The 72,089-nt window shown below is 35.6% G+C and overlaps 1 long non-coding RNA gene across 2 annotated transcripts; it reads left to right on the top strand.

The window, feature by feature from the left end:
• The first annotated feature begins 35,874 nt into the window (after positions 1–35,874).
• Positions 35,875–66,469, top strand: LOC127864337 (uncharacterized). 2 transcript variants are annotated; one of them, XR_008041786.1, is made up of 12 exons: positions 35,875–36,109; positions 37,209–37,274; positions 50,453–50,668; positions 51,077–53,681; positions 56,144–56,440; positions 57,369–57,591; positions 58,126–58,179; positions 61,447–61,565; positions 62,170–62,298; positions 63,514–63,619; positions 65,179–65,272; positions 66,348–66,469. It is a non-coding gene; the product is annotated as an uncharacterized LOC127864337 (long non-coding RNA). The 2 variants fall into 2 exon arrangements; XR_008041787.1 differs by lacking the exons at positions 35,875–36,109; positions 37,209–37,274; positions 50,453–50,668; positions 51,077–53,681 and adding an exon at positions 53,785–53,911.
• The last annotated feature ends 5,620 nt before the right edge of the window (positions 66,470–72,089 follow it).

Genomic DNA, 72,089 nt, shown 5'->3' with positions numbered 1-72,089 from the left:
GTGCCACTACAGATACCAGATTTCATGACTCAATCTGGACAAAACACAGAATGTGTATGTTCACAATATCTAGGCCAAGTCTGAAAGTAGATCACATGGTCTAGAAACAATGTCACCAGGTCAAATCTTTCACTAAATTCTTACCACTCTAGTGGCAACATTTATGAATCCTCCTTAATGAAACTTGATCATAGTGTTTTTGTTGACAATACAATTTCAATGATTGAATTTGGGTCAAGTGGAGTCAAATAATAGACCACCAATTGAAGTATTCCACAATGCATGTTCAGGAACACAGATGAGCCATTAAGGGCCATGATGACCCTCTTTGTTCATATGTAATATGTTTGACATTAATTCCAATATAACGTGAGGCTTTCATTTGTCATACACAAAAGAAAGGCAAGTGTGGGCTATTATGCAACCAATTATGATAGGAACTTAACAAGCATTTTTGCAAAGCTCACATTTTATGGAGTCGTTTGCAGTCGTCATATGTTGAAGTACAAAGCCACGGAAACAGTGCTTTTTTTCGCACGACAATTTGTCCTTCACTTTCTGGCTGTCATGTTTCTTTTTAGTTCACCTGAGCACAACATGCTCATGATGAGCCTTTGGGATTGCTTTTTGTCTGTTGTGCGTCGTGCGTCGTCAACATTTTGCCTTGTGAATACTCTAGAGGCCTTTATTGTCCGATCTTCATGAAACTTGGTCAGAACACTTGTCCCATTGATACCTTGACTGAGTTCAAAACTGGGTTAAAAACTAGGTCACTAGGTCAAAAAAAGAAAAACCTTGTGAACACTGTAGAAGTCACATTTGATGCCAAATCTTCATGTAACTTTGTCAAAAATTTTCTAAATCATATGTTAGTTGAGTTCAAAAATGGTTTCAGTCCGTTGAAAAACATGGCCGCCAGTGGGCGGGGCAGTATTCCTTATATGGCTTTAGAGAAACCTTTCCAACACTCTAGAAGTCACAATTTTTGCCCAATCATCATGAAACTTGGTTGAAACATTGGTTTTATTAATATCTCGGACAAGTATGAAAATGGTCCAGATCGATGAAAAAACATGGCCACCAGGGGGCGGGGCATTTTCTCTATATGTATATAGTGAAAACATGTGAACACTCTAAAAGTCACATTTTTGGTCCAATCTTCAGGAAATTTGGCCAAAACATGTGTTTTCTGGATATGACTGTTGAGTTTGAAAATGCTTATGTTTACTTGAAAAACATGGCCACAAAGGTGCGGGGCATTTTTCCTTATATTGCTATATATGACTATAGTAAAATCTTGTTAACACTCTAGAGGCCACATTTATTGTCTGATCTTCATGAAACTTGCATGGTCAGAAGATTCATCCCAAAAATATCTTGGACAATTTAAAAAATGATGCCGGTTGGTTGAAAAACATGGCTGCCACAGTCTCTGAGTCAAACATTGCCGGAAAGACAGTCATGTCCTGTAAAAATTTGTAAGGTCCGGCATGTCAGTAAAATATACCGGGCCGATTGTCTGGTAAAATAAAGAGAACCAATTATTTGGTTTGTAGATCTAAAGATTTAATTGTTAACGGCTCTGAAAGTTTTCTGAGGTGCAAAAATAGCGATAGCGTCTTTATACACGTGCTTTTTCATACTCAAACGCTCTTTTTGCTGACAGAATTTTCTGAGGGCATTGAATTGGTTCATTTTTAGCTCACCTGTCACAGGCTGTCGAGCGGTCATACTTTTTCCTACTTTTTCCTACTATTTCCTACTTTTTCATCAGGATCCTACTTTTTCCTATTTTTTTACCAAATCTTCCTACTATTCCTACTTTTTCATTTTCAATGGAGAATTTTTTTTTTAAAGAGTATATTTAGTAAACTTGCAGGATGAATGAATCTATGGCTTGACTGTATCCCTGTTAATGTGCATTCATCTAGATGAGACCTGACAACCCATGCTGACTGTCTGCTAGCACCTCTTCAGGAGCATAAATATTTATTTCTTATGTAACTTTTAAAATTATTGACAAGTTTTTTTTTGAAGTAACAATAGTGCCTTGTTTACTTCCTTAGCATTTGTACACTGCAGACTTCACTACCTTACACAGTTCCCTGTGATGCAAGAGCTGAGGGAACCCATTGTTTATTCCAGTTTTATTTTGTTTCCATTGACAACAATTTGACCAAACCTTATGCATGTTTACATGATATTGCTGTTTGGAATGTAGAGATATAGAGATACATGTATTGTATGAGTGGTTATGTAATATGGAATTTATTACACAAGTTATTGGAAAAAAGATAAAACTGATGCTTTGCCGAGTTTTCATCATTTACAAATATAATGTAATAAATTCTGTATTACATGACAACGGATATGATGTTCTATTGATATCATAGGTACATCATGTTTAGTAATTAAAGATAAATGCACAGAGCCTAAATGCCCTGATACATTTTTATGCTCCCGGTAGGGTGGCATATAGCAGTTGTACTGTCAGTCGGTTTGTCTGTCTGTCTGTGTGTGTGTGTCTGTCCGAAAACTTTAATATGGGCCATAACTTTTGCAATATTGAAGATAGCAACTTGATATTTGGCATGCATGTGTATCTCATGAAGCTGCACATTTTGAGTGGTGAAAGGTGAAGGTCATCCTTCAAGGTCAAAAGTTAAAAAATACAATCCAAGGGAAGTAATAAGCTTTAAAAGGGAGATAATTTCTAAACCTGCCAAATGATATATTGAAATTTTATTTCAAAGCTGCGCAATAGTGGGCATTGTGTTTCGGACAAACACAATTCTTGTCTAATGATGCCATAGCTAGTGAGGTAACTTCAAGGTGTTAAAGCGAAGTATTAAAATTATTAAACGGCATTATTACACTCCCGCAAAGTCATCAATAATGTAAAAGCCATTATTTGAAACTGGAATAAACAATGTAGTGCAACTGTTTCATTGCCCAATCAATGCTGTCATAAAAGATGTCAGGTGATAAGGTCCTATCTCCAGTTGCATAATCTGCTCTGCAATGACCAGTCATTTTGAACGTAACTTAAGTCATTATAACTGCACCCTATTGTCAATTTAAAGGTTTCACAATGTAGCTGTAGCAGAGCATTTACACTGCTTTATATACTAGTATTAATCTTGTACAACAAGTTGGTGTATCACTAAATAAATTTGGTCTTCTGCTTAAGGATATAACATGCACAATATAATTACCATTTTTATTTCGATACACAGAAGACCTCTAACCACTTATTTGATGATACACCAAAATGAACAGCATCTAATCACATGTATACTTCTTTATCAGGGTAGCTTTGCTTGAAACTTAATTATCATAGATACACTATAAGTGCTAAAATTCATAGTGGGAAAACAAAGTTTAACCCTTCATGGATGGAGAAGTTGGACAACAGTGGAAAAACACTGGGATCATGGTGCAAGAGAGATACCGGCAATGTGTTTGCAAGATATTGTACTGTCTGAATGAAGTCCATCTTGTAGTAATTCTGGTGCTAATCAACTTATAAGTCATGCAGATGGATAAAAACACAAGGAAAACATGAAATACATGCATGATAATTAACAAAAGCGTTTGTTTGGAAGTGCCCAAAAGCCAAGCAGCTCTCAGGGTTGTGGGGATAAATCTATCTGTATGCAAGTACATCCATCACACAAGGAACAGGTACAAAAGGCTGAAATCTTCTGGGCCCTTAAGGTAGCTTCAAGTGGGTATCCATACAGAACATGTGATGGCACTCCTGCTCTGTTTCAAGCTATGTTTCCTGGACCTGTGTCTAAAAAATAAGTATTATGTATTCCTACTTTTGAGGGAAAAGTTCCTACTTTTTCCTACTTTTTTCCTACTTTTCTTGCAAAAGTAGTTCCTATTTTTTCCTACTTTTTGAAAAAAGGTCACTTGACAGCCTGCTGTCACAAAGTGACATGGTGACCTTATACAACATGTATGACCAGTGATTTTTTTTGCCCAAAATTACCGCCGATATTCTGCTGCTTCCCAATTGCAAAAAATGACTTTTTTTCCCAAAAATCTGAACAAAAATTCCCAAAAAATGACCAAATTTTCCCAATTAAGCCAATAAGATTACAATGTCATTTAACGTTAATTTCGTAGAACGAGTGCCGATCGAGCTTGTCGAGTCTTCAGCGAATGACAACTGACTAACGAATGTTCGCAAATGTAGCCGAATATGATTTTACGTTGCTACATTTGTATCCACACATCTCTCTCTATATTGCGGAGGATACCGACGATAGTCGATGTATCCCGATTGTTAACGCCTGTTTTTACACACGTCCAAGATGGCGGCAAGCAGATGAGAAGTTTGCGATTAGCAGCGAAAATGATAAATAACACTAAAATTTACAGCGGATATCACATGGTTATAAGGAGATAATTTAATGTGTGTGTCAATTAACGCAAAATACTATGTTTGAGATGAACAACAACAAATATTTATTAGAAATGTTCACAGTGAATGTGCGTCACGGAAATCTGTGTTGGGAAATTGGAGTTCACAAAGTTAAAGCATTTAAGACGAGAACCGTTCGAAAATGGAAAGAGACAAACATGATTTGATTTATATGTTAGTGGATCTGTGTATATTCAGATTCATATGCATATTCTGCTTTATTATGTTGTCATGCTGTTTAGTTTGGTGAAATAGCATTGAACTGAGGATGTCAATTGTGCAAGATATTAAAAGGTTAACAAATGAAATGTATTATTTTAGCTCCATTTAATACAACATTAACACAGCAAGAACACAAAAGCGTGTTTGTTAATATTTGTTCATGTTTTCAACATATCAAATTTTACTTTAAAAAACATCCTGAATTAAATTCATACTCTTAAAGAAATTATGATTAAATCATAATGGTACATGTATATTGAAGAATCTATAGGTTATTGCAAGTTTAATATGCATGTGGAAGGATATTAACTAAACGTTGTAAGAAGACATGAAAGCAACATTTTATGATATAAAAATGCTGTCAAACATGAACTTAGCAATTTTTATTCTGTTCTTATAATCATATTTATAATGTTTCCCAATTTCATGGTTTACCGCGCTATTTTTCCCAATCTCATGGTTTATCGCGCTAATTTTCCCCATCCAAATGCCACAGGCTGTAACAAAAAAAGGAAAAAAAAAAACTGATGACCGTGTGATGTCCGGCGTGCGTTGTGTGTGCTTGTGTGCGTGCGTCCGTCAACAATTTGTTTGTGTAGACAGTAGAGGTGACAGTTTTCATCCAATCTTTATGAAATTTGGTCAGAATGTTAATCTTGATGAAATTTGGGTTGGGATTGTATATGGGTCATCTTGGGTCAAAAACTAGGTCGCTAGGTTAAAAACTAGGTCACATTATTGGTCAAATAATAGAAAAACCTTGTGTAGACAATAGAGGTCGCAGTTTTCATCCAATCTTTATGAAATTTGGTCAGAATGTTTATCTTGATGAAATCTGGGTTGGAATTGTATTTGGGTCACCTGGGGTCAAAAACTAGGTCACTAGGTCAAATAATTGAAAAATCATCAACAAATGTGTTTGTGTAGACAGTAGAGGTCGCAGTTTTCATCCAATGTTTATGAAATTAAGTCATAATGTTTATCTTGATAAAATCTGGGTTGGGACTATATTTGGGACATCTGGGGTCAAAAACTAGGTCACTATGTCAAAAACTAGGTCAAATAATAGAAAAACCTTGTGTAGACAATAGAGGTCGAATATTTCATCCAATCTTTATGAAATTTGGTCAGAATGTTTATCTTGATGAAATCTGGCTTGGGAATGTATTTGGGTCATCTGGGGTAAAAAACTAGGTCATATAATAGAAAAGCCTTGTGAAGACAATAGAGGTCGCAGTTTGCATCCAATCCTTATGAAATTTGGTCAGAATGTTTATCTTGATGAAATCTGGGTTGGAATTGTATTTCGGTCATCTGAGGTTAAAAACTAGGTCACTAGGTAAAATAATAGAAAAACCATCAACAATTTGTTTGTGTAAACAGTAGAGGTCACAGTTTTCATCCAATGTTTATGAAATTTGGTCAGAATGTTTATCTTGATGAAATCTGGGTTGGGAATGTATTTGGGTCATCTGGGGTAAAAAACTAGGTCATATAATAGAAAAGCCTTGTGTAGACAACAGAGGTCACAGTTTTCATCCAATCCTTATGAAATTTGGTCAGAATGTTTATCTTGATGAAATCTGGGTTGGAATTGTATTTCTGTCATGTGAGGTTAAAAACTAGGTCACTAGGTAAAATAATAGAAAAACCATCAACAATTTGTTTGTGGTTTCTAGATGTTAACTCAAGAATGCTTAGGCCTAGGATCATGAAACTTCATAAGTGCCTTGATCATGACTGGCTGATGACCCCTATTGATTTTCTGGTCAATGGGTCAAAGGTCAAGGTCACAGTGATTCGAAATAGTAAAATGGTTACTTTTTTTTGTTTGTCCGATAAAGTCCACAGTTTTCATCTGATTCTTTTCAAACTTGTTCAGTGTCTTCATATTAATGATGACTTGAACCCTATTGATTTTCAGGTCACTGGATCAAAGGTCAAGGTCACAGTGACTCGAAATTGTAAAATGGTTTCCGGATGATAACTCAAGAATGCTTAGGCCTAGGATCATGAAACTTCATAGTTACATTGATCATGACTGGCAGATGACCCCTATTAATTTTCAGGTCAAAGGCCAAGGTCACAGTGACTCAAAACAGTAAAATGGTTTCCGGATGATAACTCAAGAATAATAAGGCCTAGGATCATGAAACTTAATAGGTACATTGATCATGACTGGCATATGACCCCTGTTGATTTGCAGGTCACTAGGTCAAAGGTCAAGGTCACAGTGACAAAAAAGTATTCACACAATGCTGCCACTACAACTGACAGCCCATATGGGGCATTTTTTACAAACAGCCCTTGTTTAAAAAGAGCAATATCGAAGCAATAAGTCCAGAATGACTTCCCCTTCAATATGAGAAAATTTTGAAATCCCGCTTGTTTACGTAATTAATTCCACAGTTTTCATCCAATTATTTCAAAATCAGCACAGTATCTTTATATCAATGAGGACTTGAACCCTATTGAATACGAGCAGTATAGGAGAAATAAGAACACACTAATCTCCCTTTGAATTTGAGAAAATTCTCCTTGTTTGCACGATTAAGTACAAAGTTTCCATCTTATTCTTTCCAAACGTGCACAGTGTTTTAGCAGTAGAGCGATTCGATCAGGCCCCCATGGGCCTCTTGTTTATTTAAGTCCATATCCAGCGACATAAAATTATACAAATATTTTATACAAATAAATACAAACTGACATTAGTTATGCATGTTATTGGTAAAAAATAAATCATTCATTTATACGAAGCACATTACTCACATGTATAGTCCATCTTCATGAAACTTAGTAATAACATTAAATTTTGTTCAAATGATATCAGTGGAGATCAAAACTGGTCATGTTGGATGTAAAACTTGATCACTAGGTAAAATTGAAGAAAAGGTTTGTTGACATACTTGTAGATAACATTTATTGCATATTTTTTTCATGACATTTGGTAAGAACATTTGTCCCAATCATATCTCAGACTAGATCATAAATGATAAGTTGGTGCTGAAGGGTGAAAAACTAATTTAAAGTCACTATGTAAAACTGCATGATTACAAATTGATGTCTTATTCCAACTTAACATACTACTGTATTTAAGTCACTATGTAAAACTGCATGATTACAATCTTATTAAAACTCTAGAGGCCAAATTGATTTTATAATGCTCGTATAAGCATTTGTTTCAATGATATCTCGGCCGATAAACTTTTGAAGTAATAACATTTGTCCAAATGATTTCAAGGTTGAGTTCAAAGCTAGATCACTAGATCATATTTAAAGAAAATGTTATATACACACAGTAGAAGTATTATATGTTTCCTCAATATCCTAGAAACTTGCTGAACATTTATTTGAGTTATTTCTCCACAAAATAAGATATGATTTAAGTCAATTAATAAACATGTCTTCAATGCGGCCGGTAGTTTTGTTAAAATTACATGTATCTTTTTTTTCACACAAGAAGTCACATGCGGCTCACATGTGTAACCCGCTTCTAATGAAACTAATGCTCAAAACATTGATAAAGTGTGCTGTCATAATATCTGTTCTGCATAAACATTAAACAATTTTTTAAATGACCACCAGATGTTGGGGCTGTTTTAATCACCAGACCAGGAAGTGCTATAATTGTAATCACCCTTTTCGGTGTAGTTCGGTGTGTGGCTGTAGTGTTAGGTGTCCGTTTTGTACCGTCTTTGTTACCACTTTAGATTCACATTTTAATATATTATCAATGGAACTTTAAACTTTGTTAGAATGTTTATCTAGACAGTATTAAGGCCAAATATGAATCTGATTCATGTGCGCAGCCGGCGCATACAAAACTTCAATATTGAATACGCCTGAAATTGGTGCCAAGCTTTCATGTTGCATGCAGCACAACTGTGTATATGAATTCATTACACATCATATGTTTGGCCTATAACAAAGGCTTATTAAATAAAATAATTTCAATGTTTTCCACACTGTCATAAACCGTATAAAAAACTGTCGTGTATGCACTGTTTGAAATTCTTTAAAAAAAATGATTTAAGTTATTTGAAAAAAGCATCACTTACCGGTGTGTGTACATCCATTGACATGAATTAGTGAACCCTTTAAAGTCATTTGATCCTGCTTCCTGAATATATGTCAAGGTCGAGTTCAAATTTTGTGTCATTTGTGTGTTGAAAGTAGTTTACCAGATGAACAATAAGAAAATCCTTTGTGCAACTACAGAGACCATATTTCATGACTCATTCTGGAAACAACTCAGAATGTGTACTGGTATCTTGAAATATTTAGGCCAAGTCTGAAAGGGGATAACATGCGTCTAGAAACATGTCACCAAGTCAAATCTCAAACTAAATTCTTAACACTCTAGTGGGGTCAAAAAAAAGACCACCAGTTGAAGCCTTCCACAATTCATGTCCAGGAACTCAGATTAGCCCTTAAAGGGACTGTCAACCACGACGACTAAGAAAAGAAAAGTTGTAAAATACCGTATGTTTTTACCATAATAAGTTTATTTTGATTAAAATAGCACGACTGGTATATTACATTACTTGAAAAGATTGTATAAACACGATATACCGCAAAGTAACCTAACCGCGCATAGTGGAATTTAACCACCGGTAACTTAAACCAAAACATTCCCACAATGCATTTTCTAATGACGTAATTTTCGCGCGAAGTGTCACGCTTATAAACAGCGACATGTTTTTTTTTTATCAAATTCATTTACAAATGAATTCACAATAAAATAAAGTGTAAATTTTAACTATGAGTTCATCAAAATGACCAGGGACAAATTGATAATGATGTCGGGATTTGCATCATTTAGCGGAATCCCTGGTGCTTCCAAACTGCAAGAGAGTGCTTACAAAGACGTCTATTCTCCTAGTTGTTCTAGATGTAACATAAAAATTATACATGGTCTTCGTAACATGCTACACTATTCTTTTAATTTGGCTTATGTTTACAATAAACTTACTTACTTTCTTGTACAATAAGGGAATTTACCATAGACAAATAAAACATTGTTCAAGTTTAAATATATCTTTGTATGCAGAAATCTACAAATGCAACCGAGTTCACAAACGGCTATTATTTGTGTCGTGTTCTGAGAAAACTGGTCATAATGCATGTGCGTAAAGTATCGTCTCAGATTAGCTTGTTAAGTTTGCACAGGCTAATCAGGGACGACACTTTCCGCCAAAAATTGAATTTTGCTAAGAAGGGACTTCATTTGAACAAAAAATGTCATAAAAGCGGAAAGTGTCGTCCCTGATTAGCCTTTGCGAACTGCACAGGCTAATATGGGACGACACTTTAAGCACATGCATTATGCCCATTTTTCTCAGAACACGACACATTTGATAAACTGCTCCATTTCATTTTAACAGCAGTAATGTACATAGAGTACATGACGTAGCGTGTGACGAAGAAGAAAGTTTATTGAGTTCTCATTTGAATATAATGATATGATGGCATAAGGGTCTTTATTTAACTATGCTAAAATAATTATCAAAGACTATAGATGCAAACTCAATTATTGAATTAAATGGATTATTTATGGATTTTAAAGGATTATTAAAGGTAAGATACTAGTTCGAACGTGTTTTGTTTTTTGTTTGCACTTTTGTTGTTACCTGTTCTTGGAGAAATGATTTAAACATGAGCGCCATTGATGCATCGGATCACACACGGCATACCCATAACAGAATATAAGAAACACGTTCTGTGCGTCCTTAAATTCGTCGTCCGAAGTCGGAAATCGTATTGCCCTGTAAATTAAGTCAAATAAAGTGTCAGTCGCTGCAATTGTCTGTTTACTCTTCGAAATTGTGAAGGTCGTCCATGGTTAGCTTTTATAATGTCGTGCGCCGCGGCCATTTTGTGTAAGTTACCTCTCGGTTACTTGAACTTACCCACCATGGGAGGCAGGGTATGTTTTAACTGGGTTTTAACCGATCTGTATTATAAAGCGTTTGTATAAACAAATTTTATACAAACGCTTACCGACCAGTAACCAACATGTTACCGACTTTTAACTGCCGGTATGTGGTTAACCGCCGGTTTAACTGTTTATACAATCGGGTGCAGGTAACTACCAGGCAAAATATAAATAACGCCAGTAGATTGAACATCATCGTCACATGGTAAACCCAGGAATGCAAATTGTGCATGCGTAGTGAAATGTATATATTTTATATATAAAATGATCAATATACTTGCGTTATTTATAGTGTGTATATCGTTATGTCACATATTTTCTGGGTGTACTTTTGATTTCACATCGCGAAATTGTGTTACCTAATATACTGAAAATATGAACTTTTTTTCAAGTAATGTAATTTACCAGTCGTGATTTTTTAATCAATATAAACCAATAATTGTAAAAAATGCAATATTTTACAACTTTTCTTTTCTTTGTCATCGTGGTTGACAGTCCCTTAAAGGGCCATGATGGCCTTCTTTATTCATACTATGTTTTTTGTTTAATTATAATATGACATGATGCCTACATTCTTTATACTCAGAAGAAAGTCAAGTGTGGGCTATTATGCAACCAATTATGATGGGAGCTAAACATTTTTAAACTAATATATTCAAAGAAATGGTTTCATAAATGATAACATGTTTAAATGCAAGATCAATTCGCTATGTTGGTGCAAAAATTGCTATGTGCCTTCTCATTTCAATGTCATATGATACCTTTTTGCACCAAGGGGGCAAATTATACTTTTGAAAAATCACTTTAAATTGGTCAAATTGCTTTACATTAGACAGTAACAAGAATTTATCTCTTGATTAAAAATTATGGAGTTTCAATATTTGTCAGTGTCGAAATGGTTGAGTGTATGTGTGTATGTGCTAGTCCATTGTTAATTTTTACAGTATTTAACAATAAGTATGAATTATCACATCATTCTTTATCTATTTATTAATGAAGCTTAATTATGCCAATTTATGCAAGAAAGCAATAAGTAAAGAGGAATTAAGTTCTCATAATTTATAACCTTAAAAAAAAGAAAAATATTATAGTAAAAGAGACATATTAACGGCTTGCAAAACATATTTTAGTTTATACTTAGATTGCCATTTTATAAGAATTATTTCAATTTGAAACACTGAAAACACTGAATGTCTTAATAAAAACACACTTTGTCATGTGGCACTTTAATCAGTATAATAATGATGAGTTAAATATACATAACTATATGTTATACACATGCATTTTAGTAATGACATTACTTATAAAGAGTGGTTATATCATTAAAATGAATAAATGCACAATTTGTTGTTCAATGTGGTTTGCATTATTTCCCAAACACACAGTAGATAGATACATATTTATTTATATATTTTTATTTTAGCAATAATCAATATAGTATTGTCTCTAGAAAAGTAACATGTGAATTGATGTAACATGCATTGTTATTGTATGTGCCTAAATAGTTTTTGTGTAAAAATGCCTCTTGAAATTTGAATTATAATTAATATTGTTTCGGGGTAAACAGTTGGTTATTGGTCAGTTCATTACTATTCAATCATTTACTGTCTCCAGTGTGGTTGTTTTTCAGACTATGCTTACAAGTAACTCCATTACCTCATGCTGCCAGAGGGAAGTCAACCGACTTTAAGAACCTGTCTGTCAGCACGAAAAATACTCTTTCACAACTGAAACAATGTCAGACATATCAGGAGGACAGAATTAAGTCACTTAAGGTTTCATACAAAGAACATGAGAGGCTTATTGTGGATGGTTTGCGTGTGAATATAGTATCGTATTTACGCGAATGTGAAACCAGCACAGTTAATACAACACATGAACATATGCAATACACAGTCATTGACATGCGTGAGAAAATCAAATATTTATTAGCAGCTTTTGAGAAAGGCACTATTAAGGAGAAGAAGGAAGAGCTAAACCTGAAACAAGCTCCTCTCAAGGTTGTGAAAAACAGCTGCATTAGACTTCACTATGAATTGTTCCATCTCCATGTAGCCATACCGAAAGTACTGGGTAAACCTGAACTCTCTTTTATTGCCAGTAAAAAATGTCTGGAAAATATACAACAATCTGATATATTTTTAAAAGAGAACATTTCAAACCATGTTTTCACTGTGAATGGGAAGTCTGTGCACAATGTGAAAATGCCAAGTGATTCATACCCATGCTGGATCACAGCAGTATGTGCTCTCCCAAATGGACAGGTCCTGGTTGCAGACAGATTTAATAAAAAAGTCAAGCTTCTGAGCCAGCAGTACCGTGTGGTGAGCCACTTGGATGTGAGGGATGAGCCATGGGACATGTGTCTTATCACACCCACTGAGGTTGCAGTGGCTGTGCATGATGAGGTCCAGTTTATCACAGTAAGCCAGAGCCAGCTTGCCAAAAGCAGGAAGCTTAAGTTACAACATGAATGTACAGGTATTGCCCACAATCAGGGTGGCCTATATATCTGCTCTGGTACTGCTCTGTACAAGTTCACATTGAGTGGCAAACCGGTCTCCTGGCTCTATGGAGATACATCAGCTGATTTTACAGGTAAGAATCATGGTGGATTCATCCTAATAACATTTGTGAAATGTACAGAGATTTTCTAGCTATTTTAGGAAAAAGAGTCTGGTCAAATTGATATTTTTAAAATCGATAAAATAGGACATTGGGGAATTTCGTTATCGACTAAATGGACCGATTTTTTCTTAACATCAAATATTCGGTCTTTTTGAAACTAAGGGCAAACAAGAGTAGTCTCGCATTCAGGTAGGTATCGGGTAACAAGTAAACGAACCAAAAGAAAACAAGTTATGCTTCTCAGATCTCTGAAATCGTAATATTTACTGTTCATTTCAATTTACGTATACAGTTATTTCTTTATTGATTGATATACTTATATACTAGTTTGTGTACATTAGTATTTTAATGCTGTATTGCCATATAACTTTGCAACCAAAAGCTTTTCATCAGTAAAAGTTAAGCACCACTGATAAATAAGCTTTCTGCTTTTAAAACTGTGCCTGTTGCATTAATCAATTGATTCCCAACATTTGTTACGTTCCTGTCAAGTATTTCATTGATTCATTCACCTCACTATTGTGGGTTTATTTTAAATATTGATTGATATTCTTCTGTCACTGTCACACTTTACTATCAGTTTCTGAAAGAAAAATTGTTTTAACATCAATTTCATACCAGTTAACTTTATTTTTTTGATTTAACGGTAAATTCATGATGATGTTTTTTTAACAGGTTTTTTTGGTTTAAATAGCTTCTTTATAATACTGTGTGAGAGTGTTGTGCTTGCAGGTCATAGTTCAGTGTTTTGTTGTTTATTTGTCCACTGACAAAATTAATTGAGCGGGTTCTTCTTCATATACAGCACTCCTTCTAGCACTCTCTTACACTACGGTTCATTATGCCCCCTTCGAAGAAGAGGGGGTATATTGCTTTGCACATGTCAGTCTGTCGGTCGGTCTGTCGGTCAGTCCACCAGGTGGTTTCCGGATGATAACTCAAGAACGCTTGGGCCTAGGATCATAAAACTTCATAAGTGCATTGATCATGACTCGCAGATGACCCCTATTGATTTTGAGGTCACTAGGTCAAAGGTCAAGGTCACAGTGACCCAAAATAGTAAAATGGTTTCCGGATGATAACTCAAGAAAACTTAGGCCTAGGATCATTAACTTGATAGGTACATTGATCATGACTCACAGATGACCCCTATTGATTTTCAGGTCACTAGGTCAAAGGTCAAGGTCACTGACCCGAAATAGTAAAATGGTTTCCGGATGATAACTCAAGAACGCTTATGCCTAGGATCATGAAACTTCGTAGGTAGATTGATAATAGCTGGCAGATGACCCCTATTGATTTTCAGGTCACTAGGTCAAAGGTCACGGTGACCCGAAATAGTAAAATGGTTTCCGGATGATAACTCAAGAACGCTCATGCCTAGGATCATGAAACTTGATAGGTACATTGATCATGACTGGCAGATGACCCCTATTGATTTTGAGGTCAAGGTCATGGTGACCCAAAATAGTAAAATGGTTTCCGGATGACAACTCAAGAACTCTTATGCCTAGGATTATGAAACTTCATAGGTACATTGATCATGACTCACAGATGACCCCTAACGATTTTGAGGTCACTAGGTCAAAGGTCAAGTTCACGGTGACCCGAAATAGTAAAATGGTTTCAGGATGATAACTAAAGAACGCTTATTCCTAGGATCATGAAACTTTATAGGTAGATTGATCATGACTCGCAGATGACCCCTTTTGATTTTCAGGTCACTTGGTCAAAGGTCAAGGTCACGGTGACCCAAAATAGTAAAATGGTTTCCGGATGATAACTCAAGAACGCTTATGGCTAGGATCATGAAATTTCATATGTACATTGATCATGACTGGCAGATGACCCCTATTGATTTTAAGGTCAATAGGTCAATGGTCAAGGTCACAGTGACAAAAAACATATTCACACAATGGCTGTCACTACAACTGAGAGCCCATATGGGGGTGGGTCATGCATGTTTTACAAACAGCCCTTGTTTTTAATTTCGTATCACATAATATGGGCATGATATCAACAATGGTGTTGTGAAGATTAACTTTTCTAATTGAAATTGTTTCTGCTCCGTTTTTAATTAATTTGATTTTAAAATATGCTACATTTGTCTCGTTGTTGTTAATGTCTGTCATTTCGGAAATGCAATATGAAAATCATTTGTCAAATACTCACCGATTGGCTAATAGCGGGTGATATTGGCTGCAATAGCCAATAAAAATCGCTGACGCTTTACAAGTCGACTTGGCACAACGAAACAACCCGTATTATAAACAAATTTTGAACAACACTTTGGCAATCTCCGCAAATTTTTTTTCTAGTTTTGGATAAAATACCAGGTCGGCGGGTGAAATGTAAATGAAAAAAAACGAAAGTGACTTATTTTTATTTTTATTTGTCGAAAAATAGGGTGGGGCGCTCCCGTAAAACAAATAATTAAAGAAATGCTGGCCTTAGAAGCAAATAGTAGTAATATATATATATATATATATATATATATATATATATATATATATATATATATATATATATATATATATATTATATATATATTTGAGGTAGAGCAATAACCAAGACCAGCCTAGCCAAATAAGCAACACAAAGCAAAAGATAAAGCAAAATGATAAGCAACTAATAGTAATAAATAATAATTGAGAGATTTGCGCTTATCTAAACCGTAAGCTTACAAATTAATGAAGACAATTAAAGACATAAAATAAGCATGGCAAATGGTTATTAAGCACATGGTAGTATACAAATATATGACAGAGTAATAACCAAGACCAGCCTAGCCAAATAACCAGAACAAAACAAAACAAAAACATTGATCAATATCTTCATACAATGATACACTATTAATTATCAAAAATAATTATTATCTATCTATCCATATTGCAAACTTACAATATGTTCCCATAATAAGCTATTTCATTTGATTACACATTTAACATAAAAATACACGAAACTTTCAATGTGTTTGTAGATTAACACTTGCTTTTCATCACCATTTCGGCCTTTGTTTACATTTTAGCGGAGTGATGCTATCTGCGTAAATGGGCATGAAAATTGTTCTCATAATTGTTATTAAATATCTTGATAAATTAACAATATATGCAGTTTTTAAAGGTAATTACTTAAAATATTATGCTTGGTGTCCTAGATATTTCCATGAAAGAGCGTAAAATTACTTTGATGTGTTTCTCCAAGATTTCTGGAATTGAACCCGCTGCAGAGATGTTGTATGTTGAGGCACGAACGACAACTAGGCTAGGAGAATGTCTTTCTAGATCAAATGTTTTGTGCCTCCCAGCAAGATTTAATTTATTAAGTAAGTGCCTTATTCGTCTGCTTGCTTTAAGATTCTGATTTTATTTCCAGTCGGTTAATATTAATGTTTTTTACTGACAATGATTCAGGGCTTGACATTAACTTTTGAAGCCACTTGTCCAGTCGGACAAGTAGACCATAATTTCACTTGTCCTGACCAAAAAGCAACTTGTCCTGACCATTATATCTTATTCTGCTCAGTACTTTGCAAAATAATGAAATAATGCAAAATGCTCAAATCATAAAGACTAATGAATCGTTCAAAATACATGTAAACATAATTGTAGGCAATTTCAATACAAAAAGAAATGACTAGAATAACATGAAAACTGAAGATTATTGATTTTTAAACATTATACAAAGCCATAGTACCTGACAAAAACTTGTGTGTTGCCAACATCAAACAAAAAATGTTTAAAGTGATGTATATGTACAGTACTTAACTGATATTTAAAAACAAATCATTCTATACATAGGGAGGACGTCACTTCGTTAATTGTCTGTAAGATCGGTGTGTACCGGTGTAGTAAAATGCATATTCTTTACAAGGGAGAATATTCTTGTTACTTTGGCAAAGACAAAAAATGTTAAGGGTTGCTTCCCTTGTGAACAGTTCAGTGTAGTACATGTATCACTATCGGAATATCTCAGGCTTCGACGATTAAGCGTATACAAAATATACTCGGAAAAGTTAAGTGATATCTCCACAGAAAGGCATTTTTTTAAGTTCTACAATTATAATGACCACTTGTCCCGTCAGACTAGCAAATTCTTTATTTACTTGTCCGGACTAACAATTTGGTTGTCCCGGACAGTCGGACTACCTTTAATGTCGAGCCCTGTGATTTAATCACGTGAAATTAAATTGCTTGGATTATTTAAATGAATATTTTCGATGAGTGTCTCCTTAATTTTTGTTCTTCATATATATAGTTAAACCATCAATAGAGATACAATTAAAATTAGGAATAATTGTGGTAAAAGTGGAAAATTCTAAAAATGAGCAATATCACTGTATCCCTTAATTTGTATAAATGTCTGCAAAATTATGTAATTAGATATATACTCATTTATAATGAACCAAAAATAATTCCAACAGTTTTTTTTACAGATACCGGAAGTGTTTCATTTTGACATCAAAGAAATACACTTATAAATTCATATGGGCACAGTAACAATAAAAACTATTTTCATGTTATTCTTCAAGTCTTTGTTGGTTCATTATATAAACACATGGCCAATTGTTTTTGTTTTAATTAATTGGGAAATAAATATGGACTGTTGTGATAAATTTATCAATCTATACTTATATGGCCTGTGATGTATGTGATTTGAAAGTATATGTTACTGTCACATGTGACTGTACATTATAGCACTCAAAGAACAACAATACAATGAAAAGATACAACTCATTCAAAATTAACAAATGTTTTATTTATCAATACAGTACTTGCAATGAAGAGGATTTTTCTCATTTTGTTGCATCACAATTCAAATAATTTCTTTATTATGTCATTGAATCTCATCAACAGCGATAGCTCGGGGTGAGCTATTGTGATCACTCACCGTCCGGTGTCCGTCCGTCCGACTGTCTGTCTGTCTGTAAACAATTTGTAAACATCTTCTTCTACTAAACCATTGAGCCAATTTCAACTCAATTTCATGTGGAGCATCCATAGGTCATGGGACAAAAGAATTGTTAAAAAAAATTTGATCACATAACCAAGATGGCCGCCATGACCATATATGGTAAAAACCTTAAAAAATCTTCTTGTCAGAAACCGCTCATCAGATTTTAAAAAAATTTCACAGGGATGACCTTTGAAGGCTCCCCTGAAAAAGTTGTTCAAAGAAATTTGATTCGTCAAAAAACATGGCCGCAGGAGCTCGTTGAACTTTGCATGTTTATTCGCTTTTGCCTATTTTTTGAATGATAATTTTAGAATGCATACGCAGCCAACAGGGCACACTCTGAACAATATTACTGAAGCAACTGGTCTGTAATCCTAAACATATAATTATCAGTCCAATGAAACATCATCCTTTTAGTAAAATACAGTGGATTAGTAAAAATATTATCAGTATATGAGATTTTTTGTATATTTTGTATATTAAATAGTGTGTTAATGTTTAATTTTGTTGATTAATATAAATATAAGCAGGACAGGGGAGGTAATACACTACAGGGGAAACAAATGCAATAAGTTTAAATTTATTGTTACAGATTTGCCTCCCTTGTAATATATTTAAATTTTACCAAATGTAAGGCTAACTGCATTTTTGTAATGCATACTACTACTACTACTACTACTACTACTGCTGCTGCTGCTGCTGCTGCTGCTGCTGCTGCTGCTGCTGCTACTACTACTACTACTACTTCATCTACTACTACTACTACTACTACTACTACTACTACTACGACTACTACTAGCTACTACTAACTCTACGGCTACTACTACTACTGACTACTACTACTACTAACACTGACTACTCTACTACTACTACTACTACTACTACTACTACTTCTACTACTACTAACTACTACTATCATACTACTACAACTACACTGGGCTCTCACTACTACTACTACTACTACTACTATACTAATGCTAAACTACTAACTACTACTACTATCTACGACTACTTCTACTACTCTAACTACTACTCTACTACTCTACTACTACTATTTCGTTTGGCTACCATCACCACCACCTACTACTAGCTACTACTCTACTACTACTAATCCTTACTCCTCGACTAACTACTAACGCTACACTACTACTACTACTACACTACTACTACTATACTAATCTAGCTACTTCTACTACTACTACTACAACTACTAATACTTCTACTACTACTCTACTACTACTACTAACTACTACTACTACTACTACTACTACTACTACTTTCTACTAATACTACTACTACTACTTCTACTACTACTACTACTACTACTACTACTACTACTACTACTACTACTATTTCTTCTACCACCACCACCACCACCACCACCACCATTCACAGTGACAAAAAACGTATTCAGTGACAAAAAACGTATTCACACAATGGCTGCTACTACAACTTATAGCCCATATAGGGGGGCATGCATGTTTTACAAACAGCCCTTGTTTTTTTTTTTTTTTTTTTTTTTTTTTTAAGATCATCTCACAAATGACCACCACACCCTCAAACTATACACCCCCCACCCCACCCCCAATTTTTTTTTTGAAACGGTTAAAAAACACAAATATTTATTTTTATTATTTTATGTTTGAAATACCGTCCAACTATCACATCCAAGAATCCCCCACCCCCACCCTTCCGATTGTTTTTTTTTTCATTTTTTTTTCGCATTTTTGGAAGATAATGTAATAAATGTCCACGCCCCAACACTATACACCCCTCTTCACTCCACCCCTCCCTCCTTTGTGATTGAAAATGAGAGTCCCTTCACCTTTAAAAAGAAAATAGATGACAGGTCTGCACCCGCAAGGCGATGCTCTTGTTAAACATTTTAATAGGGTGAAAGACGCAAATACGCAGCTTATCTGGGGCACTGAATGTATTTACCTTTTGAAATCAGTAGGGTTTAATTCGATATAATTATATTTTCGCCTCGCTATTGTTTTTTTCCGATACGCTGCTTTTCAGTTTCCATACAAAATGGCGGAACGTTAATGCGGCTCAGCGTTCGTGTCAACTTTGTGGTTAAGCTGGCAAATAGTGCTACTTCAATTTAAAATGCGAACACCTAATTTTTCCGTTGCAAACAATAATTTTGGTATCAAAAGAAAGATCAATCTTTCCTCTTTCCCATAATGTGTTCAAAATAGTAATATCAAATGCGGAAATACAAATAAAATGCATAGACTTTACGGACTATTTTCTCAGTGTAGGGTCAACATATGCAAATTTTGAATGCATCAATGAATTCGTAATTCATTGGAGAATTAGATTTCACCTGTCTCATTAATATTTATGAGCATTAGCAAGCGCGCATTTTGTAAATATACACATAGGGCTCACAGCGAGTACGCAGGAAATAGCAATTCACGCACATGGGTCAATATTGATAAGAGTTTGAGATTAATCTTACTATGTGGTCATGATATTATAACTTAAAACTAACGAATTTAACAACATTTTGTAGACAATTTTTTGCTTTTTCAAACAGTTTTTATTTCATTCAGATTGGTTGAGAGGTGTTTATTTAATCAATATTCTAGTAACTTTGGTGTCAGAACTGATTGATTTTCACCCTGATAAATGATAAGCATATGGCTGATATTGGGGTTGCTATGAATATTGCATTCATACATACATGTGTATTCATATAATAAATATCATTACATATAAAAGAGTGAATTTGTAATTTTCCCCTTTTCCCCTTTGGACGGGCCCCGCCACCATTCCCCTTTAGGTGAAAATAAACACTGACTTGTCTTAGCATTTTAGAGCAATACCTATGTATGAAAACATAAGATTTAATAAGATAAAATAAGAAAAATAATTTCCCAAATAATGCTTTTGCTGATGAAAATTTTTCCCAATTTGAAAGATTTCGCGACTCTAAAAATCCCATTTTTGCTAGGTACTTTTTCCCAAAATAGAAAGAGGCCTGTATGCTTATACTCATTTACTTCCTCATAATATACGTTGATATATGATAACAACATATTGTTTTGAATTATGAAAAAACAAATTATATGAACACTAAATTTATTGAAAAATTACAGTTGTTTTCTGTATCTAAAGCTGTTCTTGCAAAAAAAGTCATCCCGTATAACACCCTTAGATGCTGAGGTGCTTATATAATTATCTCAAAGCTTCACTTCAAATTGTGAAAAAAATGAAGTTCCATTTTCTTTTGCTGATTGTGCTCATTATTTAATTACTGTCCTCAAATTATTTTTATCCAAAATAAACATTTGTTGCAATGGGAAGCAAATGTCTATTGTAAAAAGTATAAACAAACACAAACAACTCCTTATAAAGCATATATTTATATATCGGCCAAAACAACAAACCCTTTTTCTTCACAAAACAAAGTTAGCAACCTTTGCTTTGCATGACTTCTACTCAGGTGAGTGACCCAGGGCCACCATGGCCCTCTTGTTTTACGCCCTTCTCAATCTTAACAGTTTTCAGTTTTTCAGAACATAACTCGTAGGCACCAAAAACAATCGATGTCAAGAACAAAGAATTAACAATAACGAAAGTTGGCAAGCCAGTATAAAACATGATTTTATCGTCTGAGGCATTAACATATTTGATGGTTATTTCTGATTTTTTGCTGCATTGGCCAAAGGCCAGCGGGGCTTATATCATGGTCCTGTGTCCGTCGTGCGTCCATCCGTGCGCTAACTTTTCCTTTAAACATCTTATTCTCCTAAACTACTGGTCCAATTCTGATGAAATTTCCCAGGAATGTTCCTGGGGTAAACCTCTTTCAATTTTTTTTAAATTATGCCCCTGGGGTAAAATTTGACCCTGCCCTGGGGGTCTCTAAATAAAATAAAATCTTTTATAAGGCCTATTTTGTAAAAACTTTCCAAATCTTCTCGTCCATAACTATTGGGCATAGGGATATCAAATCAGTACGTAGAGACATCTAATAGTCCTCTACCAAATTTGTTCAAATTATTCCCCTGGGAACAAATTTGACCCTTCCCCAGGGGTCACAACACTGAACATATGCTTATAAAGGGTCTATTTTGTGAAAACTTTACAAATCTTCTCGTCCATAACTATTGGGCCAATAGGGCTACTAAATTCGGTATGTAGTGGCATCTTAAAGTACTCTACCAAGTTTGTTCAAATTATGCCCCTGGGGTCAAGTTTGACCCTTCTCCGAAAGTCACAAAATTGAACATATGCTTATATAAGGCCTACTGTGGGATTTTTTTTTTAAATCTTCTTGTCAATAACCGTATGGCATAGGGCTACCAAAGTTGGTATGTAGTGACATATAATAGTTCTCTTCTTAGTTTGTTCAATATGCCCCTGGGGTCAAATTTAAAACTGCCCCAGGGGTCACAAAATTGAATATATGCTTATAAAGTGCTTGTCCATAACCATTGGGCTACCAAATTTGGTATGTAGTGACATCTTATAGTCCTTAACCAAGTTTGTTTATATTATGCCCCTGGGGTCAAATTTGACCCTGCCCTGGGGTTAACAAAATTGAACATACGCTTATATGGAGCTTATTGTGTGAAAACTTTAAAAATCTTCTTGCCCATAAACATTGGGCCTAGGGCTGTCAAATTTGGTATGTAGTGACATCTTATAGTTGTCTACCAAGTTTGTTCAAATGTTATCCCTTGGGTCAAATTTAACCGTGCCCTGGGGTCACAAAGTCGAACAAATGCTTATACAAGGTCTATTTTGTGAAAACTTAAAAAATCTTCTTGTCCATAACCATCCGGTCTAGGGCTGTCAAATTTGGTATGTAGTGACATCTAATAGTCCTCTACCAAATCTGTTCAAATTTTATCCCTGGGGCTAAATTTGATCCTGCCCCGGGGGTCACAAAATTGAACATATGCTTATATAATGCCTATTTTGTGAAAACTTTTTAAAAAAAATGTCCATAACCATTAGGCCTAGGGCTACACAATTTGGCATGTAGTGACATTGTATAGTCCTCTATTTAGTTTGTTGAAACTATGCCCCAGGGGTCAAATTTGACCCTGCCCTGGGGGCCACAAAATCGATTATATGCTTATATAGTGCCTATTTTGTGAACGCTTTAAAAATCTTCTTGTCCTTTAACCATAAGGCTGTGACACTTCTACCCTTATGTGAATATATTAGTGTTCAAAGGCTTTAATTGTTTAAGTCGCGTTGTGTAATTTTTTTCTTTTGATTTAAATGTTCCAGGTTGGTTAAACTACTCATCAGTTTGCGAAAGAAAGCAACAAGTCTTTTTATAGCATATATAGTCTTTTATTCTTGTTTAAAATGTTTGTATATGTTGTTTTGTAAATGTATATTATTATGCCCCCCTGCGAAGAAGAGGGGGTATATTGTTTTTCTCATGTCGATCGGTCAGTCAGTCCGTCGGTCTGTCCACCAGATGGTTTCCGGATGATAATTCAAGAACGCTTACGTTTAGAATCATGAAACTTCATAGGTACATTGATCATGACTCGCTGATAACCCCTATTGATTTTCAGGTCACTAGGTCAAAGGTCAAGGTCACGGTGATTCGAACCAGTAAAATGGTTTCCGGATGATAACTCAAGAACGCTTACGCCTAGGATCATGAAACTTCATAGGTACATAGATCATGACTCACAGATGACCCCTATTGATTTTCAGGTCACTAGGTAAAAGGTCAAGGTCACAGTGACCCGAAATAGTTAAATGGTTTCCGGATGATAACTCAAGAACGCTTATGCCTAGGATCATGAAACTTCATAGGTACATTGATCATGACTCGCAGATGACCCCTATTGATTTTCAGGTCACTAGGTCAAAGGTCAAGGTCACAGTGACTCGAAACAGTAAAATTATTTCCTTATGATAACTCAAGAATAATTAGGCCTAGGATAAAGAAACTTCATAGGTACATTGATAATGACTGGCAGATGACCCTTATTGATTTTCAGGTCACTAGGTCAAAGGTCAATGTCACAGTGACAGAAAACGAATTCACACAATGGCTGCCACTACAACTGACAGCCCATATGGGGGGCATGCATGTTTTACAAACATCCCTTGTTCTTATTTGTATTGTAAATGTATGTAATTCTTATTAAGAAATGGAACAAGATCAAAACAAGAAAGAAACAAGATTATCCAACACAAATATAATCTGTCCATAAAGTAAATGTCCGTCTCTCCTGCACTTACCGTAAAGCGGTAATATTATAATGTTTACTGTGCGAGTTTCTATCCATAATGGCTCGATTTGTTTAAAAAAATACCCCTCTTTTTATACTAATGCTTATATAAATGCTTATACAGTACAGCCAAAGCGGCACAAACATAATCCGCGGCTACGCCACGGCCAGATTATTAGTACGCGGCGGCCGAATCGTGTGTTCACGCGGCGTATCGCCGTGGCACTCGGCATCGATCCGCGCAACGACGCCGAGTCTGTATTAACCTCGCGTACATTCCCGGAGTAAATCCGCCGCATACGTACGCGGCGGATCGAGTGAAAAGATATCCACCTACATGTGCATACATGTATGTGTAGCGTAGAATTAATTACGCGCAACTGTTAATGTTTCGTTCGATTATCATTCTTTAATTTGTAATCCGAAACACACTTCCGAATTTTAATGCTAGCGCAACATTTGGCAAATTCTAGCGTCAAATAAACAGTGCTTAAATATCCTTTGTTTCATAAAAAGCGCGCGAAAATTATGCAGACATGTAGAACGTCGTTTGGAAAGTTTGGGTGTATTTTGTGTTGTATAAATACATGAACATCACGTCAGGCGTAAATCACGTATTCAGTGGGAAAAAAACGCCCCGATTAGACGTTATTTCATCATCTCTATAAATAGTAACAAATGCCAAAATGTATTTGATACTAAAGGAAATATCGAGAATGTTTGTGTATCGTAAATATTTACCAGCATTTGCTTCAAAACTGGAATATACGGGATTATTTGGTAATTAGTAGCGATATTAACTATATAATATGAACAAAATTAAACGTGTTTATATACGCATATTCAAACAATAGTTATAATAAGCTGATAATAAACAAAACAACAAATACGTCGTCACCGTCTTGATTATTGATGTGGCTTTAAACTGCTAATTTTCTCAGCTTAAATATAATCGCAAAATCAACATGCAATTAATTTATAAATCCACCATATGCTGGAGCCTTGACCACTTGTATGTGCGAAAACATAATTACGTGACCTTGTTTATGTGTGAAATACATACACTACGGGCGGGAAACAAACTTAATTGGCCAGACACATTAACTATGCTTACAAGTTACATGTATATGCTAATACAATCAGCGCACAATAAATTTATTATGATTTTTAGCCGGATTTTTTTCGAAAAAATCTCGGCTTATAGATTGATGTTGTCGGGCGGGCGGGCGGGGTGGCGGCGTGCTCGAAAATGTTAAAGTTCTTATTTCATGGTATAACTTTGGTATGCTTGGACCTAGAGTCTTCAAACTTGACATGAAGGTTGGCCAGGATTAACAGATGACCACTGGTCATTTCAAGGTCATTCATTTGAAGGTCAAGGTCACTGTGACCTTCAATATAAAAAATGTTAAAGTTGTTATAACTTTGGTATGCTTGGACCTAGAGTCTTGAAACTTGACATGAAGGTTGGCCATAACTAGTTAGTAACCACTGGTCATTTCAAGGTCATTCATTTGAAGGTCAAGGTCACTGTGACCTTGAATGTAAAAATGTTAAAGTTCTTATTTCATGGTATAACTTTGGTATGCTTGGACCTAGAGTCTTCAAACTTGACATGAAGGTTGGCCAGGATTAACAGATGACCACTGGTCATTTCAAGGTCATTCATTTGAAGGTGAAGGTCACTGTGACCTTCAATATAAAAATGTTAAAGTTGTTATAACTTTGGTATGCTTGGACCTAGAGTCTTGAAACTTGACATGAAGGTTGGCCAGAACTAGTAAGTAACCACTGGACATTTCAAGGTCATTCATTTGAAGGTCAAGGTCACTGTGACCTTGAATGTAAAAATGTTAAAGTTGTTATAACTTTGGTATGCTTGGACCTAGAGTCTTGAAACTTGACATGAAGGTTGGCCAGAACTAGTAAGTAACCACTGGACATTTCAAGGTCATTCATTTGAAGGTCAAGGTCACTGTGACCTTGAATGTAAAAATGTTAAAGTTCTTATTTCATGTTATAACTTTGTAATAAATAGTATTATTTCATCTAAGTTTATTTTCTTACATTTGATAATGAAATTGATGGAAACTTCAAACAATATGTTACTAATTTGCTAATAAAAAAATTGAGATCAAACTTTCCTAATTGTCAATTCAAGTTCATATTTGTGACCTTAAATGTTATTGTTGTTCATGTATATGCATGCATTCAAAACATAACACAAGGTTTGCTCATGCCTTGAAAAGTACTTACATTTCATTTTGACCTTTGAACAATATTTCAGTAATTTAAGTATTGCATTGACAAAAACACGAAAGGTACTTTCCTGTCATTTAAATAAAAAATCCGGCTTCAATGCGGTCATCTCCGACCGCGGAACTCTTGTAATTATTATTATAATTGTTCTTTCAAAATTTGTTAACTACATGTAACTAAAAAAAATTAAAAGATTTTTTATTTCATGATGCCCATCGACTCGGCATCATGTCGAGGATCGCGGCATGCCTCGGCGGACAGATGCAAAGTTTCGCGGCGAAATGCGACTTGCCGCCGCATACTGACGCGGCTTCAACGACTGACGCGGCATCGACTCGTTTCACCTTGCCGCTGCGGTTTGCAAAATACGTTTGTTCCGCTTTGGCTGTACTGTATAAACGGTCATGTTCCAGAAAACGTGATCTCAGCAAGTAAACAAAACTTTCCATCACCCTGTCAAATTGGAGTATTTTTCCTAACCCCAGTAAACAAGCAGTTCGTGACCATTTTAACATCGGTCTGACCGCCAAATAACCAAGGCTTAATAGCATCTCTACATGTATGATAGTTTGAATTGAGTTCAGTCAGCTTACTAGGACAAAAGTGTTACAAGGCATAGGGCTTCCAAATTCAATATGTACTTACATCTAATAGTTCTCTACCAAGTTTGTTCAAATTATGCCCCTTGAACATACACTTATGGGGCCTATTTTTGTGAAAAAATTAAAATTCTTCTTGTCCATAACCATTGGGCCTAGGGCTACCAAATTTGGTATGTATAGACATCTAATAAACTTCTACCACATTTGTTCAAATAATGCCTCTGGGTCAACTTTGACCTTGCACCTTGGGGTCACAAAATTGAATAAACGCTTATATAGCGCCTTTTTTGTGAAATCTTTAAAAAAAATCTTCTTGTCAAAAAACATTCAGACTATTGCTACCAAATATGGTATGCAGTAACCTCATTCTTATAGTCCTCTTATACCAAGTTTGTTCAAATTATTCCCTTTGGGTCAAATTTGACCCACATTTCACAACATTGAACATTATATACGCTCATATCTTGCTTATTTTGTGAAAACTTAAAATATTCTTGTCCTTAACTCTAGGACCTAGGGCTACCACATTTTGTATGTAGTGAGATATAGTAGTCCTCTACAAAGTTTGCTCAAATTATGCCCCTGAGGTTAAATTTGACCCAACCCAGGGGGTCACAAAAGTGTACATGTGCTTAAATAGGGCCTATATTTAAGTATTTGCACATGCCAAGAATATTTGTTTCAGCCTTTTCTTCAGCAGTGGAGTGATACAGGGCTATCATGACCCTCTTGTTTGTTATTTGTGGAGATTTCATGCTCGTCAGGAGATGCCTGCCCACCGCCACTTCCAGAGCTGCATGATCACCGACACTGGTGTCATCAGCATGTGACCTGGAATAAATGAAATACATAAATCTTATATATATTTATTTATTTATTTATTTATTTATATATTGTATCATTTAATAATCTTGTTGTGGCATTGTAGATATGGTGCCTGCCTAGCCATTGCGAGGCCACAGGTTTGATCCATACTTGGGGAGGGTTCTCATGATCTTTACAAAAACACTATGTACAGGTTCTTCCCAGGAAACAGACTTGAGAGTATCTCAATAAGCCTAAGTCTTTGGAGGCAGTCTAGCTAAAATGAATAAGTTTATTAGTATACATACATTAATCTTAATGTTTATTTGAATGGTTTTCAATAAAGTTAATATTAATTTCCTAGTCCTACCACATCAAGTATGTTATGTTTTGTTCTCACAAAAACAATTCACGTCCATATTAAAAAAGTGGTTGTTAATCATAAGAATCTTTGAACTAGAGGCATGTTACTGTTGAGTTAAAATTATATCTACATAAATATATAAATAAATGCCAAACCCTATAAAGAATAAATAGCCATTTTTGGAGACGATATATATTGATATCATTACCCATGAAATCATTCAATCTGATTCCTGGAATTACTCTAACTCGGTGGACTTGAAGAGTCATCATGACTGATAAGCACTTTCAAACACCTATAAAAAAGTAATAGCAACATATAAATGCATGTTTCTTTTATATAAATACAACAACAAACAAATACACTGATTAAATGCAAATAACAATACAATTTATATTCAAAGGAGGTACTAAATACTCAAATTCAAATAACCAAGTGCCTATGTGATAAGCTAGAAATAAAGGTTTGATGTTTTGAAATGTTATTGAATAATATTGCTACATTCATGTATAAATATGCATGGTCTGAGTGTCATATAACATACATGTTTTAACTGTTGTTGTTTTTTGCACTATTTTGTAATGAAAAGTTTTAGTAAAAATGCGTGGTCTATAATTAATTAATTTTGATTGCATATATTATTATGCCCCCCTTCGAAGAAGAGGGGGGTATATTGTTTTGCACATGTTGGTCTGTCGGTCTGTCCACCAGATGGTTTCCGGATGATAACTCAAGAACGCTTAGGCCTAGGATCATGAAACTTCATAGGTACATTGATCATGACTGGCAGATGACCACTATTGATTTTCAGGTCACTAGGTCAAAGGTCAAGGTCACAGTTACTCGAAATAGTAAAATGGTTTCCGGATGATAACTCAAGAATGCTTAGGCCTAGGATCATGAAACTTCATAGGTACATTGATCATAACTGGCAGATGACCTGTATTGATTTTCAGGTCACTAGGTCAAAGGTCAAGGTCACAGTGACTTGAAATAGTAAAATGGTTTCCGGATGATAACTCAAGAATGCTTATGCCTAGGATCATGAAACTTCATAGGTACATCGATCATGACTGGTAGATGACCACTATTGGTTTTCAGGTCACTAGATCAAAGGTCAAGGTCACAGTTACTTGAAATAGTAAAATGGTTTCCGGATGATAACTCAAGAATGCTTAGGCCTAGGATTATGAAACTTCATAGGTACATTGAACATAACTGGCAGATGACCCGTATTGATTTTCAAGTCACTAGGTCAAAGGTTAAGGTCACAGTGCAGTGACTGGAAACAGTAAAATAGTGTCAGGATGATAACTCAAGAATGCTTATGCCTAGGATCATGAATCTTCACAGGTACAATGATAATGACCGGCAGATAAAATCTATTGATTTTCAGCTCACTAGATCAAAGGTCAAGGTCACAGTGACTTGAAATAGTAAAATGGTTTCCGGATGATAACTCAAGAACACTTACGCCTAGGATCATTACACTTCATAGGTACATTGATAATGACTGGCAGATGACCCCTATTAATTTTCAGGTCACTAGGTCAAAGGTCAAGGTCACAGTGACAAAAAACGTATTCACACAATGGCTGCCACTATTATTGACATCCCATATGGGGGGCATGCATTTTTTTCCAAACAGCCCTTGTTTATATTATATTCACATACTATGAACAGCATGAGATGTATAAATAATTTAAAACGGGTTGATAGGCTGAAACGGCAATTCATCACCTTTATTAGAGATTAACATGTCTTTACTTTCTAGATAGAAATGATCTTTTGCCCGTGGTATTTTGTTGGCGCCTTGTTCCTGTTCTTGGAGTTTGGACCATTTCTATCCACCAATGATTAGAGCATACCCTGGTGTATCTGCAACATCAATATACGCACAAGGGTTTAAATAAATACAGAAAAAAAAAATTAGGCCATATTAAATCAAATTCTTTTTTTTTACCGATTAATACTAAATAAAATGTTTATAATAATACTGCTTGCCATCTACATGGTGTAATACTCCTAAAAATACAATATTTATGTACATCGACATATCAGATATCGATACACTAATGATACCTACCCGTTTGGCGTCGCATCTTGCCTGCTTATAGCTCTAATCCATGCGGTTTTCGTGGCATGATTTCTAGGCATTTTGTGCAGCGTTACATACTTGCCATATATGCCAAATTGTCCCACATCAGGCCTTTACCTTGCCAGTTTGGAAAAAAACATATAATTTATAGTTATATACTTTGTAAGGTTATTTTAGAATAAAATTCATATATTATAAGCACTAGACACTTCTTTCTTTAAAAAAAACACAAAAAAAGACAACAATGGAAATTGGGATTTTTTTTGTTCAATATTGGTTTAGAATCGGGTACCTTTTAGGGCAATTTTTACATAGCAGAAACTCCCTGATATAATATAAAGTAATTGTTCAATAATGAATATGTGCCATTTTATTGCTACAGTAGCCAAAATAATACATGTTTTCAGAATTATTGATTTATAAACATGAGTAATGAAGTACTTTGACTGTCAATACATGACATGTCTATAAATAGAAACTGTGTTCCTGGGAAAGAGACACTTTCTGACCTTGTTTGCTTATGTGTGGCTGTCAGATTACTGTACAGTGCAATATATTTTATAAATAAACAAATAAAAAATTATATAAAATAGATACTCTTTAAATAGCTATAGTTGGATTTTAAGAAGTTTTCAAACGTATGTATGCAATTAATTGAGAAATTTCAAAACATTGTATAAATAAGTACTCTTAAAAGATTTAAGTTGTTGTGCCTTGTGGTTGGATTGTAAGAAGTGTTCAAAGGTAGGTAATAATTTTAATAATTAATTTTAGCATTATGTGGTTGTTATTGGTTTTGTGAGAAAATAGATAAAAACGCATCAATATTTCTTCAGTCACATTTCAACATGTCAAACTTCTACACAATAACACTGATACTGAAGTTTATTGTCACACTTAACTATTTTTTTATTGGAATCTATGCATACATTTTAGATGTGTAAAGGCTTATTTATAACAACATATGCGTAATACAATATCACTGCAGTATGTTTAATAAGATTATTTAACATTGACAGTAATTCAATATCTTGATGTTACTCTGTTTTGCAGTATCCAGGTGTGCTGTGAGTCCCACAGGGGACAGGCTGTACAGAACCAGCAGCTCCTGGCAGAACAAGCTTCTCACCCTGGCTAGGGATGTCACACTGACTACATACACAGGCCCACCACTAGGTGACCCATCTGGTCTACATGTGACCCCTGCAGGCCAGTCAAAAAACATTCGGACTATTGCTACCAAATATGGTATGCAGTAACATCATTCTTATAGTCCTCTTATACCAAGTTTGTTCAAATTATTCCCTTTGGGTCAAATTTGACCCACAGTTCACAACATTGAACATTATATACGCTCATATCTTGCTTATTTTGTGAAAACTTAAAATATTCTTGTCCTTAACTCTAGGACCTAGGGCTTCCACATTTTGTATGTAGTGAGATATAGTAGTCCTCTACAAAGTTTGCTCAAATTATGCCCCTGAGGTTAAATTTGACCCAACCCAGGGGGTCACGAAAGTGTGCATGTGCTTAAATAGGGCCTATATTTAAGTATTTGCACATGCCAAGAATATTTGTTTCAGCCTTTTCTTCAGCAGTGGAGTGATACAGGGCTATCATGACCCTCTTGTTTGTTATTTGTGGAGATTTCATGCTCGTCAGGAGATGCCTGCCCACCGCCACTTCCAGAGCTGCATGATCACCGACACTGGTGTCATCAGCATGTGACCTGGCATAAATGAAATACATAAATCTTATATATATATATTTATTTATTTATTTATTTATTTATTTATTTATTTATTTATATATTGTATCATTTAATAATCTTGTTGTGGCATTGTTGATATGGTGCCTGCCCAGCCATTGCGAGGCCACAGGTTTGATCCATACTTGGGGAGGGTTCTCATGATCTTTACAAAAACACTATGTACAGGTTCTTCCCAGACTTGAGAGTATCTCAATAAGCCTAAGTCTTTGGAGGCAGTCTAGCTAAAATGAATAAGTTTATTAGTATACATACATTAATCTTAATGTTTATTTGAATGGTTTTCAATAAAGTTAATATTAATTTCCTAGTCCTACCACATCAAGTATGTTATGTTTTGTTCTCACAAAAACAATTCACGTCCATATTAAAAAAGTGGTTGTTAATCATAAGAATCTTTGAACTAGAGGCATGTTACTGTTGAGTTAAAATTATATCTACATAAATATATAAATAAATGCCAAACCCTATAAAGAATAAATAGCCATTTTTGGAGACGATATATATTGATATCATTACCCGTGAAATCATTCAATCTGATCCCTGGAATTACTCTAACTCGGTGGACTTGAAGAGTCATCATGACTGATAAGCACTTTCAAACACTTATAAAAAAGTAATAGCAACATATAAATGCATGTTTCTTTTATATAAATACAACAACAAACAAATACACTGATTAAATGCAAATAACAAAACAATTTATATTCAAAGGAGGTACTAAATACTCAAATTCAAATAACCAAGTGCCTATGTGATAAGCTAGAAATAAAGGTTTGATGTTTTGAAATGTTATTGAATAATATTGCTACATACATGTATAAATATGCATGATCTGAGTGTCATATAACATACATGTTTTAACTGTTGTTGTTTTTTGCACTATTTTGTAATGAAAAGTTTTAGTAAAAATGCGTGGTCTATAATTAATTAATTTTGATTGCATATATTATTATGCCCCCCTTCGAAGAAGAGGGGGTATATTGTTTTGCACATGTTGGTCTGTCGGTCTGTCCACCAGATGGTTTCCGGATGATAACTCAAGAACGCTTAGGCCTAGGATCATGAAACTTCATAGGTACATTGATCATGACTGGCAGATGACCACTATTGATTTTCAGGTCACTAGGTCAAAGGTCAAGGTCACAGTTACTCGAAATAGTAAAATGGTTTCCGGATGATAACTCAAGAATGCTTAGGCCTAGGATCATGAAACTTCATAGGTACATTGATCATAACTGGCAGATGACCCGTATTGATTTTCAGGTCACTAGGTCAAAGGTCAAGGTCACAGTGACTTGAAATAGTAAAATGGTTTCCGGATGATAACTCAAGAATGCTTATGCCTAGGATCATGAAACTTCATAGGTACATCGATCATGACTGGTAGATGACCACTATTGGTTTTCAGGTCACTAGATCAAAGGTCAAGGTCACAGTTACTTGAAATAGTAAAATGGTTTCCGGATGATAACTCAAGCATGCTTAGGCCTAGGATTATGAAACTTCATAGGTACATTGAACATAACTGGCAGATGACCCGTATTGATTTTCAAGTCACTAGGTCAAAGGTTAAGGTCACAGTGCAGTGACTGGAAACAGTAAAATAGTGTCAGGATGATAACTCAAGAATGCTTATGCCTAGGATCATGAATCTTCACAGGTACAATGATAATGACCGGCAGATAAAATCTATTGATTTTCAGCTCACTAGATCAAAGGTCAAGGTCACAGTGACTTGAAATAGTAAAATGGTTTCCGGATGATAACTCAAGAACACTTACGCCTAGGATCATTACACTTCATAGGTACATTGATAATGAATGGCAGATGACCCCTATTAATTTTCAGGTCACTAGGTCAAAGGTCAAGGTCACTGTGACAAAAAACGTATTCACACAATGGCTGCCACTATTATTGACAGCCCATATGGGAGGCATGCATTTTTTTCCAAACAGCCCTTGTTTATATTATATTCACATACTATGAACAGCATGAGATGTATAAATAATTTGAAACGGGTTGATAGGCTAAAACGGCAATTCATCACCTTTATTAGAGATTAACATGTCTTTACTTTCTAGATAGAAATGATCTTTTGCCCGTGGTATTTTGTTGGCGCCTTGTTCCTGTTCTTGGAGTTTGGACCATTTCTATCCACCAATGATTAGAGCATACCCTGGTGTATCTGCAACATCAATATACGCACAAGGGTTTAAATAAATACAGAAAAAAAAAATTAGGCCATATTAAATCAAATTCTTTTTTTTTACCGATTAATACTAAATAAAATGTTTATAATAATACTGCTTGCCATCTACATGGTGTAATACTCCTAAAAATACAATATTTATGTACATCGACATATCAGATATCGATACACTAATGATACCTACCCGTTTGGCGTCGCAACTTGCCTGCTTATAGCTCTAATCCATGCGGTTTTCGTGGCATGATTTCTAGGCATTTTGTGCAGCGTTACATACTTGCCATATATGCCAAATTGTCCCACATCAGGCCTTTACCTTGCCAGTTTGGAAAAAGTCATATAATTTATAGTTATATACTTTGTAAGGTTGTTATAGAATAAAATTCATATATAATAAGCACTAGACACTTCTTTCTTTAAAAAAAACACAAAAAAAGACAACAATGGAAATTGGGATTTTTTTTGTTCAATATTGGTTTAGAATCGGGTACCTTTTAGGGCAATTTTTACATAGCAGAAACTCCCTGATATAATATAAAGTAATTGTTCAATAATGAATATGTGCCATTTTATTGCTACAGTAGCCAAAATAATACATGTTTTCAGAATTATTGATTTATAAACATGAGTAATGAAGTACTTTGACTGTCAATACATGACATGTCTATAAATAGAAACTGTGTTCCTGGGAAAGAGACACTTTCTGACCTTGTTTGCTTATGTGTGGCTGTCAGATTACTGTACAGTGCAATATATTTTATAAATAAACAAATAAAAAATTATATAAAATAGATACTCTTTAAATAGCTATAGTTGGATTTTAAGAAGTTTTCAAACGTATGTATGCAATTAATTGAGAAATTTCAAAACATTGTATAAAAAAGTACTCTTAAAAGATTTAAGTTGTTGTGCCTTGTGGTTGGATTGTAAGAAGTGTTCAAAGGTAGGTAATAATTTTAATAATTAATTTTAGCATTATGTGGTTGTTATTGGTTTTGTGAAAAAATAGATAAAAACGCATCAATATTTCTTCAGTCACATTTCAACATGTCAAACTTCTACACAATAACACTGATACTGAAGTTTATTGTCACACTTAACTATTTTTTTATTGGAATCTATGCATACATTTTAGATGTGTAAAGGCTTATTTGTAACAACATATGCGTAATACAATATCACTGCAGTATGTTTAATAAGATTATTTAACATTGACAGTAATTCAATATCTTGATGTTACTCTGTTTTGCAGTATCCAGGTGTGCTGTGAGTCCCACAGGGGACAGGCTGTACAGAACCAGCAGCTCCTGGCAGAACAAGCTTTTCACCCTGGCCAGGGATGGCACACTCCTGGCTACATACACAGACCCAGCACTAGGTGACCCATCTGGTATACATGTGACCCCTGCAGGCCAGGTGCTGGTCTGTGGATGGAAGTCCGACACTGTACTACAGGTGGGCTGGGAGGGAAAGAGTAAGCTGGCTACGCTGGCTACTAAGGAGGATGGAGTGTGGAACCCACAGTCAGTCTGCTACAGCAGCACAACATCATCAATCATTGTGGGACAATATGGGGACAACATCCTGGTGTTCAGAGTGGAATAGTGTGTACATGTATGTATTAGTTGTTGTAATTAGTGATTAATATTTTAATCACAATGTGTTGATGAGCATACGAACATTGAAGTGTTTTATATTTCAATACAACTTTTTTGTGTACACATAATAGTAATTTACTTATACAATGTGATTTTTTTATATTTAAGTACTTATACATATTATGTTATGTTGTCATAACATTTTTTCTTTATGGTCCTTTAATTTAAGTTTTTTAAAGCTGTGCATGAACAAACAAAGCACTTCAACTGCACATTTAATGTTTGTACATAGATGCACATGTACATAGCACTTAATGCTATTTTTAGACTTTCATTTCGAGATAAACAACAGTATTTACCAAATCTATATTGATTCAATTTGTTTTTATAAAATATGATATAGTAGTAATCTTACGAGGAATATATTTTGATATATAATGTTAACATAATATTCACATATGATATGATATTTAATTATTATGCCCCCCTTCGAAGAAGACCGGGTATATTGCTTTGCTCATGTCAGTCTGTCAGTCGGTCCACCAGGTGGTTTCCGGATGATAACTCAAGAACGCTTGGGCCTAGGATCATGAAACTTCATAGGAACATTGATCATGACTTGCAGATGACCCCTATTGATTTTGAGGTCACTAGGTCAAAGGTCAAGGTCACAGTGACCCGAAATAGTAAAATGGTTTCCGGATGATAACTCAAGAACGCTTATGCCTAGGATCATGAAACTTCATAGGTACATTGATCATGACTCGCAAATGACCCTATTGATTTTCAGGTCACTAGGTCAAAGGTCAAGGTCACGGTGACCCGAAATAGTAACATGGTTTCCAGATGATAACTGAAGAACTCTTATGCCTAGGATCATGAAACTTGATAGGTAGATTGATCAGGACTCGCAGATGACCCCTATTGATTTTCAGGTCACTAGGTCAAAGGTCAAGGTCACATTGACAAAAAACATGTTCACACAATGGCTGTCACTACAACGTAGAGCCCATATGGGGGGCATGCATGTTTTACAAACAGCCCTTGTTTACTTTGTTTTATGCTGTTCCTAAATACACATACAATTATTGCATAAAGCTATTCTGCTGCTCCAGTTGCTGCTGAGTCAGGACAACGATGCTGAGGATGTGGTGGACAAGAATGACCTGAATATGCAGAAGGTAACATATTCATGATTGAATTGTCAGGTATTTTCTGGGGGAAAATGCAATTTTGGGACTCTGAATTTTTTCCCATGAAAAAGACCATTGATTTAGGAAAAACAAATTTAATAAAAATTCTTTGTAATACTTCAAATTTAATACCAATAAAATCATAGTATGATAGTTATATTCTTTGTTAGATCTAATTGAAATATTATTGATATATGATTATCATAAGGCACTTTTTTAAGCACAAATAAAATGCTTCGGGTATGGGTCCGTTTAACAGACCCATAAATACACCCAGGGTTTTTTTTGGCCCGATTTTATAGCCGAAATTCGGCTATGTTCCCTATCCCGAAAAGTATACTTTTTTCCCAAAATGTGACAAAAATTTCCCAATTTCCAAAAAAAAAAAAAAATTTTTTTTTTTTGAAAGAAGTGTCTAATGCGTATTTTATCTCAATTTTACATCAATTACATCTAACAAAGTATTATATGATTTTGTTCTTTTAATTTGAATGATTATAAAGAGTTATATCAAATTTAGTATTTCCCTAATCACTGGACTTTTCGTGTGGAAAAAAAGGCTAATTAATTTATTTTCCCAATTACATGAAAATGCCGATAAAATTCCCAATTCCAAACTCATGGGCTATCTTCCCAAAAAGTGGGAAAAAAAACCCTGACACCAGGAAAGCGCCGACTTGTGTAATCCCTGTTTATTATGAATGCAAAAAAAGATGAGGTTGTATAGAACAGTATGAATTTACATAAGGAAAAATATCCTCTTTAATTGTTTGTATATTACAAAATCATTGATATTCGTCCATATGAAATGTCGTCGTAAAAAAACCCGTTTATGGACACAGCAGTTAATGCGTGGATTTTTCAAATGGGAAAAATAAATGAGGTATTTATGTCAGTTATTTTCCGATGTGTTGTGATACATTTGTGGATCAGTCAACTCTTAAAATCAACAAAAAATAATGTCTAACAATTTATAATGATTTTACAGTGTTACTTGTGTATTAAGAATGTAAAAGATGAAGAGAACAAGAATGATATGATTTCACAGAAGGTAAAATGGTGTCTTTTTCTTGTATATCCTTTAAAAACACGACTTCTTTTACTTGAGGATCAATAACTAAAAACCTTTTCAGCTCGATGCTTCCCAACTTATTCATAAGAAACCTTATTAACACAACACCTCGAGAATTTATATCATTCCCATGCAGACCTTGAGTTTTTTAAAGTTGTGAGATATTTCATGAAGCTTGGAATGCCTTGGTTGTATAGAGCCTGTTTGCAAGGAGATGTACAGTTTTTAGTATGTATATAGTGTTGCTGTTATTTGTCAAATTTGGGGTCTGAAATCGACCCCATTTACAATCCTAAAACAATGTATTTTCCCAAACAACTGCCTTAAATTTCCAATTGAAGATAAAGAAAAATAAATGTATCACAATATCAAGTTAATCTCCCTACCCAGCTCTATAACTTGAACCTTATTTCATGTAAATACAATATTGAAAACGCTTATTCTCGATTATATAGTATTTGTAAGCAAAAAACACCAACAACACAATATCCCAATTTGTGGTCAAAAAGCCAAGAATTTTCCCTATTAAAAGGACTCCGGCCTCATTCCACAAACTTAAGTTAAGTCTGCTTACAGTCTGTTGTTGAGTGTTTTTTCAAGAAACATATGTGCCTCCCTCTGGGATAATGGGACTAAATGCATGTGCGTAAAGTGTGGTCCCAGATTAGCCTGTGTAGTCTGTACAGGGACTAAATGCATGTGTGTAAAGTGTGGTCCCACAGTTGCCTATGTAGTCTGCACAGGGACTAAATGCATGTGTATAAAGTATGGTCCCAGATTAGCCTGTGTAGTCTGTACAGGGACTAAATGCATGTGTATAAAGTGTGGTCCCACAGTAGCCTATGTAGTCTGTACAGGGACTAAATGCATGTGTGTAAAGTGTGATCCCACAGTAGCCTGTGTAGTCTGTACAGGGACTAAATGCATGTGTGTAAAGTGTGGTCCCACAGTAGCCTGTGTAGTCTGTACAGGGACTAAATGCATGTGTATAAAGTGTGGTCCCACAGTAGCCTGTGTAGTCTGTACAGGGACTAAATGCATGTGTGTAAAGTGTGGTCCCAGATTAGCTTGTGTAGTCTGTACGGGGACTAAATGCATGTGTATAAAGTGTGGTCCCACAGTAGCCTGTGTAGTCTGTACAGGGACTAAATGCATGTGTATAAAGTGTGGTCCCATATTAGCCTGTGTAGTCTGTACAGGGACTAAATGCATGTGCATAAAGTATGGTCCCAGATTAGCCTGTGTAGTCTGTACGGGGACTAAATGCATGTGCATAAAGTATGGTCCCAGATTAGCCTGTGTAGTCTGTACAGGGACTAAATGCATGTGCATAAAGTATGGTCCAAGATTAGCTTGTGTTGTCTGTACGGGGACTAAATGCATGTGTGTAAAGTATGGTCCCAGATTAGCCTGTGTAGTCTGTACAGGGACTAAATGCATGTGTGTAAAGTGTGGTCCCAGATTAGCATGTGTTGTCTGCACCGGGACTAAATGCATGTGCGTAAAGTGTGGTCCCAGATTAGCCTGTGTAGTCTCCAAAGGAACTAAATACATGTGTGTAAAGTGTGGTCCCAGATTAGCCTGTGTAGTCTGTAAGGGGACTTAATGCATGTGTGTAAAGTGTGGTCCCTGATTAGCCTGTGTAGTCTGTACAGGGACTAAATGCATGTGTGTAAAGTGTGGTCCCAGATTAGCCTGTCTAGTCTGTACAGGCAAATCAGGGACTATACATTTACGGAATTTTTCTTATATAGGAAGTTTCTTCTTTAAAAACAATCTGTCTAGCGGAAAGTGTTGTACCTTATTAGCCTGTGTGGCTGTACAGGCTAATCTAGAACAAAACTTAGTGCACAATTTATAAAGCCCTGTTTTCTAAGAATGAGGCTTAAAGTAAGTCCCCCTACCGTCTGTTAACGAGTTGTACAAGATAATACCAGGTGAACCTTGTTCTGGGATAATAGTGCTTAATGCATTTTAGTGCCATCTACAGAATAGCCGTAGTGGGCACACAGAGTTATATGGGATGATACTTTCCGCTTTTGAGGAAATTTTCGTTTAAAGGCAATTTGTATGCCCCCGGTAGGGTGGCATATAGCAGTTGAACTGTCAGTCAGTCAGTCAGTATGTCAGTCTCTCCGTCCGTCCGAAAAAAAACTTTAACATTGGCCATAACTTTTGTAATATTGAAGATATCAACTTGATATTTTGCATGCATGTGTATATCATGGAGCTGCACTTTTTGAATAGTAAAATTTCAAGGTCAAGATAATCCTTCAAGGTCTAGGGTTGAAAATATAAATCCAAGGAAAGTAATAAGCTTTAATGGAGATAATTATCTGACCTGCCAAATAAAATATTTTTAAAAAATAAATCAAAGCGGCGCAGTAGAGGGTATTGTGTTTCTGACAAACACATCATGGTAAAAGGTCACGGTCAAGGCCATCCTTCAAAGTCTAAGGTCGAAAATACAAATCCAAGGGAAGTAAGAAGCTTTAAAGGGAGATAATTATTATATATAATAATATGAAACCATACAACTAAAGCATAATAAAAATGACATTTTGTGGTCAAGCCAAGAACACAATGACACTTTTTGGCATACAAGTATCTTAGGTACGTTAAGGTTACCTTTGAATCTACAGTCACGGTAGTGGTTTATAATTAATTGCTACTAAAAATAGAGATTTGACAGATACAATTATTTTCAAGGGAAGTAATTTATATAATTATAAATCTCAGATTATATATTTCCCTACCAAGAATTTAAGTTATTTTCTGTTACTGTACAGATTTTGTATTTTGTTTATTTATAACTTAGATGTTTGATTTTTCAAAGATTTTTAATGCCCCATTTTGAAGAAAAGGGGGCATACAGTAATCGGACTGTCCGTCTGTCTGTCTGTCCGTCTTTCCGTCACACTTTGCGTTTAGGTTTCGAAAAATGCTCATAACTTCTATGTCCTTTGAGATATAACCTTCATGTTTGGTATGCATGTGTATATGGACAAGGCCTTTCCATACGCACACGAAATTTTACCCCTGTGACCTTGACCTTGAACTAGAGTCCGCGTTTAGGTTTCGAAAAATGCTAATAACTTCTATGTCCCTTGAGAAATAGCCTTCATGTTTGGTATGCATGTGTATATGGACAAGGCCTTTCCATACGCTCACAAATTTTGACTCCTGTGACCTTGACTTTGAAGTTAGGGTCCGCGTTTAGGTTTCGAAATCTGTGTTTAGGTTTTGAAAAATGCTCATAACTTCTATGTTCCTTGAGATATAACCTTCATATTTGGTATTCATGTGTATATGGACAAGGCCTTTCCATACGCACACAAATTTTGACCCCTGTGACATTGACTTTGAAGTTATGGTCCGCGTTTAGGTTTCGAAATCTGCGTTTGGGTTTCGAAAAAAGCTCATAACTTCTATCAAGCGTTTATAGGGGGCATAAGTCATCCTATGGTGACAGCTCTTGTTTTTAAATGATATTACTATCATTTCTTTCCTGTACATATTTGTGAATGGTTGGTTTCATTACTTACCTGTGGACTTATGTACATAGATACATGGTGAACTGTGGCAATGATCTCTTTGATAATCACAGGCCTTGCTGGTCAGCGATGTCTGACTTGGTCATTTTTGACTGTCTACAGACCCTCCCCACACGCGGTAGGGTGGCATATAGCAGTTGAACTGTCAGTCCATCTGTCTGTCTGTTAGTCGTCTGTCCGAAAACTTTAACATTGGCCATAACTTTTGCAATATTGAAGATACCAACTTAATATATGGCATGCATGTGTATCTCATGAAGTTGCACATTTTAAGTGGTGAAAGGTCAAGGCCATCCTTCAATGATAAAGGTCAAAAACAAATCCAAGGGAAGTAATAAGCTTTAAAAGGAGATATAGAAAATACTAGGTTAGCGTTGAATACAGAGATGTTTATGTTGCGAGGCTTAGAACGCCGGGAGCGCAAGCCTTGGCGAGCGCTTTCGGCGTTCGAGCTGAGCAACATAAACTTCTCTGTATTCAACGCAAATCCTAGTATTCTATTTATCCATTTTGATTTTGTTTTCAACGTGACATTTAACATAACTAGATCTAATAACCTTAGCCTAACAATTAGTTTAATTCATTCTTAAAAATCGCATAAAATCTAACGAATGTAACCATGAGTAGTGATATAAATGTATTTAATCTGGTACGCAAAATAGATTAAAAAAAATTCACACACAAACTGTAAAACTAGTAAAAATATCACCTTATGCCTCGATTCAATTTTACGCAGCATGCGAATTGTAACACATTACGACCGCGAAAGGAAGATTTTACTTTACTATAATTCATTTTATTTTCAAAAGAAAATGTTAAAAATCCAATATGGCGGCGATTGCTCCTGACAAAATGATGTCGATGTCAACATAGATTCTACATGTACACTATCGATGAGTAAACAGACAATTGCAGCGACTGACACTTTATTTGACTTAATATGCAGGGCAATACGTTTTCCTACTTCGGACGACAAATTAAAGGATGCGCAGGACGTGTTTTTAGCTCCACTGGCCAAAGGCCAGCGGGGCTTATGTGATGGTCCTGTGTCCGTCGTGTGTGCGTCCGTGCGTGCGTACGTGCGTTAACTTTTTCTTTAAACATCTTCTTGTCCTAAACTACTCGTCCAAATCTGATGAAATTTCTCAGGAATGTTCCTGTGGTGAACCTCTTTCAAATTTGTTCAAATTATGCCCCTGGGGTCAAATTTGACCCTGCCCCGGGGGTCAAAAAATTGAAAATTTGCTTATATAAGGCCTATTTTGTGCAAACTTTATAAATCTTCTTGTCCATAACCATTAGGCCTATAAGGGCTACCAAATTTGGTATGTATTGACATCTTATAGTCCTCTACCAAATTATGCCCCTGGGGTTAAATTTTACCCTGCCCCGGGGGGTCAAAACATTGAAAATTTGCTTATATAAGGCCTATTTGTGCAAACCTTAAAAAATCTTCTTGTCCATAACCGTATGGCATAGGGCTACAAAATTTGGTATGTAGTGACAACTTATTGTCCTCTACCAAGTTTGTTCAAATTATGCCCCTGGGGTCAAATTTGAACCTGCCCCGGGGGGTTAAAAAATTGAAAATTTGCTTATATAAGGCCTATTTTGTGCAAACTTTAAAAATCTTCTTGTCCATAACCATTGGGCCTTGGGCTACCAAATTTTGTATGTAGTGACATCTTATTGTCCTCTATTAAGTTTGTTCAAATTATGCCCCTGGGGTCTAATTTGACCCTGCCCCGGGAGGTCAAAAAATTGAACATTTGCTTATATAAGACCTATTCTGTGAAAACTTAAAAAATCTTCTCGTCCATAACCATTGGGCCTAGGGCTACCAAATTTGGTAGGTAGTGACATCTAATAGTCCTCTACCAAGTTTATTCAAATTATGCCCCTGGGGTCAAATTTGACCCTGCCCTGGGGGGTCAAAAAATCGAAAAATTGGCTTATATAAGGCCTATTTTGTGCAAACTTTAAAAATCTTCTTGTCCATAACTGTATGGCATAGGGCTACCAAATTTGGTATGTAATGACATCTTATAGTCCTTTACCAAGTTTGTTCAAATTAAGCCCCTGGGATCAAAATTGACCGTTCCCCAGGGGTCACAAAATTGAACATATGCTTATATTGGGCCCATTTTGTGCAAACTATAAAAATTTTGTCCTTAACCATTGGGCCTATTTCTACCAAATTTGGTAAGGTAGTGACATCTAATAGTTCTTTACTTAGTTTGTTCAAATTATGCCCCTAGGAACAAATTTGACCTTGCCCCAGGGGTCACAAAAATGAACATATGCTTAAATAAGGCCTATTTTGTGCAAACTTTAAAAATCTTCTTGTTCTTAATTATAGAGCCTAGGGCTACTAAATTTGGTATGTAGTGATATCTTATTAGATATCACTACATACCAAATTTACTAGCCCTATAATAGTCCTCTACCAAATTTGTTCAAATTATTCCCCTGGGCTCAAATTTGACCCGGCCCCGGGGGTCACAAAACTGAACATATGACGTTTACCAGTGGAGATTACTGCGGCCGTTTGGCTGTGACCAACAACAACATCAACATCTTGTAAACATGAGATAAAACCCTGTCATTTAGTGCCATTTTGGGTCAGATGGTGACTGCTTACAAAGGCATCGAAGTAAGAACATGTGTTATGAATGTTTTTCTTATAAACTGAAAAAAGTCGGGTTTTATTTAAATATGTCGAAAGTGACCATATATCGGGATGAAAATATTTTGGATGACATGTTGTTTTCGTGTCTTTTTTGTAGTGTTAAAACCAGTTTAATAATATATTATTGATTTTAAAAACACAACTTCCATGAACATAATTATTTCAAGGAAAGTCAATATATGATACTGCACGGTAAACTCAAACTTTGTATCCCAGAGAAGGTGTTGAAATTAATGAAGTGCAATGTTCTTAACTATCGTATATGCTGCTTTTTAATAACTAATGATTCATTGTTCCGTTTGTAAATAGTGACTGATCATGAATTGTTGAAATGATTGTCAATTGCTGAACAATCCATATATATTTCTGACCATTTTATAATTTTCTTAATACAAGTTATGAATTGATCTTAGAAGTCTAATGTATTACTTAATTAAATACATTTATAAATATAAAGAAATAATCTTTATGTTATCATAATATTCTCAGGCCTGTTGGTCTTAGGGATGTGTGGGTTGATGAGCAATTTCTCCTTTTATCACAATTATTTCTACCCTACCTTATCATTTCCTTCATATTCCATTTTAATTCAATTGACGTCTGCAACCTCTTTCAAATTGGGAAAGTCCAAAATGTGTTGTTTGGTAAAGGGTTAAGGCATTTTGATTCCTATGGGTCTTGTGAATCTGTTTCAAATCAAATAAGTAGATTTGATCTTAAGCATCTAAAAATATGTGAAATAGAAAGAACGACAATATCTTTTGGAGAGATAAATGTACCTACGTTATAAGCAAAGGACCTGTGCAACAATTCCCGGGCTTTTTTGTCTGTTTAGTTAACACGGTATTAACTTTTTCCATATATAAAAATGCTCACCCTTCCAACTTTATGCGCCCAGTGGGACGAGGGATAGAAAGAGAAAGTCACATGCTTGAGTACATTTCAACCCATGCGCATTACACGTTTTTTTCGCAAAGAAAAAACAGTGGAGCGATACAGGGCCATCATGGCCCTCTTGTTTATATAATGTTATGGGTATGCCGTGTTTGATCCAATGCATTAATGGCCCCCATGTTAAAGTCATGTTAAAATAAGGAAAATGTGATGAATTGACAATTCAAATACCGTATGTCGATATACAGTAGATTTACATTTGAAATAAGTTGCGTTTATAATAAATTGTCAAATTTTTTTTGTGGAAAATGACGCAAAAAGTGTCATTTTATGACGCCATCAATCAGCTGATTCATTATACGGATGGCGAAAAATTATGTTATATGACTAGATTTAAAGGTTGAACGTTGTATAATTTTGAAGATAAAGTTTTCTCGACTTTATTAAATATGAAAAATCATTCAGTGATAATAAGTCAAAAGTAGTCCGTGCACGTGACAGGTATATCCTAGAGTGTTGAATACATGCTAGTATAATCCATAAGGTGTTATACCGTCAATGTCTCATTGAAAATGGGATAATATTTCTAAACCTGCCAAATGATAAATATAAATTTTATTTCAAAGCGGCAACGTAGGGGGCATTTTGTTTCTGACGAACACATCTCTTGTTTCTTAACAAAAATCAAGTCTTAGTAAAAAAGTGTCGTCTCCGGTTAGCCTATGAGGACTGCACTGGCTTATGTCGGAAGACACTATACACATTCATTAAGTCCGGTTTTTCAAGAGCGATGCTCAAGTTAAGTCCGTTTAAGGGTTGTATTTATACATTCTTATGAGAATAAATTTGGTATAACAAACAATATGATTAAAAAGTGGTTATTGGGACAATGGTGTTCATGTTAATGCAAATTAAAAATAATTGTTAAGAGATACTAAATGTAAGCAATGTGTGATTGAATTCAGAGCGCTTAAAATTGAATGGCTCTTGTGCTATTTTAAAATTTTCTCACAGTAGTGAAGTCTCACTATATTTATAAATTACTGTAAACGAGTATCCAAACTAGAAAACTAATTCTTATATAATTGTGGAAATTTAATTTATTTAAATAAAGAAAGAATGAACATAAAATGCAATAATAAATACAATAAACATGTATTAAGAGAACCTATGAATTTTGACTTGTTCACAGATTAGCAGAATAGTAATTTTCTAAAAATTATAATATACAGTCAAAACCTGTTGGCTCAATCTTGTTGACTCGACTTTCGGTTTGCTCGGACTATCCTCAAAGCATCTATTTTTGTATTGCTAAATATTCATATACATTTATGTCAAATGGCTCGTATTTGCAGGGGTCGGATTAATGTCTCATATTTTTTTAAAGTCCCCGTCACAATTTTCACGTTGTTTTGTTTGCCTGGCTCTAACCCACCTAGGGTCGCATAAAGCTGTTACTTGATTATGAGCACTTGATTAAAGGCTCCCTATAATTTCAAACATGTTATTGACTCAATCGTTAATTGATTTGAGTACAAGATGACATTTATCTGGCGTTTTTGTAGATGCTATAATATTATGGCTGGAACGGCTGCATCACAATATGGTTTATTAAACAATCCATCCAGAAGTCCAAAAGCCCAAGTGGACAAAGCAAGCACACAGTGTTTACAAAATACACAGTTTATGATTATACAAAATAAAGTTATACTATAATAGTTAGAGTTACAGTTATAATATGTCAACTTGAAGGAATAGACAATTTTGTATCTATGCGTCATGTCATTCTTAAATAAAAACACAAGCAAATAAAGTAATACACGTGTTGCTTAATACTTGGGCAATGTGCATATAATGCTTATATATTGCTTTTTTCTTAGCGTTATTCCTTACATAAGATCATTGTTTGATTGTTTGTGTAACTGTTTAAAAATAGTGATTACTTAAAATTGTCAAGTACTGTGAAACCATTATTAATCGTCAGGCATTAATTTTCATAAATTTCGTCAGTCGACCGATCGGCGATTTTAAGATCCTTACGAACAATCATGCTCTATGTTTGAACAAAAACAAACACTAAGTTGAACAATATTTTAAAACTTTACCGTAGACATGAGGCATCAAATTCCAACATAATCCATGCACACATTCACTGCTGGTTCGTAATCAAGATTAATCCGGTTTTGACACAAAGGGATGTAGATTACACAAGGTTCTTAACTGACACGTTACACTACTTTAAAACGCGTGTGCAGTACAGCTGTATCGAATGCGTTGACTTCGTTTATGTAGAATGGTAATGAATTAGCGCTAATTGTTTATAACTTTATTACCCATTAGGTGCATTGTGTTTTTCAGGGGTGTTGCATATTAGCCATCACGCAGCGAATGCCGATAAAAGACAATAAACCAAATGAAAAGATGACGATGTGTGATCAACATGCGTATTTATCACAAATTAATAAAGAATATTTTAATTGCTGTTTGTTGTTTGATTGTTTGCGTTTAACCACACTTATTACTATTTTATATGTATCAATTTATTTATTTTTAAATTATCGACATTATTGATTTATATACCGGTAGTTTACTTTTTATGAACAAACACACACATAGAGTTTATAATTTTAATGTTGATATCAGAATAAAAAAAGCTTTTTATTTGAGAAAAAAAACAACACTTAACAAACTGGAACCTCTTTCGTATAACACAAACAGTTTTAAAACGGTATTGACAGCATTTTAATAAAAATCATACCAACTAGAACACATACCCATACGATTGTTATCAGTATGGCAATTATAATAATAGAATAAGACTAATTGGTAAGTGGCTTCGCTGTTACAAACACTCGTTAACGGTTATTCGATCCCACTTGTCCGCTAATCATAACAATGAACGTGTGAATGGCATACATTAAGAGGGTCCATTACTGTCCCTATATAACAAAAGACTAGTTAATTGGCATGTGACAAACAGGCCCCACCTCCTGCAGTGATTCTCAAGTGTGTTCCCGCATTCGTACGACGAATTTTCGCAACTGCGATTGATCGCGAATACGTATTACACACAAATCGGATATTGACTGACGCATTTTTTTAAAATTCAAAATCAGAAATCGGCGAATTTAAGTGCTGACGAAATCGTCATTTTTATAAAAATGACGAAATTTTGTGCTGTCGAAAATTAATGGTTTCACAGTATATAAATTATGTTCTTACTGATTCAAAAAATGAAAGTAGTACGGAGATTAGGCAGTACGAATACTCTTCAACTGGAGATGTAAATATATTGCAGATTTATGTTAGTTAACATAAGTATATTCAGATCGGTTGGATCGAATTCTGGATGGCTAAAACTTTTGTTGTTAGTCCAGGCAAGTTAGAGTCATTGGGTTTCGACTTTATTCAGCAATTAATGTTTGCATTGTATTTAAACTAAGGAATACACTTGACTAAAATAAATCAAAATTATTGTTCTTAATGAACAATCATAAATTTAAATTAAAAATAAATAAAATAAATCTTGTCAAACACATTTCTAAAAACATGTTAAGTTCGATAAATTTGTTATAATTTGTGATACATTAATTAATGTTGATTTCGTGGGTTTACTGATCCACGAAATTTACTCAAACAGTCATAACAAAATGATCCAAGCAAAGTCGTGTTTTTTTTTCAACAAGTAAGAAATGCACGAATTTACATGTCCACAAAAAAGTATATTTTTTTTAAACCTCCAGGTGTTATTGCAACTAATATAAATGATTTTCCAGGATCAGGGGTGTAGCATTCCAGTCTCTAGCTTGAATTGTTGACCAATATTTTGCATCTGTTTCATCAGTCAGTGTCTTTTTTAAAGTTGTAGTTTTTCTGAAAGGGGCATGATTCTGGGCTATTTTTCCTTTTTATGGAATCAGTTTTGTTTCAAATTTGAGAGTTTGTGGGTCACAATTTGAAGAAGTTTGTGACTAGAATTTTCGCAATTTTAAGAAGTTTGCTACTCATTTCTTCACTATAATTAAAATTCGAGAATCATTTTTCTTTCACAAAATGAATGGGTCAAAGGATGATACAAAACATGACACAAAACACGTCCTGTGATCGGATTTGTGTTTGTGGACAATTGGGTAATATGTTTTTAGAAACTTGTGTTTTCCCTCAACATATCAAACAAAGTTTATGATAGCAATTTACTTGGAAAAAAATCATTTCTTGGGTATTGGTTACTGTGAAAATGTGGATTTTTAGGCGTCACCAAAAAACGGTCAAACTAGTGTTGTCAGCGTGTAGTCTTTAAGGGCAAGTGGCCTATAAAATAATTTAAATCCAATGTATATGAGCAGTAAAATATATGGAGAAGTAAAGTTATACATATAATGAGTACAATTTAAAAACAATGTTAAGAAGATGATTTTCTATTATTTTTTGTTTTTAAACAGGAAAAAAACTTCTTTAAAATGGGGCTTTATGCATGTGCTTAAATTGTTGTCGTTGTCCTAGATTAGCTTGTGCAATCCACACAGGCATAGTTGGGACAACAATTTCATATGTTAAGTTTTTTTGTTGAAAAGAAATATCCTCTTTATGAAAATCGAGTCTAGTCAAAAAGTGTCCTTCCTGATTAGCTTGTGTGGACTTCACGTGTTAATCTGTGAAAACTGTGTGCAATATTTAGGAGCCGCATATTGGCTAATGAAATTACATCATTATGAATATACAGGTTGGTATACAGTGTTTTATTAGCCAACAATGTTTTAATACGAAATGGTTTGATTATATTAATTTTCGTGCTATTGAGGACAATAAACCAATAAAATGCCAGATTAGAAATTCATTAGAAGGAAATGTTGCCTATTAAACACCTTCATAACCAATCAAGAGGCATAGTTTCGTATAGATTGTAATATAAACATTTTTTACAAGTTCACATCACCCACTGTGCTGTTGTTTTCAGGACAGCACCACCATTGTTATCGAGTTGGCCCAGCAACAGCACCAGTCCGGCCTGCAGGAGCCCCAGTCCAGGACGACCCATCCACTCCCCTGACCCATAACTCATCATACTTGATATCCGGAAAAATGGGGCCTTATGCATGTGCTTAAATTGTTGTCACAGATAAGCCTATGCAGTTTGCACAGGCTAATAATGGACAACATTTTCCTCTTAAAGGTATTTTTTGTTGAACAAATAATCCTCTTTATGAAAATCCAGACTAGTCAGAAAGTACCATTCCTTATTAGCTTATGTGAATTTCACATGCTAATCTGGGACGACACTTTCTTACATTAGTGATCCGCATATTGGCTTATGAAAATACATTTCTAGAAATGGAGTAAAGATTATAGATATAAATTTACAGATAAGTATAGCATTAGCCAACACTTTTCTTGTTTTAATACAAAATGACTTAATTGTATTTATGTTTATGCTATTAAGGACAAGGAACCAATAAAATGCCAGAATAGAAATTCATGTTTTTGAAAACCTTCACAGCCAGTCAAGAGGCATAGTTTGTTATAGCTTGTAATATACTTTGTTACAAGTTCCTATCACCCACTGTGTTGTTGTTGTTTTCAGCAGAGCACCAGCATTGATATCGAGTTGGCCCAGCAACCGCACCAGTCCCGCCTGCAGAAGCCCCAGTCCAGAATGACCCTCCCCCTCCATTGACTTCTAACTCCTCCCCCTTGACCTCCTGCCTCAAAAAGTCAGCATCGTTGAACAACTCTGTTCTGCAGGAAATTCTGAGCATGATTCTGTTCTGACAAAACGCAATGCCCACATCACGTTTTCCAAACAAAAGCCTGGGTAGTTTAGTTAAGCTAGAGTTCCGCGTGGGCATGAAAGGGACGAGTGTTACAGACATGAAAAGTTATAGCAGTAGTTATGGTAACGCTAACAGTCAGTTGTTGCTGTTGGACATCACAACAAATATCATGAAGAATAAAAAGTTCAATCACTTGTTCGAATCTTTATGGGACAAACAGAAATTGAACAGGAGAGAATCAAGGAACAATAAAAGCGTAAGCTTTCCTAGTGGTATACGTCTGCTGTTGATAGTTTGGACAACAGAAGGGTTACGGACTGCCCCAGATTGTCCTCTCAGCGGCCAAAGTATCATAATAGAACAGACTTTTAGCAATGTTACTGACAAAAAAAGGCAAAAATGACTTGGTTGTGAACACCCAGAGCGCGATACATCCATTCTGACACAGAAAGGCGGTAATAACTTGGTTGTGAACACCCAGAGCACAATACATCCATGCTGACACAGAAAGGAAGTAATGACTTGGTTGTGAACACACAGAGCACAATACATCCATGCTGACACAGAAAATAAGTAATGACTTGGTTGTGAACACCCAGAGCAAGATATATCCATGCTGACACAGAAAGGCAGTAATGACTATGCTGTGAACACCCAGAGCACAATACACCCATGCTGACACAGAAAGGCAGTAATGACTTGGTTGGGAACACCCAGAGCACAATACATCCATGCTGACACAGAAAATAAGTAATGACTTGGCTGTGAACACAGAACACAATACACCCATGCTGACACAGAAAGGCAGTAATGAGTTGGCTGTGAACAAAGAGCACAACACATCCATGCTGAAACAGAAAGGCAGTCATGACTATGCTGTGAACACCCAGAGCACGATATATCCATGCTGACACAGAAAGGCAGTAATGACTATGCTGTGAACACCCAGAGCAAGATATATCCATGCTGACACAGAAAGGCAGTAATGACTATGCAGTGAACACCCAGAGCAAGATATATCTATGCGGACACAGAAAGGCAATAATGACTATGCTGTGAACACCCAAAACACAATACATCCATGCTGACACAGAAAGGCAGTAATGACTTGGTTGTGAACACGAGGAGCAAGATATATCCATGCTGACACAGAAAGGCAGTAATGACTTGGCTGTAAACACAGAGCACAATACATCCATGCTGACACAGAAAGGCAGTTATGACTTGGTTGTGAACACAGAGCACAATACATCCTTGTTGACACAGAAAGGCAGTAATGACCTTGCTGTGAACTCAGAGCACGATACATCCATGCTGACACAGAAAGGCAGTAAAGACTTGGATGTAAACACCCAGAGCACAATACATCCATGATTACACAGAAAGGCAGTAATGACTGTAAACACAGAGCACAATACATCCATGCTGACACAGAAAGACAGTTATGACTTGGTTGTGAACACAGAGTACAATACATCCTTGTTGACACAGAAAGGCAGTAGTGACTTTGCTGTGAACTCAGAGCACGATACATCCATGCTGACACAGAAAAGCAGTAATGACTTAGATGTAAGCACCCAGAGCACAATACATCCATGCTGACACAGAAAGGCAGTAATGACTTGGTTGTAAACACAGAGCACAATACATCCTTGTATGACTTGGTTGTGAACACCCTGAATACCCTACATGCATGCTGACACAGAAAGGCAGTAATGACTTGGTTGTAAACACCAAGAGCACAATACATCCATGCTGACACAGAAAGGCAGTAATGACTTGGATGTAAACACCCAGAGCACAATACATCCATGCTGACACAGAAAGGCAGTAATGACTTGGTTGTAAACACAGAGCACAATACATCCTTGTATGACTTGGTTGTGAACACCCTGAGTACCCTACATGCATGCTGACACAGAAAGGCAGTAATGACTTGGTTGTAAACACCCAGAGCACAATACATCCATGCTAACACAGAAAGGCGGTAATAACTTGGTTGTAAACACCCAGAGCACAATACATCCATGCTGACACAGAAAGGCAGTAAAGACTTGGTTGTAAACACCCAGAGCACAATACATCCATGCTGACACAAAAAGGCAGTATAGACTTTGTTGTAAACACTAAGAGATCCATACATCCATGGGGTGTGCCACAGCCGCAAATTACGCCCACTATTGTGAACAAGGTTCTTAAAGTGAACACGTCTGGTTTTGTTATGAGCACATAGCACTCCAAGCCCAAAAGGCCTCGCATTGAATTGATGCAAGAGAAGGCTTTGAAAAATAACAGCAGTTTTGTTGTGTGGTCCAATACGCCCTTCGACTCTCAACCTGAAGAAAGCAAAACTCAAACTAGTCTCTTAGCAATATCAGCAAGGCCAGCATGTCATCTCAGCTTCTTGAACTTCAGGTGAGACCTTACAGTGTTAATTATTTTGTTGAAATTGGGGCCGAAATTCAGCCCCATTCTTATCTCATGAAGTCTATATCCATGATTATTGGCTAAAGTTCTCAATTCATGGTTTCCCGGAAGAAAAAGAATGTTTTGATAGGTTGCAACATTGAGTTAATCAGAACTCAAATTCAGCCTTTGGCAATATCAGCTAGGCCAGCATATCAGCTCAGCTTCTTGAGCTTCAGGTGAGATCATACAGTGTTATTCATTTGTCGAAATTGGGGCCAAAATTGAGTCCCATACCTAATCTTAAACAGTTTATTTTTTCCATAATTACTGGCTTAAGTTCTCAATTCAAGGTTTGACCCCAAACAATGTTTTAATAGGTTACAAATTGAGTTTGTTTCCTTATGCAGCTCTATAAGTTGAACCTTAGTGCAATTTATCTTGTTAGCACTTATTCTCAATTTTTTAAATTATGTTTAGCAAAAACTACAACCATTTTCCCAATTTAATTCAAAACACTATGATTTTTTACGAATTGTCCCAATCCAAAAATGGTTAAAATAAACTCTGCACAGAGCTAGCCCCTAGTTATTGCACATTTTAAAGTTTTTAATCAGAATAACTGGCTTAATTATACCCCCACAAACGAAGTTTAGGGGGGTATATAGGAGTGAACTTGTCTGTCGGTCAGTCGGTCTGTCTGTCTGTCTGTCGGTCCGTATTAAGTGTCCGCTCTCTAATTCAAGTAGTTTTCATCCGATCTTCATCAAACTTGGTTAGAAGTTGTATCTACATGATGTCTAGGCCAAATTCGAACATGGGCCTTGCTGGGTCAAAAACTAGGTCACGGGGTCACTTAGTGCGTTTTTTTAACGTTCAGCATGGTGTCCTCTCTCTTATTCAAGTAGTTTTCATCTGATCTTCACCAAACTTGGTCAGAAGATTTATCTAGATGATCTGAAGGCCAAGTTCGAACATGGGCCATTCCTGATCAAAAAATAGGTCACAGGGTCACTTAGTACGTTTTACACATTGAGCATGGTGTACGCTCTCTATTTCAAGTAGTTTAAATCCGATCTTCACCACACTTGGTCAGAAGTTGTAACTAGATGATGTGTAGGTCAAGTTCGAACATGGGCCATGCCGGGTCAAAAACTAGGTCACGGGGTCACTTAGTGTGTTTAAACCTCACCATGTTGTCCGCTCTCTAATTCAAGTAGTTTTTATCCAATCTTCACCAAAACTGGTCAGAAGTTGTATCTTGATAATGTCTAGGTCAATATTGAATATGGGTCATGCCGGGTCAAAAACAAGGTCATGGGGTCACTTAGTGCGTTTTAAACATCACAGTGTTGTCTGCTCTCTAATTCAAGTAGTTTTCACCCAATCTTCACCAAACTTGGTCAGAAGTTGTTTCTAGATGATGTCTAGGTCAAGTTGGAATATGTCTCATGCCTGGTCAAAAACTAGGTCACGGGGTATCATAGTGCGTTTTAAACCTAACCATGTTGTCCGGTCTCTAATTGAAGTAGTTTTCATCCAATCCTCACCAAACTTGGTCACAAGTTTTATCTAAATGGTCTCCAGGACATGTTTGAACATGGGCCATTCCGGGTCTAAAACAAGGTCACGGGTCACTTTTTAACATTCAGCATGGTGTCCGCTCTCTAATTCAAGTAGTTTACATCCGATCTTCACCAAACTTGGTCATAAGTTTTATGGAGATGATCTTAAGGCCAAGTTAGAACATGGGCTTTTCTGGGTCAAAAACTAGGTCAAGAGGTCACTAAATGCGTTTTAAAAATTGAGCATGGTGTCCGGTGTTTTTTGTGAAGACGACATGCAAAATATTATGTTTCAATGCGGTATGTGAGGGTATTCGTCACATCTGTGACACAGCTCTAGTATGCTTATTTCACTAAGTTTAATTACTATTTTGAACTCACATTTATTGTTTCTTATTAAATGCCATACAGTTGTATTGTCTCACATTTAAAGTTGTTAAATCTCAGGTATAAGTCATAAACTTTCACATTTGAAGGTGTGCAGACTCACACTTAAATATGTAGATTGTAACCTTTATAGTTGTGTTGTCTCACATTTTGAGTTGCTTAGTATCACATTTAATTTATGTAGTCTCACATTTAAAGTTCTATAGTAACACAATTAAAGGTGAACAGTCTCACATTCTTAATTGCTCAAGTAATGCCTGTTTTTGATTTACAAAAAATAAATAGTACACCTTGCTACAAACACAAAAATTCTAATTTCAAGTTGGTGCGCGTAAAACATTGATACTACGTTATCCTGAGTTCTAATTAGTGCAAAAAATTAATTGCAATATTCTAATTATCAATTATAGGCACAATGTTTGGCATTTAAAAAACAGGTCTGTAAGGTAAGGTGTTTCAAGGCTTATTCATGTGTCACTAAACAATCCGGTTTTAGTTTACTTTCCATTTCCTTTTCAGTGAACTTTACTAGCAAACATGACAAACGTCATTGAAATGAAAGTCGATGACAACCCCCTTCTTGCACAAATACTACAACTTGCTTAAGAAAATCAGCATGAAGACGTCTTGCGTCAGACTACCAAGCCTCCTATCAATATCTCCTCCCATATTGGGTACATCAATACTTCCAACAGCAGAGCCTTGGTGAGTTTGACTTCCGTCTCAGCATCCATGTCGCTTAGCAACAATTGAATGATGGGCGTCGACAAATTAAGCCGGACAAGTCGCTCAAACTGAAACGATCTGATCCAACAGGTAGAGCGTTGCGTGACACGTCCGTTAATGTGACTGACCTCTATATGTTGTTCTCGAATAATGTGAACCGTAGGCCTGGAGAGCAGTATGCGATTGACGCCATTCAACAACAGTTGTTATTGGCAATTCTCAGGTTTGGGGTGGCGACTTCAGCGTCAGGACTTGCTCCATCTCTGTCTATGGCCCAGTCCCAGCAGCAGCAGCAGCAGCAACAAGAACAATAAGTAGTATCTTAGCAGTGTTCTGGGATATGGGGCTTCATGTATGTGCGTAAATTGTCATCCCAGATTAGCCTGTGCAGACTGCACAGTAAGCCTGTGCACACTGCACATACATTAAGTCCTAATAAATTGTCATCCCAGATTAGTCCTTAATTCTCGGGTTTGCTGTGGCGACTTCAGCTTCAGGACTTGCTCCATCTCTGTCTATGGCCCAGTTGCAGCAGCAGCAGCAGCAGCAACAAGAACAATAAGTAGTATCTGAGCAGTGCTCTGGGATATGGGGCTTCATGTATGTGCTTAAATTGTCATCCCAGATGAGCCTGTGCAGACTGCACATACATTAAGTCCTATTGTTTCCCAGAATGCGGCTCATATAGTTCACTTTACATCAGTATTTTCCGTTGTCTGCCTGATTGAGGAAAAGTTCATAGCATCAAATGGGAATTCTGTGTCTTTATATTGATCAAACTTGGTAAATGAATGCAAATAACACTGGATTTAATATAAGTTTTAATCTTAGTATGTCAGGGCATAGTTTGTCTATTTTGCGGCCGAAATTCAGCTCCTGAATCAAAAGTTTCTCCATGCATAAAAACTTTTCTATTCCATTTTAGTAAAACAATTATTTAAATGCTTTCAGTACATTATAAAATTATTGTCTTCATTATTTTTCGATATTTATTAAAATTCTTGGAATCTGTTTTAAGAGCCGGTTCCTACAGGACCCGATGCACTGATTATGCACATGTGACTCTTGTACGCAGCTGAATAAAAGGCTCTCTGGTCAGCTGGACCCGGGCGCCAAGGGACACTTCCTGCCCAAGTACCGTGAGGCAAATGCTCAATGAGTTCTACCCGAAGTGTGCAGCGTCTCTAGACCTGTGGCTCCAGACTGTCTTACCCAGGGGCCAAGATTACTTTATCTGCAAGGTACATTGATAATTTATCATGTATAATGTGTGATGAGTTTTTTTCTCCAAATTTCAATTTAAATAGTGTGTGCGTTTTATATATTGATTAAACTATATTATAGCTGACAGTTATTATGATATTGGTAATATTTATAATAGCCGCCAATTTGTATTGCCTTGAAAGGGCGCAGGAGAGGGGCGTAAATATTTGTTCTTGTCTGTTATTCGCTCTGCCCTTCCTTAAATCCGTCCTTATGTCCGTCCCACCTTTTTTGAGTTACACGTAACTTAATAAATATTGTCAGAAAGGGATAAACAATTATTTAGTAGGCTAGGTTTGTATCAAGTGTACACCATATAGAAGTATAGTATCAAGTGTTTCATTGTGTATCTCTTGTATCAGAAGTCTTCAAATTTAATGTATTTCTTATTATTTTTTAACTCAAACAAAATTGATTCAAATATAACTAATGCCATTTCAGAATGCATTGAATTATTTGGTTTACAGGGAAACATTTCTGGGATGCCCTGAGATCTTTTTTTCTGTTTACAGAGGCCTTATACTCACAGGTTCCCCAAATACAACTCAGCCACAACATCCTAATCGGTAAGTCCCGTTGCCACTGCAAAACGGGTAACTTTGGTAAAGCATTCTGGAGACCCTGGCTTTACAAATAGTTAAAACTCAATGCGATTTGGGGTTTCTGCTCTTCAATTAAGAAGACTAGTACAAATTATTTCATTTCAAGGGTTCATCAACAACCTTATTTTACTATTTTGACATTCGAAGAAGATGCAACAGTTTCACGCTAATCCCTGACATTCAGACTTGAATTAGGAATCCAGAGCTTTATTAAAACACAGAATAACATGGAAAACACACACTTTTTCAGCAGGTTCCAATATATCTAAATTGTTAACTCTTTACAAAGTGAGGTTCCATTTTAAATGTGTTGTTTATAAAAAAAAATTGATATCTAAGAGGGGTCACTGATGTTTGTAGCTTTGCATAAAATGTTGTTTTGTTTTGTGGAGATCCGAACATCTAGTTTAGAGACTAATTATAAATTATGAACTATTGGATTATAATTTTAATGGTTTATAAAATCACACGTAAATACAAGTGTCCATAGCTTGTGTATTGAGTGCATCAGGAATTTCCCATATGTATATTCCCCCCGAGAAGTAATTGTGATCACCCTATGTCATTGAGCGTGCTGTGTGCTGCTTCAACTGTCAGCTTGTTTAAGAATCTAAAGGCCTGAATGTTTATTGAACCTTGATGAAACTGGGTCAAAATGTTCTGGCATTATCAAGGCAAAAAGTTTATTTTGACAATATTTAGCCTGAGTTTAAACCAAGGCCACTTGTGTAACAATACACTAGGTCTCACATCTCAATTGTCATGACTCAATCATGATCAAAGATGATTATCATGATATGTTATAGGTTAAGTTTGAATCTGTCACATTGCTTCCAAAAACTAGGTCAACAGTTCAAACCTTGAAACAAACTTGGTTATCACTCTATAGGCCAGATTTATGCCACATCAATTATGAAAGTTAATCAGAATGTTTAAAGTGAAGTCAAAAAGTATGTCACAAGGTCATGTCTTCTACAGTAGGTTTACCTTGAATTGAGGTGAGTATTTCAGGCACTTTTTTCCATTTACAACAATTCAACATTCAGATACTTGTCCATGAAGGACCATTGAGCTTTTTTAAATTATGAAACAGTTTGATTGATTTAGAAAAAAGGTTACATATAAGGATTTGTGTATGTTCAGTGTAATTACAACACAGGATGTCCCATGCACACATAGATTTAATGAGATACAAAATGCTCGTTTTTAAATATGTGTGGCACAATATATTCCATTTTATTTTTCCACAACAATATCTATTCATATGACACTTACATGGTGCATGAACATGTGTGGAATATATTGATTCACACAAAATAAAAAAAGAGCAATGTGTATCTTGATCTTTATTACCAGACCACATCTAGTGATCAAATTTTGGATATTGCTATAAGGAACATTGATTTTTTTATGTGTTAACTTTATTTTTTGAAATATTGTACGAAATATTAATTGATTTTGAGTGTTTATGGTCTTTTAATTGTTGTTTTGATACTTACAATTTTATAGATTTTAATGTCATTCTGATTATCATGCCCGTGTGACTTTTTATTCCTCCCGAACCCAATAACAATCACAAATTAACTCATCAATTCTATACCTCCCGAACCCACTAACAATCACACATTAAGTCATCAATTTTATACCTCCCGAACCCACTAACAATTACAATTTATTCATCAATTTAAATTTTTATTATTCCATTCACAAGTTGAACAATTATGTCTTTGTTGTACCAACCTTAGCACTGTTGGGTTTCTATGTCTATTGCGAAATGAAGTCAATATTTGCACCTTGCCATTCATACTAAATGCAGACAAAAATAATAATATGTTACAGGATTTTTATGTAACAACTTATGTTCACTTTGTGTTGTTATTATAAGAGTTAAAAGGTAGCTTTGAAAACATGAATTAGCCTTGCTCTGGGAAACGCAATCCGCACAGGCTAGTCAGGGAAACCACTTACCCCTGGGAAATGCAATCTGCACAGGCTAGTCTGGGAAACCACTTACCTTTGGGAAACGCACTCTGCACAGGCTAGTCAGGGAAACCACTTACCTCTGGGAAACGCAATCTGCACAGGCTAGTCTGGGAAACCACTAACCTCTGGTAAACGCAATCCACACAGTCTAGTCAGGGAAACCATTTACCTCTGGGAAACGCAATCCGCACAGGCTAGTCAGGGAAACAACTTACCTCTGGAAAACGCAATCCGCACAGGCTAGTCAGGGAAACAACTTACATGTGGGAAACGCAATCCACACAGGCTAGTCAGGGAAACCACTTACATCCGGGAAACGCAATCCGCACAGGCTAGTCAGGCAAACCACTTACCTCTGGGAAACGCAATCGGCACAGGCTAGTCAGGGAAACCACTTACATCTGGGAAACCCAATCCGCACAGGTTAGTCAGGAAAACCACTTACCTTTGGGAAACGTAATCTGCACAGGCTAGTCAGGGAAACCACTTACCTCTGGGAAACGCAATCTGCACAGGCTAGTCAGGGAAACCACTTACGTCTGGGAAACGCAATCTGCACAGGCTAGTCAGGGAAACCACTTACCTCTGGGAAACGCAATCTGCACAGGCTAGTCAGGGAAACCACTTACCGCAAAAACTGGATTTTGATAATGAAATGCTTCCTTAAAAACCAAAAAATCAATAAAAGCAAAAGTGTTGACACTTATTAACATCTGCTATCCGTTTCAAAATAAGTTTTATTGGATCATCATGAAAATGTTCAATATTGTTTTGGGGCATACTATCTTTTACAAGTTTAGTAACCAGCCAGATCGCATTGTCTTGTTTAATGAAGACCGTTAAACATATCTAACATTGTACACACGATCAATGTGAACCAGACTGTTAAACATATCGAACATTGTACACACGATCAATGTAAACCAGACTTCTAACCGGGAGTATTTTGTTGGTTTTATCTTTCTTCATTTTTTTGGTGTGTGAAATGTCGGAAAAGTTGCGACTTGACTAAGCATTAATGCCACCAGAATTTATGCAATTGGCGTAAGTTTCATAATAGTTCATACACTCTTAAGTTTGCTGCTCATGTTACAAAACTGTGTAATGCTTTGTATAATTTGTATCATATGTCTAATTTTGTCACATGGTTACTTGCCTTAAATAAGTGAAGGACATTCTAAGTGATGAATAGAATTATCTCTTGCTGATGCTACTGGAGTTTAAGTTTGTTGATATATTATTTTACAGGACAACTTGTCAATCAACATGGAACAGTACCCTGAAAATCACGACCATCTAAAGAACTGTGCAACTGTGCCAAGCGTGACCCTTTAGAGAAAGGGGCTTCCATGCCGAAGGTCAAATTGGTACCAATCTGGGCTCAAGCAGCAGCCTCAGTCTATAATCTATTATCTATTAACATTCCAATCTCACAGTAATATTACAAAAACATGACCTGCAAGGTGGAGATGTGAATACAATGAGTATTAAATCCCACAAACCATGCAGAGGTTATATGGGAGTCAATTTTCTGTAAGTTGGTCTGTTAGAGGGGCGTTTCGTCTGCATTTTATGTAAACATAGTTTTACCTCACCACATATGTATATGTCTACATTTCTAAAGGGAATAAGATGAAACTTCAATCATGTGAGCCCCATGAAGTCTGGGTTGAGGTTGTGAGCCCCATGAAGTCTGGGTTGAGTTTTAGTTATCATTTTGTGACAAAGCTCTAACTTATCATTGGCCAAGTAACTCTCTTGTATAATAATAATTTACTGTTTCTGTATTTTATCATGCATGGATTTTCAGAGGCTGTGTTACTTATATTTTATTCAGAGGGATTAACTAATATTGTGCACAGAAGTGTGTTAATATTTGTGTATAAAAACAATGAAAGCATTAAATCCCTTGAACCACTTGTCATCTTTAATTACATTATAACAAATTATCCAATATAACTTATTTTTCAGTGGCCGTTGTTCAGTGTCAAGCGGAATCCTAGCAACCAAGCCCCGTCAGCACAGCAGCAAAAACAGTTTCAGCAGCAGTCGTATACTAAACATCAACAACAGTGGTGCATATGCATTAAACTACGAGAGGTATGAATGCAAATATGTCTGTATGATATTAGTATATTCTCAACCATTTAATATTAACTAGTTTGTTTTGTTTAAGAATATATTTTAGCATATTGCTATATTCAAATTTGCTTTTATTATGTTTTATTTTTATTGCGCTCTGCCTCTTCTAATCATGTTAAGGATGGCCCGCACCCTACCCCTGTACTGACCTGTGGGTCATGGCCCGCACCCTACCCCTGTACTGACCTGTGGGTCATGGCCCGCACCCTGCCCCTGTACTGACCTGTGGGTCATGGCCCGCACTCTGCCCCTGTACTGACCTGTGGGTCATGGCCCGCACCCTGCCCCTGTACTGACCTGTGGGTCATGTTAAGGATGGCCCGTACCCTGCCCCTGTACTGACCTGTGGGTCATGTTAAGGCTGGCCCGCACCCTGCCCCTGTACTGACCTGTGGGTCATGGCCCGCAACCTGCCCCTGTTCTAACCAGTTGGTCATGACCCGCACCCTGAGGGTCATGGCCCGCACTCTGCCCCTGTACTGACCTGTGGGTCATGTTAAGGATGGCCCGCACCCTGCCCCTGTACTGACCTGTGGGTCATTATAAGGATGGCCTGCACCCTGCCCCTGTACTGACCTGTGGGTCATGTTATGGTCATATGGGCTTGGATGGTCATGGAAGTAAGAAAGTGTAAGATTTTAAAGAGACTTGTTCAAATATGTTGTGAGAAAGTTGACTGACATAAGTCAGTGACATAACTAAAAGAAATTAATACGCCAACACATAAAAACAGATTTACCGGTAACTACAAATTATACCAATATATTGCATTACATATTGTATGGTATTGTGATATGCTTTGGCTGCTTTTAATTTGATGATTATTTAAAGTAGGCTTTTTTTTAAATATACAAGCGTATCTTTGTTTAATATGTATTTTATTTTATTCCATGAACTGTATTAGTTCCGTTTGAATAATAATTGTTAAACATATTGCACACGTTTAAACCAATTTATGTAATAATATTCCATCTTTATCTGTAAATAAAGGGACTCTTACACAGGGCATTAGCAAGAACAACCAAAAACGTTCCTTTAAAAATTGCATACTCTTTCTCTGTTTGCAGAATATATGCAGAAAAACTAGTGTCTTATTGAATGATAAGGGATTTGATTACAGCTAAGAAATCATCTTTAAACGTTATCTGTAAAATGTTGTTTTGCCATTTGCAGTAAACAAGTTGACTGCGTAATGTGGCATCAAAGTCTGCAAGGAGAAACCATGCAATTGAGGAAGCCAAGAAACCATGTGATAATTTCAAGCAGCTTACCTACTCTTGTAAGTATGTGTTTTGTTTTAACGTACGCATTATATATTTTTATTTGTGTTATTGAAATAATAATTGGTTTCCATGCACAAATGAAAGATGTTATGTTTTTCACTAGAGTAAATATATAAACGCAAGTATTAAAATATAATATGTCTGAAGAATATCCACAAAACATGTGTTTGTCATAAATCATATTAAATTTATTGATAAAGATGCGCACATTATGACTAGTTTTGTCCACCAATCTATAATTTAAACAAAGTTTGACGTTTTTTACGCACATTTCAATGACGTCAAACTGTGGAATCACTTATTTTAAGGAGATATCATTTTCGCGCACCCACCATGTCTCAGATTTATGACCAATGCCCATATTAATAGAGTTTTCAATTAACAAACAGGTGTCAGTTTGACAGGATTCAATACAACTAGGGTGTGTATATTATAACTGTTGTTTCATGCGACCCCTATTAGAAGTATAGCCCTGTCTAGTAAGGGCATATTCCGGAACCATCTTGAGCACATGTTTGTTGCAATAAACAGTTTTGTGTTAAGTTCAACTTTTCTATAAAGTATCAAAGCTATTGCATTCAAACTTGTTACACTTACTACATGTATCATGAGGGGAGTGGGCAAGCAAAGTGAGATAACTCTGGCTGGCAGTTTGACATAATTATGTGCCCTTTTATACTTAGAAAAGTGATATTTAGGTTAAGTTTTGTGTTTATGTCCACTTTATTTCTAATGTATCAACGCTATTGCTTTCATACTTGCATCAATTACTAACTACCATAAGGGAACTGTGCAGGCAAAGTTATTTAACTCTGACTGGCATTTTGACAGAATTATTGCCCCTTTTATACTTAGAACATTGAAAATTTGGTTAAGTTTTGTGATTTGGTGCACTTTACTTCTTAAGCATCATGGCTATTGATTTCACACTTGGAACACATGCTCACTATCATAAGGGGACTGTGTAGGCAAGTTATGTAACTTTTTTTTCATTTTTGAAAGATAATGTAATAAAAGACCACATCTTCACACTATACACCCTCTCCACCCATCCCTCCTTCTGTTTGATGAAGTATTGAGATAGGTCCCTTCACCTTTACAAAAAACAATATATTAGCGAAGCTCTTCTTCTTCTTATACTTAACCATAAAAGCAAAATCTGTTGCAATTGGTGAATGTTCAAAAAGTGTTCTAGAACAATTTATATATAACCCTGGTCTTTCTTACACACCACTTGATATTTGTGTTTTGTATAAACACCATTGAAATAAAATTTGGTCTTAAAACCAAATGAAAGTAATTTATAACAACTACATAGTTTAATTTTATTTCATTGAACGTGTACACAGTTTCAAGTGGTTACCCAGCTCTGTAACATCGTGGGCACAAGGCGAGCTTTAGTTAAAATATGTGTGCTCGTTTATATGAAAGTTTATATCTTATTAAGACACTCACAATTATGTTACCGAGTTGAGCCAGTTTTTTATCCTTGAAAAAGCTAGTGTTGTCTTCAGTTTTGTTGTTTCATTTTGCTCATGATTTACTTTATTTCCAGGAAACCCGGATAGCAAAGCATTGAGATTGTTCTGGAAGCATTTGTAGTCACAGCTCATTAAGCATCCCCCTGAAGCAGGACCCTCAGTCTACGGGTGAGTTTTCAAGCGATGTGTTTATTTTTGGCAAGCCCCTGAATTCAGAGATGGGTGGGTGCATGTAGATTGACCCTTGTTCGTCGATACATCCATCCAGCTGTACGTTCTAGTATAACCTCGAACCTCGAAAAGTATTGCTTCTTGTGTGATGAAACCAAATATATTTATTATCATGTGAAATTTCCTTCTTGTTTATTTGGATTCATGTTTCCTTTGACATAAGTAGTAGAGTTTTGACACAAAATTGGAATGTGGGTTCATGGTGGCCAAACCATTTTCTTACTTCATAAAAATCATCTGAGTTTTCTCAGAAAAACTCGCGCTGAATTCATGTTTTTGGGACTATCGTCTAGTAGGCCTTTGCTTATTGTCATTATTGATGAGGTAGTATTTGATAATAAAAAGGATCTTTATAAAAACCCAGTCCAAATTATTTGGTAATAAAGAGGTTATACTTTATCTAAAATAATTATTATTAATTATTATTGTATCAATAGTCCCAGGTCCATCATTTTGCTTGATTGGTCTTTGTCAGCCCGGGTACTACTTAAAAGTACCCCAGGTACTCTTAAACATACTACAATGTACCCAGGGTATGGAAAATGTACCCAGGAATACTAACGCTAAATTGGCCGTTGTTTGATCATTTTCTCAAGTTAGTTAGTATGTTCATATTTATATCAGTGTTCTGTAAAATTGCCCCAGTATAATCGAAACTCATACTCTCAAAGAATGTTGAGTCAGTTTTTTTTCAAAGATAATTTAGTTTCGTAATTCGTTAGCGCGTTATATCACATCGGATTTTGGGTAGGAGTAAACCTCGAGTACAGTGAAATATTGGCTGGGTGCATTTAAGCGTAATTTCTGTACCCGGGGTATATTGTAGTATACTTGAAGAGTACTCGGGGTACTTTTAAGTAGCACTCAAATCCACATTGACCTATCGAGCCATCGTTTCATCTATGGATTCAAGTCATATAAGTCGTAACACCCTATGCAAGTTTTGTTTTTCGTTTGGTATCAAAAATAGACGGAAACACATTTACAGTATCACGTTGTTCTTTTTTTGCAGACGCCAATTGGCGAAATAAAACTTGTCATTCAGCAACACAGCCAGTTGCAGCAGTTGTTACCATATTGACCCCAGTCAAAACTAGGAGCTCAGAGACAATCAGCAACACAGCCAGTAGCAGCAGTTGTTACCATATTGACCCCAGTCAAAACTAGGAGCTCAGAGACAATCAGCAACACAGCCAGTTGCAGCAGTTGTTACCGTATGACCCCAGTCAAAACTAAGAGCTCAGAGACAATCAGCAACACAGCCAGTTGCAGCAGTTGTTACCATATTGACCCCAGTCAAAACTAGGAGCTCAGAGACAATCAGCAACACAGCCAGTTGCAGCAGTTGTTACCATATTGACCCCAGTCAAAACTAGGAGCTCAGAGACAATCAGCAACACAGCCAGTTGCAGCAGTTGTTACCATATTGACCCCAGTCAAAACTAGGAGCTCAGAGACAATCAGCAACACAGCCAGTTGCAGCAGTTGTTACCGTATGACCCCAGTCAAAACTAGGAGCTCAGAGACAATCAGCAACACAGCCAGTTGCAGCAGTTGTTACCGTATGACCCCAGTCAAAACTAGGAGCTCAGAGACAATCAGCAACACAGCCAGTTGCAGCAGTTGTTACCATATTGACCCCAGTCAAAACTAGGAGCTCAGAGACAATCAGCAACACAGCCAGTTGCAGCAGTTGTTACCGTATGACCCCAGTCAAAACTAGGAGCTCAGAGACAATCAGCAACACAGCCAGTTGCAGCAGTTGTTACCGTATGACCCCAGTCAAAACTAAGAGCTCAGAGACAATCAGCAACACAGCCAGTTGCAGCAGTTGTTACCATATTGACCCCAGTCAAAACTAGGAGCTCAGAGACAATCAGCAACACAGCCAGTTGCAGCAGTTGTTACCGTATGACCCCAGTCAAAACTAGGAGCTCAGAGACAATCAGCAACACAGCCAGTTGCAGCAGTTGTTACCATATTGACCCCAGTTACAACTAAGAGCTCAGAGACAATCAGCAACACAGCCAGTTGCAGCAGTTGTTACCATATTGACCCCAGTCAAAACTATGAGCTCAGAGACAATCAGCAACACAGCCAGTTGCAGCAGTTGTTACCATATTGACCCCAGTCAAAACTAGGAGCTCAGAGACAATCAGCAACACAGCCAGTTGCAGCAGTTGTTACCGTATGACCCCAGTCAAAACTAGGAGCTCAGAGACAATCAGCAACACAGCCAGTTGCAGCAGTTGTTACCGTATGACCCCAGTCAAAACTAGGAGTTCAGAGATAAATACTGTTTAAGATAGATATTCTCTACATTCCTCATGGTATGTTAAGCACAAACTCTGACAGATCTCATCTTTGAACTTTGTAACGGGCGAAAAATAAATGACCTTGTTCAGAATGAAATGGCAGAATGACAAAGCACAACAATTTAAGGGGAAACCATAAATTAATGTGACCAGCAAAGATGTGTTCAAAGCAAAACAATATGTCATGTCTTTGGGGACTGAATTTTGATGGTGTCATTCATTAAACATTGAATATTTTTGTTAAATATAGTTAAATATAATGATATAAAGGATATTTGATTAAGGCGTGTATGTTAATTATTACTTTAAGCACAAATATAGCACGTCTATCAATTACTTATGAAACTTGCACCTGATAATGATAAATGCATGAAAATTAAATTGTACTTAAGACATTATTTCATACGTTGAGCTTAAGAAAATTGAAAGCTGTTTAAATTATGCTGGTAACATTATATACAAAATATGTATTGGATTATATTGGATTATATTCATGTAAAAAACAAGTTTCAGTTTTCTGTTGTAACATGTATTATCAAGAATCGTGTTAAGTATGGCACTATTCGAAATGAATATTCATTAAATAAAGACAAAATCATTTAATCTTCTTTCAATTGTCAATTCTGTATGTACTACTACTACCTTATTTATTTGACTTGATATGGTTTGTTAAATTATAAGATAATGCCTCTTTATTTGGAAAGCTTTCAATGTTTTGAAACTGAGTATTTAAAAATGAATAATTAAAAGAATTATGAAAAATCATGACTGATGTCAGTTATGTTTGATTTTGCCAATTTTGTGTTGATATTTAATATACATGTACTTACATGCTCATAAGTGTTGACATTTGTTTTTGAACATAATAGTTTTTTTATGTTTTATATCGTGTATATACACATTTACAAGTCCAAATTTTCATCCTCTCAATCACTCAGTAACTTTACCAACAATAAATGTTGGATCTCTGTATATAGGTAAATTGTGCAATTGATGTATAGAGCAACTGCAACAAATCAGTCAGTTACAAATCAAGGCAGAGTGATGTAATATGCTGGCAATTGTTAAGTAGTGCAGTTGTCTCTTTTTGTTCTCAGGTTAGAGCAATGTTGTTTGCTTCAAAAATAAAAACACAGTCTCCCTTGTAAGAAAATTAATGTGTTTACACCTCAACATAACAAGTAAATTCATAGAGAAAATCAAATTATTTACATGATATACTCGACAATTAGTCTAATGGAATTTGTAGAATAAAAAATAACATGTAATTATGACGATTATAAGTGAATGTTTGACACAAAATGTCTCTTCAGAAATGTGTATATTTTAATGATAAATCTATACATTGTACTTGCTGTACTTTTTATAGTATATTTTATGAACGTGCAGTTGATAAGTGAATGTGACAATTTACGAGTTATGTTACAATTTGTTACACGTTGACATGGCCACATAAGCTGTTAATGGAGTGCATTCACTGCGGCCAGTTTCCAGAAATCTCCAAATTAAAAAACACCAGAAAATATCTTAAGATCAGATAGTTTGGTTGTTCACATTAGTTTTGATTTATTTATTGATTGTGTTATGCCTTGTACTCTTAATTTGTTATCAAATATTTAAGTTTATATGACTTGAAGAGACTTACATGTTTATTTTATTGATGTGTTTGTGCTGATTTCTTGCATTCTGATTAAAGAATATTCAAGTGGAAAAAGAATATTATTATGCATTTAAAGTGTGTTGTGATTTCAAATAAAAATACTATGAAAATATAGTTCAGTCGTTTGATTACAAAGTTATTACAAAGGTGATCAATTGCTCATCAAGTGTAGGTGTTTTGCATACGGACATAATATGTCTGTGCTTTATATGTATATAATGTAGATCCCCATTTACCAGAACATATTTTGATGTGCTTAAATGTGCTAATAGCCTGATGAAATTCGTGTTGACTATGCGTTTTACATTTTGCCATTTTTATTTTAAAAATGAAAAACAAATGAATTGTCAGTGTAAATAAATACTGTATTGTTGTTCAATCAGTTAAACTATTTCACTGTTTTCATGCATATGTTCAAATCATTTTCATTTTTGTTCAATCTTTAAGATGCAACGCTTGTGTAATTTACTTTATGAAACTTATATATACACAAAAATGTAGTACAGATGTATATCAAATGACTGCTGTGGGCTTGTGGTAAACAGAAAACCATGCTTTAAATTGAAAAACCTTGTTATATGCCATGTTTTTCATTTAATAATATTAAAAGCACTCTTGAAATTGAACTTCTTGAAAATATGTTTCATTGTTTTGTAAAAATATCTTAAGTTATCTATTCTAAATTATCTTTTCTTATATAAGAAATACAAATTAAAATTGGTTATTGGAAATAAGTCAATTAAAAGTCAAGGGATAATGATGTAATGTACTTAAAAATGTCAAAACTGCTATTGTCTCTATTTGTATTCTAGATATGTTATATCCTTAAACAAACAAATACAATGTTGTCTCCTTGTTGAATAGGTGTTGTGTACCTCTGAACATGTCAAGTCATTTACTTTAGTATTTTAAATTAGTTCTCACTATCTGCACCCGTCAGTCACTCATGAATTTTGTGTAATAAACATTGGATAAATATATTTTATATAATCAATTATAAGATAAGGTGAAAAGTGTATGTGCGTTATTAGTTATAAACATTGGATAAATATATTTTTATATAATTGATTACAAGATAAGGTGAATAGTGTATGTGCGTTATTAAATTCATCAGGTATGACCATACTGTGTTACAAGTTTTGTAATTGTGACTATTAAAAGTACATGATCTGCAAAAAATGTCACTTAACAAATGTGTATATGTTTATCATTATTAAATTCTTTCCAACTAGATTACACTTGATAAGTTTCGGCTTAAAGCTGAAAAGTTATTGAGACATTTTATCAGCGTTGAGCTCAACTAGCATCCGTAGTGAATACTGTAAAATTTAAGCTTTCTCAGAATGAGTATGTTGAAAATATCTTGACGACGGTTAGAATCTGTGTTGCATGTGTAAAAAAACTAGAACTAAAGGTCAAATCTTAGAAAAAAACTTGTTTTCACTGCAGAGGCTTCTTTTATTAATCGATCTGCAGTCAACGTTCTCCGAATACTTATATTTTCACGATATCTAGAATGAGTGCGAATCTGGGTCACGTGCATCCAAAAACTAGGTCACCAGATCATATCTAAAACGATTATTATCTCATTAAGGAATCAATATTGATGATACCACACCGAAGATGTGGACCATTGTTTCTTTAAATGGTTGCGTTATCAGGACGTTCGTGTGCAAATGTTTATAAACACGAGTATATTTCATCCAATTAGTGCATAAAAACTCATGTTTCGCATACAAACGTTTGACCTAGGAAGAAAATTGTAAGCTCGTTCAAGAAGTTCAGTTATTAATCAAACGAACGAGACGATTTTTAAAGGGGCCTTTTCACAGATTTTGGCATGTTTTGAAGTTTTTCATTAAATGCTTTATATTGATAAATGTGAACATTGGATCTAAAAGCTCCAGTAAAAAAAAACAAGAAGGAGTCCTGGAGTAAAAACCAATTAGACCGCTCGGCCATCCTGCCAAGTATGTATGAGAGATGTATTTTGTACTTTATATAAGCAATCTTAGTAGTTTCACAAAATTACAAGACAATAACAGAACTCTCCAAATTATTAAATCGGTTTTCGCGTTGCAACGCTTAATAATTTCAGGTTTTTAATTCGTCAAAAGATGCATATAATGGCTATAATAGACCATGGTTAATGTCAGTATTACTGTTTCCTCACAAATATCATAACTAAAACGAAAATTTGCGAATCTGAAACAACTTTTTTCAATTTTGTCAATTTACCAAAACTTAAAAAGATCCCTTTAAGTGCATGCTGTTCTGGTTTTATGCTGTTCGCATGTAGTCATTTTCACTTTGCTTCTGAACAGAAAATGGTAAAAAATAGGCCAAAACTAAATACTGTGCTAATAAGAAAAGTTAATGGAATATAATCCTATATAAAGATAAAATATGAAATCTGGGCTTAATGCATGTTTGTAAAATGTTGTCCCAGATAGCATTAATGCATGTTCATAAAATGTCATCCCAGATTAACCTGCCCAATCCACAAAGGCTAATCAGGAACGACACTTTCCACATAAACGGGTGGCTTCTTTTTAAGGATAATTCCTTAAAACAAAAGTGCCATACAAGTGGAAAGTGTCGAACAGCAAAGGCTAATCTGAAACGACATTTTCCACATAGACTGGCTAATAATTTAAACGACAATTCCCTTGAAAAATTCCATACAAGCGGATAGTTCCGAATTGAACAGGCCAATCTTGGACCACAATGCACATGCATTAAACCCGGTTTTCCCAAGGCGCGGCTCATATTTTTTAAT

Source organism: Dreissena polymorpha, chromosome 1 (assembly GCF_020536995.1).
Source record: "Dreissena polymorpha isolate Duluth1 chromosome 1, UMN_Dpol_1.0, whole genome shotgun sequence".
NCBI lineage: Eukaryota > Metazoa > Mollusca > Bivalvia > Myida > Dreissenidae > Dreissena > Dreissena polymorpha.
The sequence above is the reverse complement of the archived record's forward strand: the minus strand, read 5'-3'. Positions and strand labels throughout refer to the sequence as shown.